Raw genomic sequence first — 72,089 nt, 5'->3', positions numbered from 1 at the left:
TCATGGTTGTAGTGTGGGCAATTCTTTGTATTCGACCTAAAATTTGTTCCTGTTAGTACTTCTAAGTCACTATTGTCTTTTCCATAATAGAAGAACATATTAATCCAAATAATACATGAATTTTAAATTTCATAATCCATAGTTACTGCAATATATTTTGACGATGAGCTCATGCATACATCTACTACAAAAAAGCTCGTGTCCAATGGATCAGTGATTTTCTTATTTATTCTCCTTTTTCATTTTTTTTCTAGGTTTGGAACTTTTGGACTTTGGAGGTGGATGAAGAATGCAATTAAGACCTATATACCTGTATGTGCCATTGAAGATGCCGCATAAGATTCAAATGTCATCATCGCGGTTAACCAAAAGGTATTATCCTAAACTTGAATCTATACATAAACTAAGACCTTATTGAACATTACAAAGTTATTAGTAGCACATGCCATGCCAAATCTATAAAACATGCATGCAACAAAACCACCGATTTGAATACGTTATAAACCTATGACTTTTCAAATCGATTTGGGAGCTTCTATTTCGTGTTAAGTGCGCCATTTGGGTGCTTCTATTATATGTTAATGACCAAACTTCATTCAGTGTTTCTGTGATTGAAAGTTGAAACATGTTTCACCTTATCTCTTTCCTTACAGTGTTCATAAATCTATTGTTTACTTCCATGTGTTACTATAGGAAGCGTGTTCTGAATTGAAATTTGTTCCTATAAGTACCCAGCGGTTTTTATTTTACTCACGGGAAATCAGGAGAAAAAAAAAAAGAAATATTACAAGAAACGCTAAACCCTAAGTCCCCAACAAAAACCCACAGCTAAAAAAAATGAAAAAGTTCTTTCTGCTTTCTCTAAACCCCCAACAAAGAACCCACGGCTGAAAATTGAAAAATTAATCATTCTCACATCTAAAATTTGAACTCTTCTTTAGAATGTTGATCGAAACTCTAACCTAGGAGTGATTTCTATCTCTCGGACTCTCGCTAACACTATGTCCAACACATCTTCTTCTACTCTCTTCTTCTTCAATATCCAATTGGAATCATTAATTCCAGGAAATCTAAGGTGAGTTTGATCGATCTCCATATATTCCTTGCTTTGTTGTTTTTTTGCGCATCCAGGTGAGTTAGTGTGTTTTTTAGTTTTGTAAGTGTTGCATTTGCAAGACATGCTATATTTTCTCATAGAGTTAGTTATTTCGCCTGCTACTGTTGTTAATTGAATGAAATAATATTATTTCGATTATTTTCGATTGGATATCACATTTTTTTTTGTACAATATATAGGTTCATTTGTCATAAATTTCATTATTATTTTACTTAATAAACTGAAATGGGTATCTTAAAGTGTGTATTATAGATTGGCGACTTTTATCAATTTTAATTACAAGGATCATATACACTGACAAGGGTGTATTAGCTCAAAGGTGTGCACAAGAAAATTTTCTACTTTCTTTGGTTACAAATTTTTTTTATTATGATATTTTGTTGTTGTCGACCTAGCTTGTTATTAATGGTTGGGCTGTTAAGACTGAGGAAATGAACCATAACTCTTTGAGAAAATGTCTATTTGTTTTGCATTTTTTATGTTTTGTTCACAAAACAAAAAAACATCCTTCTGATCATTATTTCGGGATGATAAATATCGTTTTGGTTTGTAATAGTTTGGGCAACTTAATTGTGACATAGATCGTCACATGAATGCCTCACTTTCCCCTATCTGTTAAATTGCATATTGATCGGGAGAATGAGAACAACTCAAGTCTTCTCATCACAAATGTTTCACATAAACGTGGTAGCTTAAGGATCCTCTTTGGAGCTATTTCATACACATTATTAGCTTAAGTTTATTATAGTATAATAAGACATGAAGATAAATTGAGTGACCAACTCAGATTTTATTGTAGTTCAAATGATTAACATATACAATTGTAGTTTAGCTTCACATTATTATTCCTTTTGAAAGTAACTTAGGCATTTTTAGAATATTAATTACAGATGGCCAACTCAGATTACCATTGACAGTGTTTTTTGCCACTCTCTCATCTCGAGTTTCTCCACCGTTTGGGATGTTGCTCTTTGGGTCACTTTCATTATTGGCATAATGTTCAACTAACCGCCCTTACTTCTCTATTGTTTTAATCCAAAGGTTGACAGTGCATGACTTTTCTTTATATATATATATATATATATATATATATATATAATTGCAGTCCCTTTTCAAGCTCATTGAGGTTGTCCACGTAGCTGGGGTATTAAGTCCCAAGGTTATTACAAAAAGTTAAGGCAAAAAAAAATGGAAACAATAAATCAGTAGAAAAAAGTGGAAACAAAACCTACAAAGAGTTCACGGCTAAAACCTACCACACTCTGTCCAAAACCCAAACAACACTTAATCTTCATCGCCCTTCCCATCCCATGAAGATTCATTTTGCTAGACAGAAACAGTCCAAAGTATTTCAATTCTCTCGGTTTCGAAAACCCAATACGCGATAAGTTATCAGGTATGTTTTCTCTTATCTATCTTCTACATGACCATGCATGTTTCGGTTCTTCTGATGCATGAATTTGTTGGTTCTCCTTTACATTATCGGTTTCGAAAACCCAATACACGATAAGTTATCAGGTATGTTTTCTCTTATCCATCTTCTACATGACCATGTTTCGGTTTTACATGACCATGTTTCGGTTCATCTTCTACATGAATTTGTTGATTCTCCTTTACATTACATATGCCTATTGCGTGAGCTTACTAATTGGGTCCTTCATAAACTTGGATTCACATACTCTAGGATCATACTAGAAAAACAAGTAGTGGCCATTCAAAATTATATTCCATTAGCTACCCCATGTATAAGTTAGAACATGGTGATATGATTGAATTGCAATAACTTATTCCAGAGGTTGTGCCTAACAAATTTTTTAATGTGGATGGACTGAATTTCGTTAACCAAGAGTAGTTGGGTTAATCTAGAATCAGTGACATGAATTTACATCGCCTATAACCCCTGGCCTTCCAAGCTAACGATGTGGGTTCGATTCCCACTGCCCACTCCATATTATGATAACATCAGTATGTGTCTGTTGGGTTTTCTTTTTGCTTTTTGCTTTTGGTTTTTGGAATTCTAAAGTGTTCTTCCCACTTTTCTGTGATAGGTTATTCACGCAACTTAAGGTCAAGTTGTTCATTATATATATATATATAGATTCCCACTGCCCACTCCATATTATGATAACATCAGTATGTGTCTGTTGGGTTTTGTTTTTGCTTTTTGCTTTTGGTTTTTGGAATTCTAAAGTGTTCTTCCCACTTTTCTGTGATAGGTTATTCACGCAACTTAAGGTCAAGTTGTTCATTATATATATATATATATATATACATATAGGGAGCTACTTCCGTACGGAGTTGGGTGATTAATGATTTAAAGCCACAAGCATTACTATCTATAATAGAAGCACGATTAGCAAGTGAAGTTAATGCAGTGAGTATGGGAAGTGGTCAATGTGTTTATACACTTAGAGCTTGATTAGCTATGGGTTCTGATAGAGCTATTCATGTTGATACTAAAGATTTGATATTTTATCATCTTTATGTTACTAATCCTGGGCTTCTTATTCTTGGCAAACAGGTTAGTTCCTTTTGAGATTTGGGCTTTTGTTAATTTTTTTTTTTTTTTTTTTTTTTTTTTTTTGTGGAGTTTGGGTTTTCTATATGGGAAAAGAAAAATCAAGATAACTAAATAAGAAGTTTTCGTACTTTGGTTTCTTATGTGGTTACATTTCTTCTTTTTGGAAACAAAATATGCACAAATATATTGAAACCTTCTTTTGACAATCACACCAAAGATTTCCTTCTCAACATCCAATCTTCAAACTTTAAACTTCAGGCCAAAGGATACATATTCTTCTATTCTTTTTCTGTCTATCAAAAATTTGTTGAAATGTAATTTTTGTTCTTTAACTATCAAAAATTTAAAAACATATGTGGATTGATTCTCTATCTCTCCTTTCAGATACATCGATCCACCGATTTTTCTTGATTTTTGAATCAATTCTCTATGTTTTTTTCTTAGGTCTTCGATTAGTTTCAATTCAATCAGTTCATCAATTGGTATTACTTTTCATTGTATCATAGTAGAAAAATACAATATGAGATCAATCCTACCAAAAAAAAAAGTGAAAATTGCATAGGTTGGTACCTTTCCAATTTAATTGGTAGAAGTTCAATCTTTGAACTTCAACTAAGTGCTTCCCATCCATGCCTTGCAATTCACTGTTCCCCCGGGAAAACTCTCTCTCAAAACCGAACAACAATCATATTAATCCTAAACCCTAAATCAATCCTCTCGCCTTTTTTCAAGATAAAAAACTATTCTCCACAAAAAGAAAAAAAAAAAGGTTTCACATAAATATGAAATTTTCTTAGGTATTGACGAAGAAAAAGAAAGCAATTGGCACAACTTGGTGAGAGCTAATGAAGGTGTTATTAAGAAGGGGACTAGAGGAGTTAGATATGGAGGCTTCAACATACTAATAATTTTCCAGCAGTTAAACTTTGGTATTCTTACTTGACTACGGGTAAGCATATATACCTAAATATCTAAATCAATTATATTAGAGATTGCAGGTTACAATAAAAATATCTCTTTGTATTAAATCCAAATTGCAATGCAATTCTCTACGGTAATTACCCTTATCTTTATTCTGTTTCTCTTGCTCAATTTGATGATTGGTTGGAATTTTCCTTTGCTAAGTTATGATATGAGTTTCTATTGATTACTAAAGTTTTTATATATATATGCTTTTGCGTACCAGCACTATAAAGAATGATTTTTTTTTTAATCAATTCTTAAGTTGAACACTTGAATATAGGCTAATGGATTATATTGAAGGCATATTAACGTAAATTTTGGTATGCCCGACCTTCACTAAATTATTTTCAGAATATGTTCTTCCAGAAACTAGAATTCTGAGAAAGATTATATAACACAGACAAAATTAATATGGTTGTAATTTTGTTTGAATATTGGATTTAAGATAAACTTATATTGTTCATTTTTATTTTGTTGTAATAGGTGCTTGTTTTCATATTTTTGAAACAATTTAGTCATGTTACAATCTGTTTTGTATTCGTCAGAGTTTAATCATACACAGATTTAGGAAAGCGTCGTACTAAAGCATTGAAATGGTTTAAAGATTAGTGCCTTAGCGGTCAATGTTGACTGAGCTCATCACCCATCAGAAAGTTGATCTTAAATTAACCTATAAATTGATACTTAGAAGGTTACTACATATCATTGTCAAGGTTTTAAAAAGTCAGGTTGTGGAAACCCTTAATATTCAAATACCAAATTCTTACTCAATCGCCTTCAGGAATTTCTTTGTCAATATCTTAAGTATTGTGTGGCGAAACAATATACTCATGTTAGCTATATATGGGAACATATTATCTCTTCATAGTGGTATCTTTGCATTTGAAGTTAAAGAGCATGCACATATTGAGGATGTATCGGTTTTGGCATTATTGTGAGTTTGTACCATTTTTGTTTTGCTGGGTAAGATATCTGTTGACTTTGTTCCAAGACTATCATTCTAGGAGGTGCATTGCAATGGATTCTAGGACTATCGGTTTTGTATCGGTTAGCTATATGCAGTTTTGTATGTCCTTTAACTACATGTGAAACATTTGTAGTTGTGGTAAGAAACCCTCTCTATATAGTTCTTGGTTTGTTAGTTGTTGTAGTTTTGCTATGTTACCATCAATCTCATTGCATTTTCCCTCCCTCTCAATGACTACTTCCCTCTCTGAACTGTCTTTTATGAACTAACCTATTTACATTTATTGTATTTAGAATGAAGAACAAATGATTGTGGCATGTGGAGTCTTATTCATCAATCACTTTTTGTTAAACAGTGAAAGGCAACAGGATAGAGAACTTTAGTCGAAATATAGTTTGAAACATCTATGAAGAAAAAGGCATGATACATCTCACGCTCTCATTATTTGGATAAGTATTCACATTCTAGACACTGTTTGGGATTTCAGATAGGTATATGTCTCCTTACATCTCCCTGAAACTATGAAATTAGTTCTAATTTATACAAACATCTTGGTTTTTTTCCTTTCACAGACATTATACGACAGAGAGTATTCTTTGGTTTTCTATTTTAGAATTTTATGGATTGATGTAGATGGAATTTGACAAAGAAAAGAAAATTATTTCCATTTGTGATCGCGGTATTGGAATGACAAAAGAGGTCAAGAACCAATAACCATTGCAAAGTCTAGAACTTCAGGTAGGTAACTAAACAGTTTATATATCTATTTTTTCCGTTTTGATTTTTCCAAACAAATGAAATACTCTTATAGAATTCTGAGATGAACTACGATGTTGGTTCATTGGTGTCAAAGAATTCTAAGATGTATTCTATTCTAATCTGGAATCCCGTTACATATTGCTTTTTCCATAATAAAAATTAGAAGAATGGGTGCATAACACCGTTAGCAAAATTTTAATTTGAGAATGTAGGTTGTCAAGAAGAGATGAGAAGGAGAAACTATAACTACAGAAGATTTCTTTGAAATTCAATTCTACTGATCCATGGGGTGCAATGGCAAAGGAAGATTATGAAGTTTTGTTCTCATTCAATGCAAATGAATCAGGTCAGCTTTTTGAACCTATGAGTCTATGATAGACATTCAGCCCATGCTATTAAAATGTGTTAAGTTAGGCATATCATTTTTTTTTTATTATTTTATTCTTTTTGTATATATGTAAAATGTTAAACACAATATTGTGGGATGTGCCCACTGCACCACCCATACAGTTTGGAGATGGTGGAAGGTATTAACTGCTCTATGTGGAAGTGGTTGACTCATGTTATTGAGTTTCAACATTATCTGCGGATACATCAGTTAGTGATCAAGAGCAATTCCGTTAAAAGTATTAGGACCAGGAGGTACCCACCACCCAACAAATAAACCGTGCATTATTTATATACATTAAATAACTGTTAAAGAAGGCCCTTTGAACGGGGTTGAAAGCCCACGTAGGGCGTTCTTTGAACAATCTAGTTGGTTCATTTCAACAGTAGAAAACTAAGGTACCATAGCTCTTTAGAATTGATGTACTTGGTTTTCAATTGTTAATCCTTATTGCTAAGAACCATATGGTCGGCTTGCTGCTTTATGTACTAAACAAGGTTTAGATTTATGTAATTGGTTTTCAATTGTTAATTCTCATTGCTAAGAACCATATGGTCGCAACTGAAACTCTTAAAGATCCTTGGGTGATTCTATATTCAACATTGACTCTATATTGTAGTATAGGGAAACTGTGCAATGTCCAGTGACCTATGAAACTTGGTGTCATCTATTTCAGTTAGTGTTCTAAAAAATGCATATGATACACTACAAAAAAATTGACTTTATGCCACAGATTCTCGGTATTTTTAGCCACGTATATGAGCTGTCAGGTGTTTTCCTACGGTATTTGTCTGTAATTTATATTTTTTTTGTCTGTGGCGTGATTCTGAAACCTTTACCTACGACTATCCCATGGTTATGACCATTGAATTATTGCGTCAAAGTCTATCCACGGCTCATAGTACTTTCTCACCCCTCCTAACCATAGGCAAAGATCCATTAAATTATAGTTACAAGATAAAATTTGAAACAAAAAACACAAACACTGAAAAACCTTCTTTCAATGTTTTCGAAACCGTTTTCAACCTTTTTCTGGCAACGTCTCCCACCTTGATTTTCTCTTTCTTCTTTCATCTCTATATCTCTCACTATTTATATATGGTCGCTGTTAATTTCATTCTTATTCAGGTTTTCTTTTTGTTTAGGGTTCTTTTACTTCTTAATCCATAAAGATAACGAAGTCACAAGAGATGCTCGAATTCGAGTCATTGGTTTTGAATGAAATTTTGATGGTAAGAACAGCAAGCAGGTACTTCGTCCCTCTCTTTCTTTATAAAGTTCAAAATTTTCAGAACAATTATGTGTTACTTTCTGAAATTTGGTGGATTAGGGTTTTAAAGTGGTGTATGTGAGCGCCCTAATTCACCCTGTTAATTGATTTCTTAGTTTAACATTTTAAAAGTGGCACTTCGTCAATTTGCCTTTTGGGTTGTTGTTAGTGTTTATTTAGTAAATCTGAGAAGTGGGATCTTGCATTTTGTGGAATTAGAGTCCTTTGTTACAGAATAATTACTATTACCCTTGAAAACCATCAAGCATTTAGTTGACAGTAAGACAGAAGTACTTCATTTATCATTGATAGTGGTCCTGATGATGCTGTAGTTTAATATCTCACTTCTAATTTATAATATAATTGTGTGATGATTTTTCCTAATCTAGAAACACAAATATTTTGTTGATGATCAAAGAACAATGAGAAGTATTGGATCAAGAAGAAGAAGAGACGTAGAAGATGATGAGTTGAACCACGTTCTTTAATGGCTGCCTACGTATCCTGTGAATAAGAATCAAACCCAAAGCTTAGTTCAACTATTCTATTTATAAGAATAGATGAGGTTTCCCAATTAGTGTTTAACTAGGAGACCATCTTTTGTTAAATCTCATCTTGACTCTTCTAGAAGTCCCATGTTTTCCAAGTCAAATAAGTCTCCTTTATTGACTTAAACAACAAAAAAACATGTTTAGGTTCGGAGTAGTAGTTAGAGCTCTGAGCCTAGTAGTTGAGTTCCGAATTTGGAGTTCATAGTTAGGAGTTGGTTATACGAACCTACTACTCCAACTAGTTCCAAAACCCATGAACCTGCTCCTAACCTAGTAATTGAGTTCCGGATTAGGAGTTAGGAGTTGGTTATACTAACCTACTACTCCAACTAGTTCCAAAGCCCACAAACCTCCTCTTCTTGTCTCACTTCCGAACCTAAGAAATGAGAGGATTTGGACTTGAAGTGTGTTCTGGTACTTTCTACCCACACCAAGACCATATCTGAGCCTTAAGAAGATGTTGTCACATGTTACATATCTATTTGCTAAAATATGCACACACAGATGCCCCCCTTTTTTCTTCATGGGTTGTAATTCAAACCCTTAAAGAAAAAGGGTTTAAAAGGTAGGCGTTCATCACGTCGCGTAACCGTATATATAAAAAAAAATAAAAAAGCAGCGGGCAGTATACCTCAATCTACTCCTTGAAATTTATACACAAAATTTTTCGTTATCTCAGATCAAGGAACTAGATGTGGTGAAGGTTGGACATACGCTGGCCATGACCTGGACATGTCATGACTTATAATAATATAACCCGAACTTGTCTAGCTTATAATATATAACCCAGATGTGGACATATCAAGACTTTTCCAAATCATCATGACCCGGGCTTGGATAAATAGATCAAGAGTGTCAAGGTCCTAATATATGACCCGGAACTAAACTTTTTGAGGTCCGGACATGTTTATTATATAACCCGGAACTAAACTTTGTGCGGTCCGAACATTTCTTAATATACAACCTGGACTTGAGAATATCCAGACCAAGCTTTAAAGCCTTATGCCCATAACTGACAATATTAGAGTACAAAAAAAAGGAAAGAAATTGATATACTTGATACTTCCCTGATACCCTTCGACATCTTTCTTAGGTCCGCTAACCATTCATCCGGAATTGAATATATTTCCTCAAGAGATAGTAATTCAAGCCCACACTCAGCCCATCCGGAACTGGTTATGTGAGGAGAGAGGACTCTTGAGATAGAGAGAAAGTAAATAAAACTTTTTCTTGGTTTTAATTGATGTTCTATAGCATACCGCGAAGCTTGTTTCAATTCCATGAAAGTGAAGGCGTGAAGCAGCCATTACCACATACGACCCTCTTGATGCCTTACTATCACCCAAATCTTGAATCAAAACTTGAATTTTAATCTTGTACAAGATGGATTTTTGCACCCCAAAAGTTCATCGTAGAAGAAAAACTTCAAGCTCGCCATTAATAGTCATTTCACCATCTTCCGAATTTGAACACTCATGTCCGACGTTGGCAACCGTGTCATCACTTTATGGCCAGTCACAAGGTCTACCAATTCCGGCTTTACCAATTGACTGCACACTTCCAATTTCGATGTCTCACCAATCAGTTTTGACTTCTTTGATCAATTGTCAAGGCAGTTCTGGATATGTCAAGTTACAATGCAGTTCCGAATTCTTCAGTAATTGACAATGTAGTTCTGGATTTTTCAGTCCACAAAACAGTTTCGGGTTTGTTACGTGACAAGGTAGTACCGAACTTGGACTTCCCCTAGAAGAAGTGGAGTTCATGACTAGCTAAGAAGTGGAATTCCGAACTTGGACAAGTTCTGAAACAGCTAGGAAGTGGAGTTTAGAACTTGGATAAGTTCCAAACATGGAGCTCCAGACTAGCAAGGAAGTGAAGTTCCGAACTTCGACAAGTTCCAAACATGGAGTTCCTGACTAGCTAGGAATTGGAGTTACGAACTTGGACAAGTTCTGAACGTGGAGTTCCGAACTTCGACAAGTTCCGAACGTGGAGTTCCAAACTAGCTAGGAATTGGTGTTCCGAACTTGGATAAATTCTGAACGTGGAGTTCCTGACTAGCTAGGAAGTAGAGTTACGAACTTGGAAAAGTTTCGAACGTGGAGTTTCGTACTTCGACAAGTTTCGAATGTGGAGTTCCTGACTAGCTAGGAAGTGGAGTTACAAACTTGGACAAGTTCCGAACGTGGAGTTCCGAACTTCGACAAGTTTCAAATGTGGAGTTTCAAACTAGCTAGGAATTGGTGTTCCGAACTTGGACAAGTTCCGGACGTGGAGTTCCTGACTAGCTAGGAAGTGGAATTATGAAATTGGAAAAGTTCTGAACGTGTAGTTCCGTACTTCGACAAGTTTTGAACGTGGAGTTCCAGACTAGCTAGGAAGTGGTGTTTCAAACTTGGATAAGTTTTGAACATGGAGTTCCTAGAAGTGAGCTCAAAGTATGTTCTGGTACTTCTTACCCATACTTACACGTTATCCAATTACTACGGAAGTGTTGTCACGTGTCTACTCCATATTTGCATAAATAGTTTTGTCACGTGTCTACTTCATATTTGCATAAATATATATACACATATGCGCTTTGGAACTAGTTGGAGTAATAGGTTCGTATAACCAACTCCTAACTATGAACTCCAAATCCGGAACTCAACTATTAGGCTCGGAGCTCTAATTACTACTTCGAACCTAAACATGTTTTTCTATTGTTTAAGTCAATAAAGGAGACCTATTTGACTTGGAAAACATGGGACTTCTAGAAGAGTCAAGATGAGACTTAACAAGAGACGGTCTCCTAGTTAAACACTAATTGGGAAACCTCATCTATTCTTATAAATAGAATAGTTGAACTACGCTTTGGGTTTGATTCCTATTCACAGGATATGTAGGTAGCCATTAAAGAACGTGGTTCAACTCATCATCTTCTACATCTCTTCTTCTTCTTGATCCAATACTTCTCATTGTTCTTTGATCATCAACAAAATATTTGTGTTTCTAGATTAGGAAAAATCATCACACAATTGGTGCCGTCTATGGGAAAACCATACAAAATTGATTTGATTTCTTGGTCGAAATTTTTTCGGTTCTAGGTTCTCCTACCCACCAATTTTTCTTGGGTTTGTTGTTTTTAAAAAAAAAAATCCTTTTCTTCACTTTAATTCAAAATCATGGTTACTACAAGAGCCAATGTGAATCAAAGTAACGAGGAGAATAACGAGATCAATAACCCATATGTTACTTCTCAAAGACAATCTGAACGTAGAGGAGATCATTGTTTTGGACAAGGTCATGAAGAAGATGAGCTTAACAACAATACTCCTCAATCTGCCATAACCAACCAAGCCATCATGGAAACCGACGAAAGTCCCTTGATATTCCTTGGACTGCTGAAAGCTGGACTCCGACTCCCCTTGCCTTCGTTTATGGCAGATGCCCTCGAGTACTTCCAAGTCTCAATCAACAGAGTAATGCCTTGGTTTGTTCGCAACAGTCACATACATGCACATATTTGGCCTAAAGCACAATATATTGGTGACTTAAGGAAATCGAAGTTTTGGTAGCCAATAACCACATTAAGAACTTAAACAATTAGTTCCAGTTTTGGTCAGTACTCAGTATCGACTTTGCTAGTGAACCAGCACGTCCATATTGATCAAGTTAGTACTGCTACTATCACTGCGTATTCCTAAATCCAATGTCTCACCAATCAATGTCGGGCTCTTCAATCCACAAATTAAAGCAGTTTTGAATCCAGTACTGGGCAATGCTATTATCGAGGCAGTTCCGGATATGTTAAGTTACAATGCAATTCGGATAGGCCGGGTACCATAGTTGACAATATAGTTTCGGATTCTTCCGTCCACAAAACAGTTTCGAGTTTGTTACTCGAGAGAACAGTACCAAACTTGGACTTTATGTGTTCCTTGTTAGCTAGGAAGTGGAGTTCCGAACTTAGACAAGTTCTGAAAGTGGAGTTCTAGGCAAGCTAGGAAGTGGTGTTCTGAACTTGGACAAGTTCTGAACGTGGAGTTCCAAACTAGCTAGGAAATGGAGTTCCGAACGTGGAGTTCCTAACTAGCTAGGAAGTGGAGTTCCGAACTTGGACAAATTTCGAACATGGAGTTCCTGACTAGCTAGGAAGTGAAATTCCAAACTTGGACAAGTTTCGAATGTGGAGTTCCAGATCGACTAGTTAGGAAGTAGAGTTTCGAACGTGGAGTTCCTGACTAGCTAGGAAGTGAAATTCCAAACTTGGACAAGTTTAGAACGTGGAGTTCTAGACTAGTTAGGAAGTAGAGTTTTGAATGTGGAGTTCCTAACTAGCTAAGAAGTGGAGTTTCGAACTTGGACAAGTTCCGAACGTGAAGTTCCAGACTAGCTAGGAAGTCGTGTTCTTTTCTCCTTATTTGCATAAATATGTACACACAGATGCTCTACTTTTCTCTCATACGATGGTTGCACATTCGACCGTTGAGGGAAAATGACAAAAGTGTCGAATTATAATTTATACAAATTCATATTCCGAATCTTAGAAAAACAAGGTTTTGTAGGAAAATAGGGTTTGCCCCTGTGTCAATTCCTGTAAATACCTTTAGTTTTGTTAAGAAATAAGACTTTGTAGGAATGTAGGGTTTTCCCTTGTATTATTTCCTGTAGAGTCCTTAAATGATCTGATATCTAATGCATAAACTGACACTTATAAGCATAAGGCATTAGAACTGCTTTTAAGAGGATAAAATCCAAGCTAAGTTAAACTTTCTCCATCACACGGGGAACAACACATGAGATCTTTCACTCATCATCCCGAGAAAGCTTTCTAAATGTTATGGTACAACTTTGGCCAACATATGGGATCTCTCACCCAACATCCAAAAAGTATCCCAATATAAAATTATAAAAGAAACAATGCTCTGAAAAGAGAAATATAACTTTTATTGAGAATTGATTGGCATAGATCATGGGGGTATAGTGGAAGCAGATCCAAATTTGTGAAAATTTTGTCTCTTAGAAGCTAAGAGTAATGTAACATTACTTGGAAACAGTACATGTTAGCATCGAGATTCACCGCTGGAGGATCTTTCACGAACATCTTGTTCCTGGTTAACTTCAAAGATGTCCTCATAAGGATAAGTTAAAGTGGTAAAGTCCCTATCCTGTGGGGGTAATTTATTACTTCCGAACGTGTGTCTCTTGGACTTATCTTGATAGGAATTCCTGTCAACTAACTTGTGCTCCGACTATGGTTCCTCGGACTTCCTATCATTATAATGACTAGCAGAGCTCCTACCAACAGGAGTGGAGGTAACACTGGTTATCACTCTTTTATGAGAAGATTCCCTATCCAATTGCTCTTCTTCCAGTTCCGCATACTTATTGATCCGAGCCTGCAACTCTGTCATGTTCGTAGGCTCCTCTTTCTTCAAGGACATGTATAAACCAGAAGTAGGATCTAACCCCTTTCTAAAGGCCACAATGGCGAGGGTCTCATCGACGTTATCAACATGCAATTGCACCTCATTAAATCTTTTGGTGAAATCTAGGGATGTCCATTCTGCCTGAAACCCAAAAAAAAAACCCGCACCGAACCCTGCCCGAGCCCGACAAAACTCAAACCCGAACCCAGACCGAAATACATAGGGTCGAGTTTGGTCACACTATCTAAACCCAGACCGACCCAAACTCGACCCGATAATTTGGCCCTAAACCTGTTAAAAGGGTTAAAAAGCCCGAAACCATATCCGGACAGAACCCAAACCCAAAACCCGGTTATAGAGGGTAAAAAGGTCCGACCAAAACCCGAACCCAAACCAGACCATAATTACCAACAGCTTTATTTTCATTTATTATCTATTTATCTTCAACAAACTTTTGGTCTTTTGCTCATTACTATTTACTTTTGGTCTTCAAGACAAATTACCTTTGACCGTACCCTTACTACTCTTCTCCATCTTCCCTCCAACAACTCCCCAAGGACAAGACAACCCAATCACACGTTCCTAATGAAGAGATTGGTGGGTTTGATGGTGCTGCTAAGTTTGCATTCACTAAGAAAATTTGCAGCACCTCCTCAAATATCTCTTTCTAAATGTGGTCACTAAGACTAAGCAAATCAACAGGCCGGATTCACACCACCACAAGAAGCCAAAACTCCCAAAAAGCCATCAATCTTATTGTCAAATAAACAGGTCGGATTCACACCACCACAAGAAGTCGAAACTCCCAAAAAGCCATCAATCTTATTGAGTTATTGTCTTGGAATTGCTTGTCTTGCTTGGTCTACTTTTGTCTTCTTCTGCTTTTCAAAAAATGTAATCATGTGCGCTTTGAATCTTTGATGACTGTTGGGTGACTTTACAATGTTAAAGTTAAACAGATCAAATCCAATAAAAGAAGATGACTTTTGATTAATTAGATGAAAAAAAGGTTTTTCTTGAGATCTTGAGATCTAATAGCTGAAAATGACATTCCTGATGAAGAGATCTAATATACTTTTATTTCATATATTTTGGGTTTTATCATACCCAAAACCCGAACCCGAGCCCGACAGGTACCCGAAATATAGGGTTAGGGTAGGGTTTGGTCACATGTATCCAACAAATACCTGAACCCGAACCCGACCCGCAAAGAATAAGGCCGGTCCTGGGTAACCCGATACCCGTTCAAAACCCAAAAAATCGGGTTCGGGTACCCGTTTGGACATCCCTAGTGAAATCCCTAATACGCTCGTCCTTTTAGATCTTCATGTCAAATAGTGCGTCAGCGGTTTTAATGTAAGGTCGGTTGCAACTGAATTTCACAATGAAATGGATGGATAGCACCTTAAACTCATGAATGTTGCCCCTGGGCAGCTTCATGTACCAGATGAGTGTCGAGTCTGTCAAACTTGAAGCAAAATACCGGCACAAATAATGATCTTTCTTAGAAAGACCCACCATTGCTTGACGATAAATGAGCACATGAGAGACCGGATCTCCTTTGCCATTAAATTTAGAGAACTTTGGTGGTTTATAATAATGGGGGATTTATCCACTCATAACATGTCGTGAAAAAGGAGTTCCAATGTCTCCCTCGATTGATGACTGAACAACTGACTCATCCATCTTAGTTGGTTTTGAACCTCGCAGTTCCTCCAGTATTTGCGCCTTGAGTTATGTAAGAGTAGTCGGTTAATGAATTTGAGTTCTCTCGTTGTTATACCTCGGACCTGGATTCTTGTAGTTCTCATCTCGATGATAACGTGGTTCCGGATCCCAAGATCGAGTGGAGGAGTTTGCAAAACTGGATCAGGGAACTGAGGGATTCCAATGTAATGAAGGTTCCCTTGGAACTGAAAGTCTTCTTCATACCGAGGATGGCCTTGATAGTTGTGGATTATGGGAAAACACATTTGGACGTCCATCCCTCGTACCTCTAGAACTTGAATACCAAGAGAAGTCAGTTCCGTGTGAACTCGAGTGTCGGGTTGGATCCAATTCCAGATTATAATCTAAATCTGGTTGGTCGCTATGATACCCAACAAAGTAAGGGATATAAGGCATAAGGACATAACCCTCACCATGGTCGAGACTTGGTGGCCGGAACTGCCCCCTCGAGTTTCCATCAGTAGGCAACACCTTTGGAGGTGTACGACCCTCCTTCGTGCGGTTGTAATCTTGGAAAAAATGCAAATGAGCCTCCTGCCAACCACGTTCGGCCATCACAGCATCCATAACGGCTTGGTTGGTTATGGTAGATTGGGGAGTATCATTGTTAGGCTCATCTTCTTCACGTCCCTGTCCAAAACGACGATCTCCTCTATGTTAAGATTATCTTTAAGGAGTAACATGTGGGTTATTGATCTCGCTATTCCCCTCATTACCTTTATTCGCATTGGCTCTTGTAGTAACCATGATTTTGAATCAAAGTGAAGAAAAGAATTATTATTATTATTATTTTAAAGAACAACAAACCCAAGAAAAATTGGTGGGTAGGAAAACCTAGAACCGAAAAAATTTTGACCAAGAAATAAAATCAATTATGTATGGTGTCCCCACAAAAGGCGTCAATTGTGTACATGATGATTTTTCCTAATCTAGAAACACAAATATTTTGTTGATGATCAAAGAACAATGAGAAGTATTGGATTAAGAAGATGATGAGTTGAACCACGTTCTTTAATGGCTAGTGGACCTAACAAAGATGCCGAAGGGTATAAGGGAAGTATCAAGTATATCAAATTCTTTCCTTTTTTGTACTCTAATATTGTCAGTTATGGGCTTATGGCTTTAAAACTTGGTCCGGATATTCTCAGGTCCGGGTTGTATATTAAGAAATGTTCGGACCGCACAAAGTTTAGTTCCGGGTTATATAATAAACATGTCCGGACCTCAAAAAGTTTAGTTTCGGGTCATATATTAGGACCTTGACACTCCTGATCTATTTATCCAAGTCCGGGTCATGATGATTTGGAAAAGTCTTGATTTTTTTTTTCGATAAACCCAGATTTCATTAATTAAAATGATAGTAACTTACAGAACAGACAACTAGCAAAAATACATGAAAGAAACAATAAATCAAATACAAGAAAAAACACAAACATCCAAGTATGTTTGAGATAGATTCCCTTGCATCGAACTCCCAACACCAACACGAATCTGAAATCTTCAACCCATGCTTCTTCCCCACCTGAGTTGCTCCAAGGAAAAGTCTTGATATGTCCACATCCGGGTTATATATTATAAGCTAGACAAGTTCGGGTTATGTTATTATAAGTCATGACATGTCTGGGTTATGGCCACAGTATGTCCAGCCTTCACCACATCCAGTTCCTTGATCTGAGATAATAGAAAATTTTGTGTATAAATTTCAAGGAGCAGATTGAGGCATACTGCCCACTGCTTTTTCATTTTTTTTATATATACGGTTACACGACGTGCCGAGCGCCTACCTTTTTAACCCTTTTTCCTTAAGGGTTTGAATTATAACCCATGAAGAAAAAAGAGGGGCATCTGTGTGTACATATTTTAGCAAATAAATATGTGACACGTGACAATATCTTCTTAACGCTCAGGTATGGTCTTAGTGTGGGTAGGAAGTACCAGAACACACTTTAAGTCCAGGTCCTGACTAACTCACCTCCTAGGTTCGGGAGTGAAATAAGAAGAGGAGGTTCAGACTTGGTTGGAATAAGCTTAGAGAACTTAAGGTTCAGAACTAGTTGGCCGAAATAGTTGGCTCGGAGAACCAATTCCTGACTATGAACTCCAAATTCGGAACTCAACTACTAGGTTCGAAGCAGGTTTGTGGGCTTTGGAACTAGTTGGAGTAGTAGGTTCGTATAACCAACTCCTAACTAGAAACATGGGAACTCTAACTACTACTCTGAACCTAAACATGTTTTTCTGTTGTTTAAGTCAATAAAGGAGACATATTTGACTTGGGAAACACGGGGCTTCTAGAAGAGTCAAGATGAGACTTAACAAGAGACGGTCTCCTAGTTAAACACTAATTGGGAAACCTCATCTATTCTTATAAATAGAATAGTTGAACTACGCTTTGAGTTTGATTCCTATTCACAAGATACGTAGGCAGCCATTAATGAACGTGGTTGAACTCGTCATCTTCTACATCTCTTCTTCTTCTTGATCCAATACTTCTTATTGTTCTTTGATCATCAACAAAATATTTGTGTTTCTAGATTAGGAAAAATCATCACGTACACAATTTGTTTTAGCAAATAGATATGTAACACGTGACAGCATCTTCTTAAGGCTCGGATATGGTCTTGGTGTGGGTAGAAAATACCAGAACACACTTCAAGTCCAAATCCTCTCACTTCCTAAGTTCGGAAGTGACACAAGAAGATGATGTCACGTGTTACATATCTATTTGCTAAAATATGCACACACAATGATTATGTAGAAAGTTTTACACCACTCTTCGTGGTGTTGCTCACTGCCATTCTCAAAGTCTTTATGCCCGTTTTTATTCCTAATGATTTGTTCTCATTCGTTTCAGTCATAATATTGTTACTAGGTGTTCCATAATGCAAAGGCCTATGTGACATATGAAGACTAATATTTCTAAGTAGCAGCCTGCCCTTAAGCGAGGATTTTTCAAGTAAGTTTTTTTGCTCTTTTACAGTTTTTGCTAATACCACGAACAATTTTTACTCTAATATATAAGTTTTATGAAAAGTAGGAGACACTATTTAACCCTTCATCTTTTGTATATCATAACCTAATTGCAGTGATATGTTGCTTAAGGTGTGGTATAAGTCAGAGAAGACGCCTTTATCAATCAATGAATGTACATGCAAAGGTTTCATTGTTGCTAATGTTATTATATTATTGCAAAAGGTTTTTCATATTTTTTAAGGCTACACCATTATATGTTGTTGTTAGCTTCGATTGTTGGATGATCTCCGTTACCTGGGTAGTGCTTAGTTGAGACATATTCTCAAATTTAACTTACTTTAATGGGGCAATTAGTTAATAATGATAATTCGATGATTATTCATTCCTTTTGTTTTCTGAGTCGATGGCAAATCTTACATTGAATTTCTTTTATCAATTTTGTTATCTTGAATTCTAGGGAGATGATGCGAAAGAATTTATATACAAGGGGAAAGTTCGATAGGTTAATATTAATACGAAAACTTATAGATTATATTTTAAGGTGGTGTCTGAGAATATATTTTTTCAACTGGGAGATAAACCTTGGATATAGAATACTTAAGTAGAGAACTTTCTTGCTAGTCATCTTTAGAACCAAAGAGTAGGATGCCCACAACATCTGCCTAAACTTTGTTAGTTACTCAGTAACAATCGAATGTTACTTGGAGGTATAACTTTGTCAGTAGTTGGGAATTGAAACACGTTGTGATATATATGTTCTAATTTAACCATTCCTAGGTATAAAGAATGTTAGACTTCTAGGTTGATGGAAGAAGGCGACTTCAACAGTTATTATATTGGAAACGCACACATATGTGCATGTGGTCGGAAGCGAATCTTAAAGCATGTTTTATCATGCACCTCCCAAGTTGTTTGCCTTCGTAATGATGTAACTCAGCTGAGTCAGTGTAGCAACCTTGCCATGGTCCAGCCATTGTTTGATACTTTTTTTCATTGGGTTTTTAGGTTTCGTAGTATAAAGTCGAATGGCGTTTTTTTGTTTTTTGAATCAATTTTGCTGTTTTTATGATTCGTAGATATATCACGACATGAGCTCCTCATGCTAAAAGGCCAGTATCTGGAAGCTACCGGAGTTTGCATTTTCTAAAGATCAATTTACAATCATTGAATTTTGAATCGTATTAATGACTCAAAGGATAGAAGATATACATATGGTGCATGCAATACCCCAGTTGAGGATTACTCAAGCCATGGTTCGTCAATGCCATAAACATTTCATTTTGAATGCCATTTGAGGTATGCCTGATGGTGCATTTATTTAACAATTCATTTACTTGATGATTTACTTTCAAGTTTTTAGGAACTTTGCAATTTGAATACTATCTCTTTCTGAATCCACAAATCAGATATCTTAGCTTCCACGTACTTTTTGTTTTAATCCATTTTAGTTCATTTGGTCTTTATCTTTCACCTACTTCACTGGTTTTCTATTTGATAACTATTGTCAAATTTTTCATCTATTCTTCTGATTCATCTATCAAATTACTTAAAAATGTTGATTTTACATCAGACGATACAAGAATAGTATGTAATGTTTAGATCTGATTTCCCTTGAATTTGGTTAATACTAATATACTAATGTAGATTATTTTCTAATCATTGCTTATGGATAGGTTTGAAGTTCTATGAACATAAACATAAGCGTAGTTAAGAGTTGATATGCATATAATTAATGTAATTACTATAGCTAGGATGAAGGTGATATTATTCTCATTGGTCTTAGCTTTGCAGGAAGAGGATTAGGTGTTCAATAGATTTGGAAGGTTGGATATGCATGGGCATCCTAGAGTAGGCAATACTTATAAGGAAAGCAAGTAGTTGCTCATGATTCCGACTTGCTATAATAAGGTTTGAATAATTTCACTTTGCTTTAATAAGGTCTTACAAATATGCATCATTTATTAGAATTTTGTATTTCACATTAATAACTCACTTATTTTATTAAATGAGCTACTATGGATGTAAGTCTTAAGCCTTACAAGTAGGAAAGGTTAAGTAACTAAGGGTTTCTACTATTTAATAGCAAGTGTTTTTTATTGTAACGCCCCCAAACCCACTATATCCTAGCTGACCAGCCCAAGATATAATGAGTCGGAGGACCCAGCTACTTAACCGTCTCGACAAATGCCAGAGCAGTTAAGCAACTGGTTTACAAAATGAAACCATTACAATAAGTCAAATATGGGTGATAATTAGCAAATATAAAACAAAACAAAGTATCCAAGTTCTAACATGAATAATATCCCAACTTCTCTCTCCACGTCGTCAAGAATCAAACACCTACAAAATCTGTAAAGGCGTAAAAATCACGCGCCCAGCAAGTCAACTCTACAAGCTTGTCTAAAGAACTTTCAAGGGAGTAGGACCCCAAAAACAATAAATGCAACATCAAGTTAAACAACACATCGTTTCCATCATTAAGGATATTTATGACCAATCATAAGAGTAACATGAGTACAGGACTTAACCACTAAAATATACAATATAAGTAAACACTAACCTTAGTACTACACGTCTTATTACCAATTAGTATACAAACAACAACTTATAAGAACTTCATAACATCAGCTCACATGGGTATACAATAGAGTGATAGACTACTCACCCACCATAAAATACAAATGGAATAATAAATAGCAAACACACTTATATGTATCACAATCAACGATATCAATATAGCAAAACAATGAAGGGGACAACCAAATCATAAAAAAAAAATCACATCACAAGTCACACGTTTCAAAGTCATAGCCAATATCCAATATCGACTTATAAAGTTGAATAACCAACAAATCAAAATCTAATCCAACATGTTTACCTAAGACTTCAACCTAAACTAGTCCCAATTCTTCACTTAATTAATATATAGACATAGTGTTTCAAGTAATAAACATTATCCTTAATCATGGGAATACAACAAGTCAATATGAAACATGAAAAACACCCAATTATTTACACAATCACAAGCACTACACCCAAGTAAGAAATAAGGCAAACAAGTAGAGAAGACTTGCATGTAATCAGCAAAACCCATATAAATACTAGTGTCTCCAACGACCTGGTCACAAGTCTCCAATTTCATCTTTGTTCCTCAAAAGAAGGTGGCTGAATTTACCCAAAAGAACTGAAATTCTGACACGTATTGAGCTGAAACCACCAACCAAACCGTACACCAAAACAAAGCCCTTCGAATCTAGATTATGAGAATCCAAACTGCATCCAAAACCGATCCTTGTAGAGAAAGTTATACCTGTTTTGGTGAAAGAGTGTCAAATTTTACCAAAACCGAAAATCCTCCATTAACTTCTTTGTGAGGGTTGATCCAAGGAGGTTATTGAATGGAAAAATCATAAGCACAAGTTCCTAATAATCTTCTTCATGATCTCTTCAAGTTTCCCCCAATAATCGCCTCCCTTTTGGTATGTGAAAACAAGAGAAGGAAATAGAGTCACCGAGAGGTTTCTGTTTGTTTCCAGTTTCAAGTCTACCGGGTTGTACCAGTCGGTTCATCATGGGTCAGAAAAGCCAACTCTAAGCTAATGGCCCCTTACTTAAACCCACTCAAAAGTCCATTAATCTGAAGCCCATATGTTTTCTGCCAAGCCCAAAATATGGGGTTTTGACATTGATCCAATTAAATTGTTGGAAAAAAAATATGATGCTGAAAGAAATGGGTACTACTATACAAAATTGTGAGAAGGTGAGTAAGATTTTAACAAATTGAAACCATAAGTCGCAACTCGGTAAATATGGAAGATAGGATAATGATTACATAATGGTATAACTTATTTAATGTAGCTACGATATTAAATTATACATATAAAAGGCCATTATACTTATATGAACTTTTGTAATAATTAATCGATTTAAAGCCTTGCTTAATTTTATTTTTTTTCAATTAGATTGGTTATGATAAGGTGACAATGATTTTAAAAAGGAGATTGGTGATCGCTGTGATGCATGTTATTTAGCAGGAGAACCGCTACTCATCTGACTACGAGCGTGGCCATGTATATGATCAAATACAATAATTTGACTGCAGAAGAAGAAAATGAAGGTAACAAATATCTTTTTAGTCAGCTTTTTTTTGGTGGATAAGAATATGTTAGGAAAGTGATCATTCTCTGATAAACATAAAATTGAATAGTCTATCTACGAAATGAGCGATGAACTCAAAATATAAGTAAACTAAAACTTGAACCGTGTCTATATTTATCAAAGTTTCTACTCTCAAATCTATCGAAATAAAGTGGAGTAACAAATTCGTTCCACTCTTAGTTCTCTAGCATGGAATGTTTCCTAATCTAATTAATCGGTCTTAAGTCTAATGAGAGTTTTACGAGGGGGAATTATACTACGATGCAATATGAAATTGATTATTTGAATTTAAACTACGAATGCTATGGAAATATGATTGTTTTTGAATCTAGATAAAAGATTAGAGCGGAATTGAATCCACCTCGAATCCAACTTAATAACCTAGCATAGGTTCTTGTATCTCGATTCTTACGTTCTTACGGCAAGAATTTCGAGTTCTAATCCCTAGTGTTCATGGCATTTCTACCAAATACTAACTAGCATGTGAGGTCGTCCACCCATTCTCATGGCGAATCACGACCTTCTAGAGTGGAATAGATTCTACAATGCTTCTACACTATACCACTAAGTTTTCATCAAAGCTTCATCAACCCCTCTAATGGAGGTTTTAGCCTCGAATCATCAACCCATCATTTTCCATTGAATTATAACTACACATCATATCAAAATTCTAACTTTACTAATCTAAATTAAACAATAATTGAAATATAATTAATTAACTAAGAATGAAATAAGAACAATAATTTAAACTAGATCTATAAATGCAAATGACAAAAATCGAAATTGAATAATAATAACTATTTTATTTATCTAATTAAATGACGAACAATCATTCAAGGAATTAAATAAAAACAATATATGAAACTAATTAAATTAAACTAATTAAATCTAAGGAAAACTAGATCTAGAATTAATTAATGGAGGCTACTAATCTAATCTTTAATCTAGGTCTAACTATCTACCATTAATAAAGAGCTAAGCTTTTGTTTTTATACTTTCAGATCCAAAAATCGTACATGGGCTTGGAGCCATGTTTTGGGCCAGAGAATCAGGCCCAAAACCCAATTCTTTCAGTCCAAAAAGGCCTCTTCAGCTGCAGTTGCCTTCAACAGACTTTTCGTCCGCTTCTGCTCCTCTGATTGGGTCAAGGCTTGGACCATTGGAAAGCTCTTTCCGAGCCGGTCGTTTTGACATAAGGTAGGCCCCATTCCGAGGTCTGAGTCCAAAGATACGGCCTTCGAAAGTTCTGCTGACTTGTGTACTGTTTCTACCCGCGTCGACTTTTTAGCTTTTGACCGGGCTTTAGAAAGGCTTTATCTTCTTGAATCTTGGCCTTTAATCACGGAACTCCTTAGTAACCGACCTTTGCTCCTTTATCTCGCTAAAGTGGCATATTTCTGCACATAATGGACTTTGAAGCCTGAAATGCATAAAAACACGTAATCAGTGTTAACTCTTAATTATTACTCACATAATTGGTCTAAAAGTATGATTATTAAGCGGTTAAAACTACAGTTTTGGGCTCTTATCATTCTCTTACAATGGTTATAAACTTAATTAGGGGTTTCATAATATATAAAAAGTCGAGCTTCATTTCTAGAACAATATCCATAGTGGCCCGGTCACTACGTTCCATTCGCTCTCTTTGTTCGCTTTCAGCTTTTCGATTAATTGTTATTAGCTTTGTTAAAACTGTTCTAGAGCCTAGGGGTTCACACACACTTTATATCAACACATCTATATCTATTATTGCACAATACGAATACTTGGAAAAGCTCCAAGATAACAATGTATGAAACTTTAATGGTATTTTTGTTACCTGTCATTGCTTACAGGAATAAGTTATGAAAAGATAGTATGTTGTAAATACCAATTGTAAAGATCTTGGAAGGTTAGTTTTTTTACTTAAACCATGTAACTGAATGCCATGTCAGGCCATAATAAATAACTTATGCAGCTAGCATGCACAATTTAATCCTTCTCTCTATTGGTTTTTTAGTGTAAATTTGTAACTAAAATTATTTATGTTTATAGTTATAACATATATAGATCAGGCACAATGAAATCGCATGCATATCACATATATATCATATGCAAACTTAAGGAATTTTCATTTCGGAGTATGTATTTCATATACTACTTACACATTAAATATCGTTAGCCTTATAATTATGCTTGGTTTTTCAGATTTAGTATAGGAAAAAGATTCTAATGAATTTCCTTGTCTTATCTCTTTTCTGACCTGAATTTCACTTTGTGAAAAACAGAATTATCATGTTTGTGATGTGTTTTTTAAGGAAAAAGAAATGTAATCATCGGTTTAAGGTGTGTATGAAGTTTGATCTTTTAGCTCACGCCCTTCTAGGATCTTGATATGCACGTGTCTTAAAATGTATAGACTTACTTTACCTTCTGTCATTCAGACACAAAAGTTTTCATGGATAGGATCTACTGTTGTGCAATGCTTAATATCAATTTGTTGGAAGCTGTTGTAATTTGGTAAAAGTAGTAGCAGAGTTGTTTAGTTTAGTAGAATACATAGTTTTGCTTGACTATTTCTGAAATATATTGTTGCAATGTTCTGTATTTGAATGTAATTAATCAGTAGCATTTGCCCATGTGATTGTAGGGCTTTCATATGTTGCACTATATGACATATCAAGTAGGGCAATGGATTCCGCATGTATATCCGTCAAGGCTTCTTTGAGGCGTCACTCTTATACTACAGTTTGTGTTTCTTGATTTCTTCCCCATTGAAATACACGCCATACTTAAAAGTCAAGTACATCAAAACTACATTTGAGTGAGATAATAAATTGTTGTGGGTGTTGAGCCTTGAAAATTGTTACGCACTTTGATTATGCTTTTCCATATAGAATGATGTCTCCTAGGCTCCTGGCAGTATATTACAGATTTTTCAAGGTTGTTTGTTTGTCACATATACATTTGTTAGCGAGCTATATAAAGTGTATTGTCAGCACAAACAACGTACCTTATTTTAAATAAATAAATGTATGTATCTAGTGTGCAACATATTCTATTTCAATTTCAGTACGTTTGTTTCATCTTAATTCCTATGTATGTTCTCTCCACCTTCAGTTTGAGGGGTTCTCAAATTTTACCTACCCACATAGTGGGATTCATTTGATGAAGTTTTCGACTTTCTTTGTGCTTTGTATAGTTATGTAGGACATTTACGACTTTTGGAACTAATTTAAACATGTTCTCCGGCACCTCTATACATTAACGAACTTGTGTATATGTCAATAGCGATACAAACTATAAATGTGTGTGGCACAATAATGAGATAGTTAACGTATCCAAAAAGCATGCAAGGTTGAATATGACTATAACAATATCATTGTGGTCGTATAGTCCCCACATTTTATTGCAGGACTGTCAATAATGTTTGGTGAAACAACAAACTTTGTTACAGAATTGAAAACTAAAAAGTAGTTTTCGCTCATTGAATAAAACAATCCCGTCCATGGGATACACATACCTACTAATTTCACCTAATTAACTGACCTACTAGAGATAAGTGTCCGTGTGTATTGCAAATAGTGAGTTGGGCCTAAAAAGTAGGTATGTGTAGCACTACTTCTCTGTTTTTGAGAACTCCCATTACTCTTAATGGAGTTAAATGTGTATGTAATTGTTAATTTGTACTTGGATTCTATAAACGTCTCCACGAAGAATTTTTAGAACCCTAAAAACGCTATTCTCTCTCCCGCTGCAGTGATCACTCCATTTTTCAAATTTCCCATCTAATCAAGGACTATCATTATCTTCAAAGACCTTTTCTAAATTCCTAATCTGCCTTGTTGAAGATTGGTTCTGAAAAGGTCCAGAATGAGCTCCATTAGGTAAGAATCCATCAAAGTTTTTAGTCATGTGATACACTATTTTTCTGATGTCATTTAAAATTGACATCAGAAAGTTGAGATGGATAACTTTTAAATTTGCTAAGCTAATTGTATATTTATGTTTATGTTCTCTATATAGTTTTTTGTGATTCAACTTTGCGTTATGATATTTTAGACAAACTAATGAAGATTCCAAAAGTAAGTTGCGAGGAGTGCATAGAATATATCAAATTGTAATAAACGCATTGTATTAATGCATAACTAAAGGTTTATATTCATAGTTAACATCAATCAAATTCTTCCAATTCTCTCCTTTTTATCAACATCAAACTTTGTGACGCCTTTGCGATCGTTGAAATCAAACAGTTGAATGTTCAACGAGTGATGATTAATTACTATTGTAAGTCGCAGATTCTTTACATTTGCATTATGTTCTCTTACCCATTGTATACATGCCAAACTTTATTTTGTCATTTTTATTTTGTTTGTGTTACTTGCCATTAAGTTGACAATCACCTAAATGGAGTTTTCTATGGGTACTCAGAATCCCGCTAGTTCTTTATCTTTGCAGTATGTTCTTCTAAGCCAGTGTGATCATGTTATTATTTTCACCAATTCATGGTGTCATGGGTCTTATGGGGTTGTAATTTGACAATCACCTTCTTATTGGCTTTTTATTGGCATTTGGAGTCCTAAGAAAATATATAGTTGAATTTTAGAACTTTGGACCAATCACAACATTAAAAATTAAAAACAAATAACCGAAATAACCAAATCTTAAGCATTGCAGCATTAGCATATATATAGTGTGTACAGATTTCACCATGTACCTTAAACTAACTTTCTCATTTTGATTCCTATGCATCTGTTTATATATCTAGCTTAGCTAACTTGTTGTATATCTCTTTGATATCCCAGAGCTTCAGAAGGCGTTAGACTTCTAAGCAACAATGCATTTTCTAGGTGGACCGAGGAGTGAAAGCAAGTCTTCATGGACAAGGTGGAGGCGGTTGGGTCTACTCAAAATGGGCGCATTGGTGAGAGCCTTGGAGCTTGGTTCCCTTTGAGGTTGATGGGCCTTCGGGCATTGTAAGCCTTCGGTGTGGGTCTGCCTTAACCCTCTAAATATTTAAAAATAAATAAAAATAAACAATGCATTTTCATTAATCAGGCATAACTAGAGAGATTAACTTATTCCTATATATATCCAAATATACTACTCTGTCAGAAATGGAATGATAATCCCATGTATGAGTTTCTGTAGTACAATATATGTTGTAAAAGTTTAGACTGATTCTGAATACTGTATTTTAAGCAATTGTAGTTTAATGTATGTATAATCCAGGTTAACCCATGGCAAAAAGGATGTATATGCCGCCAACATGGACATGAAGATGAAGGACCAACGATGCTTACATATTTGCTTTTTTCAGTGCATGAATGCCCTTGGTCTCCATAAACTAAGAATTTCATATACATGCTCAGAACTCAAATATGTGTACAACTAATTCAACTCTAATGCTATGAGAATGAGAAGGCATATTGTAGCACTTCTTGAGTTGTTACATAATGAATATGGTGTAGGTATTATAAAGAGGATAAAGACATAGTCGCTTGATAAAATTATCCAATTGCAACAATAGACCCGTTAAAGCATAAAACCTAACAAGAGCTTTAAGTGAACGGAGAGTTTGGAGTCTTTCAAAAACTAAAAAGGATAATCCTGATTATATATTATAAGTATACAAGAAAGACAACAAGATTTCATCAGAAAGCTAGAAACAAATCTATCTATTCATTACTAAATTCAATATATATGTAATATGTAGGTAATAGAAGTCCTAAGTTTGAGTTAGAGCTCTTTAAATGTCTAAAGTCTAAATGGTACATTATAATTACAATAATGCTACATTAAAATATATATATATATATAGTATATACTCATGTATGTATTGATTTTTTTTTTTTAAATTACATTGCATGATAAATTCAAATAAGATTATGTTAATGATAATTAATTAATAAACCAATAATAATTAAGCTTTTTCTAATCAATATCATTATACGAACTGGTTCGAAAACTAGTTGTATTCACAGTCAAAAGATTTATTTAAAACGTTCATATATGGTGTTGGCCTCTCGATGTCCAAATCTTAAGCTCAAGCAAAAGCGTGTGTTGATTGTACGTTATATGATCAATTTGTATCAAAACAAAATCTCTCTTAATAAGTCCGACTTCAAGCAACACCAACACCCAAGCTAGTATACTCAAAGGAAATCAACCCCACAAAACAACATGAAAGAAGGGCATCTGCAGCAGAGTGACCGAGTGGGAGCTAAGAATAGCGAGGTTGAAATTTTATTTTATCTGTAGGTACTGATAAGATGACCAGGTATTCCGGATTGATGATCAGGCTCATCAGAACTGCTCTATGTGGTGGCAAAATATGTATGACAACGGGGACCTCAGATATGCATCAAAAGTACGTTATAAGAAACCTGGACCCTCAAATCTACGAAGGGATAGATACACAACACCACTGCATTGGTTAGGTATATGTGTCTGTCTCTCTTTACTGCTCAACTCATGAAAAAAGCAGCACCACGAACCCAGATTTTATGTTGACGTCCCTTCCTATCTTCCAAAGCTCATCAGTAAGTAGTACTATAGAAGGTGTGGAGACCATTGAAAACGTCTAATTCCCAACCTTATCCCCCTTCAATCATTCTTTCTAGTATGTCCCCACATTCATTTTGGCCTAGCTTGGAACCTTAAATAAAGGTTTTAAGCACTTTCTTTCTGTGATGTACCTAGTTTCAAGTTTCATCTCCTTTGTCTCACTCCCCGATCGATCAACATGGTAAGCATGATACAGGTCTAGTATGGCCGAGTTCGAATTCGTAGTTCAAATTGATCACTTATCCATTTTCTGTATTGTCATCAGGTTTCAGCTGGTGCCCCTTTAGACAGCGGAGATGATGAGACAGTTGTCGACTTTCGAGGGAAACCATTCGACAAATCAGTAACAGGAGGATGGCTAGCTGCTGGGCTCATCTTAGGTGTTATTTTCTTAAACTTTTATCTGTTATATGGTTTGAATCTTTCAACTCTGCGTGTTTTATAGTACATTAGATAACGAAATTTTGTTACAGGAACTGAACTGGCCGAGAGGATTTGTGTGATCGGCATTTCAATGAATTTAGTTACATAGTTGGTCGGAGATCTGCATATTTCGGCTTCAAGATCTGCCAACACTGTCACCAACTTCATGGGAACCCTCAACATGCTTGCTCTCTTAGGTGGTTTCATAGCTGATGCCAAGCTAGGCCGGTACTTGACTGTTGCAATTTTTTCAATTGGAACTGCCTTGGTAAGTTCTAAGGAAACAGAATTATATGGATCTCACTTTGGAATGTTTGAATATTGTCCGGACAAGATAAGAACTATATATATACATTCCTTTTCGCCAGGGGGTGATTTTGCTTACTATATCCACAACTATTCCTAGCATGAAGCCCCCTCCATGCAGTGAGTACAGAAGACTACACCATGAGTGTGTTGAAGCCAACGGCAGACAGTTAGCAATGTTATATGTTGCTCTCTATACAATTGCATTAGGTGGTGGGGGAATAAAAGCAAACGTGTCGGGATTTGGGTCAGATCAATTTGATGTGAGGGATCCTAAGGAAGAGAAAGCAATGATCTTCTTCTTCAACCGATTTTACTTTTGCATCAGTCTAGGATCTCTATCCGCTGTAACATTTTTGGTGTACGTACAAGACAATGTAGGGAGAGGGTGGGGATATGGAACATCAGCTGTGACTATGGCAATTGCAGTCATCATATTGCTCACTGGAACACCATTCTATAGATACAAGAAGCCTAAGGGGAGTCCACTTACTATAATATGGAGAGTGTTCTATTTAGCTTGGAGGAAGAAAAAGTTGGCATATCCTGATTCTAGTATGTTGAATGAGTTCCAAAACGCCAAATTTCCTCATACCCAAAGGCTAAGGTAAACTGTTAGCAGTCTATTAACTATGTTTTAACGAATAACCTATTTGTGATTTCCTCATACCCAAAGGCTAAGGTAACATGATGCATGCAAATATATGGCTAGCTCTTGGGGAGCATAGTCCAATAACATAAACATGCTCTGGTATTATGATCAAAATTAAGGTTGTGTTTGTAAATTCAAAGAAGTTATCTCACTTTATCAGGAGAAAGGTCGGAATCATATATAGGGAGGGCGGGTATGGGATCAAGAAGCTCCAAGTAGAAACTTCAATTCTCACTGGAGAATTTACCTAGGAGGGGAATGACTATCATAGTAATTAAGCAGTAAGAGATAGCAATCATAGCACATAATCTGCACATTTCATGGCACATAGCCACAGACACACTCGGCCATTTGCTGAGGCATGTATCACTGCCGCAACACAATATATCAGGAAGGACAAATTGTTGTTGTACCAATCTTTGAGAAAATAAGAACTTATTATCGAAAGTGTGGCTGGTGTTTCTTCACATGTGACTCTTGTAACAAAACCGAACTCCAAAGGTCGTGGTCATTGTGGTCCTTAGGCGGGCTAACTCAAGGTGCTTTTCATTGTTAAATGAGAACATATCAAAGCAAATGTGGTTCTTCAGAATTCCCAAATTTCAAATTTCAACGTACTGTTCGTAAAAATTTGATTTTCAACCTGGTAAAAAAAAAAATGTAAGGAAATACATCTTACTTGAATTCAGTCCAACAATCAACCAATTGAATCTCCAGATTTCATTTCCATTAACAATGAATTGAATTGTTTAGATTAATTGTATTCAAGGTTGACTGACTATTGAAATTAAACAACCTTTTTCACGTGAGGGTACACGACTACAAATTTCTATTTGACATGGTCTATCATAATACAAATTTCCTGGTAGTGTGTATAGTAACCTTCTTATTTCTGTCTGTAATCAACTAGGTGCCTCGACAAGGCGGCTATCTTGGATGATACTGAAGGGGAAGGAACAGTAAAACAGAATCCTTGGGTAGTCTCCACAGTCACTGAAGTTGAAGAAGCAAAAATGGTAATCAAGCTCATTCCCATTTGGTCAACATGCATCCTGTTCTGGACAGTCTACTCTCAGATGACTACCTTCTCTGTTCAACAAGCCACAGCCATGAATCGAAACATTGGTTCTTTCATCATTCCTTCAGGTTCTATGTCCTTCTTTCTCTTCATTACCATCCTTATCTTCACTTCTCTAAATGAGAAACTTCTAGTCCCATTTGCACGAAAATTCACTCAAAATGTCAAAGGCATCACAAGCCTCCAGAGGATTGCCACAGGCCTAATTTTCTCAATAGCTGCTATGGTAGCTGCTGCCATTGTGGAGAAGCAAAGAAGGACAGTCGCGGTTCAACAGCACATCAAAATAACTGTTTTCTGGTTAGTCCCTCAGTTTTTCCTAGTAGGAGCAGGCGAAGCTTTCGCTTACGTTGGACAACTTGAATTTTTTATAAGAGAGGCCCCAGATAAGATGAAGTCTATGAGCACAGGGCTCTTCCTATCCACTCTTTCAATGGGATTCTTTGTTAGCAGTTTGTTAGTTTCTGTAGTGGACAAGGTGACAAAGAATAGTTGGATTAGGAATAATCTGAACAAAGGGAAGTTAGAGAACTTCTATTGGCTACTTGCTGTACTAGGAGTGTTAAATTTCCTGGTTTTCCTTTTATTTGCTACGAGACACCAATATAAGGTGGAACAGTACAAAACCTCTAATAAAGGAGAAGAGCTCAAGGAATGGAATGGTGGCAGACTGGCAGATAATGAGGATAAAGAGAATGCTTTAGGAGTGCTTTGAGTATCTCTGCTTTAATTATCGGAAAAAAAAATAGTAGCTCTGCTGTTACTTAATTGTTTTTTTTTGTAAGTGTGCATGATTGTTTTGAAAACTGAACCGGTAATCAAACTGATTTTTTGTTAAAATGGTTCAACCATAGTTTGACTCGGTCAGACCGATTGATGCTTATTTAGCAAAAAATTTAATAAATTATATAATTATAAAAATGAAATGAATAAATACATGTTTGGGTATTAATTGGTATTATAAGCCCAAAATGGATGTATTGTACAAGAAACACATAATAATATGTTGGTTTGGAGTTTGGACTAGGTTGTTTAGGTGTTAGGTAATATTAGCGGTCCGGTTTTTCTTAGTTTAAAACTGAACTGGTTCACCTCGATTTAGGTTAGACCGAGGGTCCAACCAAAAGTTTGGATTTTAACCAACCCGAACAAAAAAATTACCCGTTCCGGTCAGGTTCAATCACCAGTCCGGTCTGGTTTTCTAAACACTGATGTGCAGTTTCTTGTATATAATTTTTACATATGAAGCAAGTGATTTACATATGAAGCAAGTGATCTTGTAAAATATTTCAACAAGGAATTGATATGGAAAACCAACCCAAATATGCTATCATACAAAACTTAACACACTTTGCAAACTTATCTTACTTCATTTGGCTGGATAGAAACCAAATAAACTTTACCCAGAACTACAAACCATTATCCTCGACCACTCTTTTAGTTCAATCAACAGCTTCCTTCTTACCATCAAAACCCACACCCTTGTGCAAATATTATATACCAAAAACCTTTATACCATAGTTATATCTTATAACCATTGATGGAGGATATGAGAGTATATCCAAAACTGGTGGTATTGGTCGTACCATTGGTAAATGGTCATGTGACATTATGTTTGCAGGAAGCAAGCATTGCATAGCATCTGGACCAGAGAAAAGGAAGTTTCAAGCTCTTTAGAAAAAGCTTTGGATCTGGATATTAAGATGGTGGTCATTACATCGGATTGCAAAACCATTGGTTGATGCTGTCAGCGGTCAAGTTGAGTGCACTTCTTGGGAGTTGGAAGATCTAAGGTCAAAGATCCAGATTATGAGGCAGTCGATCTTTTGGTTTTTGTCGAGTTGTTTTTTGCTCTAGGAATGAAACTCAGCATGCTCATATGCTTGTAGATGCTAGTAAAACGAAGTCACATAAACTTGTGTTGTAATGGGATTGTTGTTCCTTTTTCTGTTAGTCGTTTATTTCATCGAGTCAAAGAGAGTTTGTATGAAAACTTTGTGATTGCCTGATTATGAACGACTGGATCATTTTAAAAAGAAAAATAAAGAAATTGGGCTAAAGACCCATTTTATTAACATTGGAATAAAGAAAAACATAATAGCAACATCAAAATGCCCCACTCCTTTCCTTTCATCCAATTCTCCCTCATTTTATTGGCCCGATCATTACTTTGATTCTCGTTATTTTGATATGCATTCATTTGCCTTGCCCAGTGTAAAGCTGTGTATGTGGTGTGTAACTTTAAAAGAGTTTGTAATAAGTGAGGTTCATCCTAAATTGTTTCGAGTTTGAGTGTGGGAGTTAAGAAGAAGAAATGTAAACTCTTGGTATAGACTTGTTTAGTTTAAGCTAATGAAAACTTGAAAACTCAAGTTGTATGGTATGGAAATGACATGAAAACATTGGAATAAATATTAAATTGAATATTGAAACAAGAACAACAAATAAGATTGGTTGATTGAAAAAAACAAAGCAAAATAACAAGATTTAAATAAAAGGAAATGAAAAACAATAAAGTAAAAGACTTGAATTGAAAAACAAGACTAAATCCTACAAACCAAATGGTTTGGACCTTAAAACAATGGATGTTTTCTCTCTCCCTAACTTTTGGATTATATACCCCTACTTTTGCCTTTTACTGATTTGTCTTTCTCCATTACAAATGACACCTCACAGTTCACTTTTCCTTTTCTTTTTGTTTTTTGATTTATTCTTGACCAAGATAGGTTTTGGAGAGTGTCATATTTTGAGACAAGGGCCTCCTTCTCTGGTCTTCTGAGTTGAAAGCTTTGACCTTTAACCTTGACCTTTGACTTTGACCGTTGACTTTGATTTTTTCAGCATTTTTCCATAGCAGCTTCTAGTCTTCATAATAAGTGTGATTAAAACTCCTTTTGGTGCTAAGACGCAGCTTTTATGATAAGTGGTCTGAAATTCTCTGTAATCTGAAAAAGACAATAAAAGCTATGAGTTGTCTTTTCATTAAACTTAAGAAAGACTGTAACGTAGTAATATAAAGGTAATAAAACGCACATTTGGGAGCTGATCACCACCCCCAAATAGCATCCTGCTTATCCTCAAGCAAGGATGAGAGAAAAAAACTAAGATCACAAATGAGTGATTTATTATAAGTTTTACTAATTATCTTGTTTCACAGAGTGTGATTGCATTGACCATATGCAATAAGGTCTTAAACCACTAGGAATTCCCTAGTGGACGAGTTTTAAGCCTCGTGAGAGTTTTCCAGTGAAGGTACTCACAAATTTCTTCTATTTTGTACAATGTGTCTTCTTTTATTATTTATTCTCAGAAGTTTATACATCTCGTTAGCGGTGAATAAGGGCTAGCTCCTTTGAACTAAGAAGTTTATACATTTAGAGATAAATGTGCAAAACATGAGCAATGCAATACAAAAGCAGAGTCATTTCCGAAACTTTTGGAGAGCATCCTTAAGGTGGGTTCTCATAGGAGTGTGTTACAATCACAACTCTCAGATAGATTCACTCAAGGTTCTTTCTCTCAAGTGCAGCGGGCACTTATATTCCTTGCACACTCAAATGACGTCCAAAGAAATCGAGGTTGATTGATCACGCTTGCCACTTACTATCACACCATCCTATTCCTAATTGAGCTAACGGTCTTTTATTAGGAGTTACGGGGCTAGGGTGATGGTTTAGAAAGAAAAAAGGAAAAAACAAAATCTGATAAGTTAAAAAACTAGGTCTTCAAGATACGTGTAACCAGAGAAGAACCTCATTTTGTTCTTTTGCTTCCGAATTGTGATACATTCTTTTAGCCCTTTGGCTTTGTGACTCCATATGATTTTGAATTTTTGGGAGTTCTAACTTTGCTTTTTGTTTCCTTTTGTTTCTGATATCGTCTCCTTTTGATTTTGACTTTTGGGAGATTCGATTTTTGACTCCTTTGATTTTTTTGGTTTTTGATTTGTCTTTCCTTCTTCTCTTTCTTTTCTTTTCTTTTCTTTTCGATGCAACTAACTGTTCTATTTTTGTACAAGGTTTTCTCTTCTATTTTGATATCCATCCAGTTCTCAACTTGTCAGCTGGGTAAGCTTTTTATTGTGTGTTGTAACGGGTTAGGAATTTTTGGTGAAGAATAAAAAGGCTTTTAGAAAAGGGTGAAAGCTCAAGAGGGGTAATTAGAGGAAAACTATATTTTTGGGTTTTTAACGTTTATTTGACTATATGGATCCAAAAATAGCCTAAATTCTCTCCTAGGATATGACGTGGTGATCAAGTAAGTGGACGTGTGGTCTTTCTATCTGGACATCCTTTGAGTCATCACTTAATAATCGTTCAGATGAGGCTTTTGGCTAGATTCTCACAGGATATGGAACTTAATCGTTCTAACCTTGGTTTCGGAAACTCACTGCTATATACAAACAAATGTTGATGCATGCCATTCATGAAAAGATGCAAAAACTATTGTACGTATATTAGTCTAAGTATGAGAAACGGATCCTTACTCTATTGCTATAATGAGACTTCTAAACTTTTTATTCGTCATAGAAAAAGGAAATTAAACAAGACTTTTTAATACTAAACGGAAAAATATTTTTGGTCTTTTTCGAAAAAAAATTTAGAAAGGAAGAACTATACTATTATATATAGAAAATGCCTAGTTTTTGCAAAATGTTATTATATCACCCCCAAATAGAACTATGATTTGTCCTCAAAGTATGAAGAGATAAGGAAAGAGATTATCATAGAAACATGAGCAAAAACAGCGATGCATCTGTATTCTGTTCTTCTTGATGAAAATATGTCACCCCCAAATAAGTTTGGGGTGTGGGTTATTTAATATAGAACGAGAAATACATGGCTTATTATACTAGGGATAATTATTCTACTATGAAATCTTTTTAGGTTTTTGTATTTTTGAAAACATATATGTAATGCATGAAAGAAAAATGGAAAATTTTGGCATGATGTATCTGTTTTACCTTCCAGTCATATACCAAACTCCACAAGAAAACAAAGTAAAACAAGCAGATAATATTAAGCATATAATTAAACTATTCGGACACTAGGGAAATGCCTAGTCAGAATTCGTGCATGACTCGTCTCGACGTCTAGAAGATCCTTCTCCTTGATGACATCGGGTCCTAGCATGTCTATCACTACGCGGGAGCGCGTCTCTGATGCTCTGCAGTGTTCTAGTGACACTGCGGCTGAAAAACGCTATCGCTTCTCTCTCTGGAAGGACCACTGCTCCTCTTTAATGGTCCGTTGTTCCGCTATAATGTTCCCCTAAGTTTCCCTGAGTTGGTGGAGATACGAATGCAGAATCCTCTGGCCGCCATGGAGGAAGTGAATTCCGTCCATGGGCTGAGTGAACTATTGAGTGGCATCTTCAGCGAAGTAATCCACTTTCTCAGTCGGGAGTGCTTGCTCAACGGCTCTAGCTTTAGGTGGAAACCATAACTTCTGGATGCAGTGGGCATAGATAGGACCTGTGGTAGCGTCCTTGACCTCCATTAGGGTGTCTGTGGCCTCGAACCTCCAGTGCTGCATGATCCTGGTGACCAGCACTAGTAGAGGGGCAGTGGACTTCTTCAGTTTACAGAGCTGCTCCCAAACGAAGGTGATGATGCATAAGATGTTCTCCTGCTCTTGAAGAATCCATAGAATATGTAGTATCTCCTTACCAATATCAGAAGGCTTAGATGAGCCTAGCAGGTTGTAAGTCGTCCCAATCGAGATATCGCCAACCGATTCCTTCAAGCAAATAACTCGAAAAGCCTTGATGAGACTTGGGGTTCCCCTCGAGAAGTGTACGTCTCTACCATCATCACATCAATGGTCTTGTTGTTTGGGGACTGTTCCGTCTGAACATAAGCCTTCAGAGGAATCCCCATAACTCCACTCACCACCTTTTTGGTGAACTCCAGCGAGCGACCATCCTTGACAACCGTGATGCGAAGAGGTTTTGAAAATTTTGCTCCGACACAATTTTAAGAACTCGAGCCATTTAGAGTAGGGTTGGGGATTTTGTGAGGAAGAAGAAGTGAAGTTGGGCGGTCGTGTGGGTTAAATAGTTTGATGGCACATGCCTCTTTAATGAAATTGAAATTTTGGCCGAAGCCCAAATAAAATCAGGAAATTCCGATCTTGTCCTCAGTGCCTTGCCAACTTAAAGATCCGATCCACGCTTCGTTACATGTTCAATCTTGACCCGTAAGGTACCAAAACGATCAACATCGAAAATGCAACGTAACGGTATAAGGTACACTCATATCCAACGGTGGATGAAAAATAGATGATGGAAAAAACTGTAAAGGAACTGTAAGGAAATATGTACAAATAACTTAAGGAAAATTTTAATTAATTTTTTTGGGTTTTGAATAAGTTTGACTGATATTTTAAAAAGGTAGGTCGTTTTAAGTCAGATCCCCAAGACTTGGAAGTTTTTGAAAACTTGAGTCAATCCCAACTAGATGGTTGGAATACTCTCCTCAACTGTGCTCAATGAACAAGTGGCTGGCACATAAAAACTTTAAAAATTGAATTTTCACTATGAGGTTGAAGATCGGGGCAAGTTGATGTTTGACAGTTTGAGCACCAGCCTTCTCTCATAGCTCGTCTCTTACGTGCGTATTAACCCTTACCTAAACCTAGAATGATTTTCAGTATATGTGTCTGTATCTTAAGCTGCAGTTCTCTAGGAAGTACTTGCACATGATCATTGAAATTTATCCATCTATTCTTGCTAGGTGGAGGGTTTTTGTTTGTTACAGAAGACATTTTTGAAAAGTTTTTCAGAAAAGAGAGAGATTGAGAAGGGGAAAAGATTTTTAAGACGGAAGGGAAATTTTGAAATTTTTTACAAGTTTGAGTCTTTTAACGTCAGATTCTCAAGACAAAATATAGAGGTGGAGGCAAAAGATAGAATTAAACAGAGAATAGTATCACTTTGGGTTACTCTATTTGTTTAATTCTCGTTTGGAAATGCCTCGTCTTTTTTCTTTCTTTTTTTTAGCTGGTTTTCTCAATCAAAATATATCTCTAACCATATAAAGGTTTGACAAGAAGATAATAGTTATACATGAATCCGGTATCATTTTGGTTACTCTGGGGCGTATAACTTTCATTTTTTAAATCCTCTAGTTTTGAAAACTATGGAGAGATGTTTTAAGAAACTCATACTTAAAAGTTGTGATCCTAGATGCTACTACTTGAAAACAAACCATAATAGAAAATCTTAGCCAACTTTCGTGTCGGCTCTGTGGTGAACCCAATCTAGATAGACAGAGCTTCAACTACGCGAGTTGGGGGATTTACTGCGCAAGACATGGAATGTCCTACCCCGGCCAATAGCTCAGTGATATAGGCAACCTTTAGTAAGCAAAGATGATCTCAAAATGCCCCTAAATTGCGTTGTTCTAGGGGTTGGTCTGTGTAAAATCCATTGCCCGTTTTGTTTTGGAAAAATCACTTACTATTGATGTATCGAGAATCTATCATGAACAGAACAAAGAAAACAAACAATTTTTTGTAAAAGAAATGTAAAATAAAGAAAAGAAAAATGGTATACTCGCTCCACAGGTTCACACTTACTCCAACGACGAGTAAGAAGTGTTTTACAAAGAATATACGAGATATACTGTGGACTAAGGCTCTGACACTTACAACCACACCTTCCAAGTGGAGAAGTCCGGTTACCTTATTGATGTATTCCTTTAAAGCAAAAGATGGAATGGAATGGGAAAGGAATACATCGGAAAAGAGGAAATAATCCTCGTAGATGGGATCTTGGAGAAAGATTTCTTCAACATCCGTAAACCGTAACTCATGAAAATGTTTGAGGCGCTGACAATTGACTTTAAAGGTATTGTTGTCCTTATGGTTCTTTAAAGTAATAGCCCTATGAGGGGTGACTTCCGTTATTTTAAAAGGACCAGTCCATCAAGTATTTAGTTTTCCTGGAAAAAGATGCAATCTAGAGTTATAAAGCAAGACTTTTTGACTAACTTTGAAATATTTTCGTAAAATATGCTTGTCATGAATCCTTCTCATGTTGGTTTTGTAATCTTTTGAAAGGTCATAAGCATCATTTCGAATCTCTTCGAGATCGTTTATTTGTAGTTTACGCTTTTCACCTACCGCATCGAGATTATAATTAAGGGTTTTTATTGCCCATAGGGCACGATGCTCTAGTTTAACTGGCAGATGGCAAGGTTTTCCAAAGACGAGCCTATAGGGGGACATCCCTATAGGTGTTTTAAAAGCGGTTCTGTATGCCCATAGCGCATCGTTCAGACGGAGAGACCAGTCTTTCCTATTTGGATTAACTGCTTTCTCCAAGATGCACTGAATCTCTCGATTAGAGGCTTCTACTTGATCACTTGTTTGAGGATGGTATAGAGTTGCAACCTTGTGGGTTACTCCATATTTTTTCATGATATGTTCAAAAACTCGATTGAAAAAATGTGATCCACCATCACTGATGATGGCTTTTGGAACACCAAATCTTGAAAAAATGTTTTCTTTTATGAAACCAATGACTGTTTTGTTATCATTGTTACGACATGGTATAGCCTCAATCCATTTGGAGACAGTCTACGACTACTAGGATGTTGATGAAACCATTAGAAGTTGGGAAAGGTCCCATGAAATCGATGCCCCAGATGTCGAAAATCTCCACTATAAGAATGGGATTTAAGGACATCATGTTACGTGTAGAAATATGACTGAGACATTGGCAATGAGCACATGCTTTGCAATGAAGAAATGCATCACGGAAAAGTGTTGACCAGCAAAAACCACATTGTAAGACCTTAGCAGCAGTTTTATTTGCACCAAAATGCCATCCACAAGCCTGCTCGTGACAGAAGGAAAGGACTGTAGATTGTTCCCATTCTGGAATGCAACGTCGAATGATCTGATCTGGGTAGTATTTGAAAAGATATGGGTCATCCCAATGATAGTACTTTACTTGAGCCAGGAACTTCTTCCTCTGATCTCTATTCCATAATGGCAAAGTTTCTTCAGTCCCCAGATAGTTCACAATATCAGCATACCAAGGTGCAGAAAGGATCGCGTAAAGGTGCTCATCAGGAAAAGAATCTAAAATGGGCCTGAAATCACTGTCATTATCATCGTTTAACCTAGATAGGTGGTCAGCCACTACATTTTCAACTCCTTTTTTTATCTTTTATCTCCAAAGTGAATTCTTGTAGGAGGAGAATCCATCGGATCAACCTCTTCTTAGCATCCTTCTTCGCGAGAAGGTACCTAAGTGATGCATGATTTGTGTAGATTAAGGTTTTGGAACCTATTAAATAAGGAAGAAATTTGTCTAACGCATAAACAATGGCCAAGAATTCCTTTTCAGTGGTCGTATAATTTCGTTGAGCCTCATTTAGTGTTTTACTTGCATAGTAAACAACAGTAGGTCCCTTATCATGTTTTTGACCTAGAACAGCGCCAACAGCCGTAGTCGCTGGTGTCACACATGAGCCCAAATGGTTTGACCAATCAGGAGGTTGAATTATAGGTGCATTTATTAAAGTGGCTTTCAACTTATCAAAAGCCTGCATGCATTCCGAGTTAAACTCAAAGGGTGCATCTTTTATAAGAAGATTAGTTAAAGGCTTAGCAATTTTTGAGAAATCTTGGATTAATCTTCGATAAAATCTAGCATGGCCTAAGAAGGCTCATATGTCACGGATGTTCCGTGGAATAGGTAGAGTAGAAATTTTATCTATTTTAGCTTTATCTACTTCTATACCATTTTTAGACACGATGTGACCTAACATTATCCCCTTTTTTACCATGAAGTGACTTTTCCTAATTATGGACCAGATTCTTTTCCTAACAACGTGACAATACTTTGGAAATGTTGGATAGGCAATCGTCAAAAGAATCTCCACAGAGGGAAAAATCATCCATAAAAACTTCCATTAATCTCTCCACCATATCGCTGAAAATGTGTAACATGTAGCGTTGAAATGTGGCAGGTGCATTGCAGAGACCGAAAGGTATACGTGTATAAGCATATGTTCCAAAAGGGCATGTGAAGGTAGTCTTTTCCTGATCTGCTTCATTAATTAAAATTTGAAAGTAGGCTGAATACCCATCCAAGAAACAATAATAAGCATGTCTTGCTAAACGTTTAAGCATCTGATCTACAAACGGCAGGGGGAAATGATCTTTCCTTGTGACAACATTCAGCTTCCGTTAATCAATACAAATCCTCTACATGATGGGAACACGTGCTGGAATTAACTCCCCTTCATCATTACGGACCATTGTAATCCCTGATTTCTTTGGCACCACATGAATAGGGCTGACCTATTTGCTATCAAATATGGGGTAAATGATTCCAGCATCGAGTAATCTTAGGATCTCTTCCCTTATTACCTCTTTCATCGCTGGATTTAACCGGTGATGTGGCTCTCTAGAGGTCTTGGCGTTCTCTTCCAAGTGAATCCGGTGGGTGCAAATCTTTGGATTAATTCCTTTTATATCATCAAGAGACCACCCAATAGCAGAACGATGTTGTTGAATCACTCTAATTAAGCGCTATTCTTCCTCCTTTGACAACTGGGATGAAATGATGATGGGATGTGTACCATCGGTATCAAGATAGATATATTTTAGGTCTGGAGGGAAAGGCTTAAGGGCATGAGTAGGTGATGTGGGTAATACGGTCTCTACAGGATTCTGTTATTCCAAAGTAAACACTTGGGTTGGTGACATCTCTTCATATTTAGGTATCCCATCATCGGAACTGTATAAAGGAACTGATTCTAAAGTGGTAGTTGTATCTTCTTTATAATGATCCATATCGAATTCTGACTCTCTGAAGGATAAAAACTGATGCACCTTATTTTCTGGAAAAGTCCAGTCACAGTCTTACACTACACTGGCTATCATACTAACTTCTTCATCCAACTCTTCTTCCATCTATTGTTGCATCATCTTGAAAACATTGACTTCTATTGAGAGATTTCCGAAAGACATGGTCATAGATCCATTATGGCAATTTATGAAGGCGTTGGCAGTTGCCAAGAATGGGCGCCCTAGAATGATAGGTATGACATCATAAGCTACTTCGGTGTCGAGGATGATGAAATCAACATGGTAGTAAAATCCTTAACCTTGGCAAACACATTTTCGACCACTCCTTTTAGGTATTTGATGGATCGGTCGACTAATTGTAATGTCATGGTGGTAGGTGTAAGCTCGTGGAAACCGAGTTGTTTAAATAGGTAGCATGGAAGGAGGTTAACACTTGCTCCAAGATCGAGCAAGGCTATGGCAGTGTACTTGTCTACTATAGTGCAAGGAATGGTAGAACGACTAGGATCTTTATATTTGATGATTCTGTTGGTCTCTGTGAGGGATGGAAATTGTTCGGTAAGGAAGTCATCTTTTAGAATGTTAGTTTTCCTTTTGTTGGTGCACATATCCTTAAGAAACTTGACATGCTTGGGTAAATGTTTGATGGCATCGAGAAATGGCAGGTTTATGGTTAGATTCATGAATGTTTCTCTGATTTCATCAAAAATTTCATCCTCCTTGGGTGTCATTAGGCGAGCTGGAAAAGGTGCCTTTGGTTTGTGTTGTCTAATTGGGTTAGGTGGAGGAATTGATGATTTAGGGAGGGGAATATTGACAAGGATATGTGGAGGTATTTGGTTTTCAATTTCCGGTTTTGGTACTGGAACGGTTACTTCTACAGGTGTAGGGTTTTCTGGTAAAACTACTTTGTTGTCAACAGTTTTGCTAGATCGTGAGGTTGTGACTGCCTTAATCTCTTGGGTTGTAAGGTTTTAAACTTTTTGGCTTGGCAATGAACTTTTCTGGGTTTGATCTTGGGCTAACAAGTTCAGAGATTGTTGCATGGATGCTAGGATTTGGGTTTGTTGTTCCATGACAGATAGCATTATTTCGGTGGGCTTATCTGTTTGGATGCAAGTTAATTGTGTAATGGGAACTAGGTCTCTTTGGTTGTTGACAGGTGGGTTTTGATAGTTCTTGTTAAACTGGGATGGAACCAATGCTCTGTTCTGATTGTTATAGGTACCTTGTCATTGTCTGAATGTATTTGGTGGTTTGTTGAAACTTGGAGGTGTTTGGTTTTGTGGAATGTTGGTCCATGCGAAGTCTGGATGTTGTCTCCATGGTGCATTTGGTACATTGAAAGCACATACTTCTTCTAGCTGAAGTGATGATAGGTTTGTGATCAAGGGACAGGTGGCATCTATATGATTTAAGCTTATATAGAAATTGCATGGTGAGGTATTTATGTTCATGACAGGATGAGGAGTTTGGTCTTTTTGTTTGGTTATGAGGGCATCTATCTTTCTTGTGATGGTTTCGATTAAGGTTTTAATTTCGGGATATGATTTCACCTCAAAAATACCACTAGCCTTAGATGTACTGGGTTGGGCTGCTGTGGAATTGTTTATGTTGCCCTAATGGGTACTATTTTCAGCTTGGTTTTCAAGAAAGGTGAAGGCTTCAGTTGCACCTCTATCCAAAAAATTACCATTACTCATGATGTCGAGGGTTACTTTGTGTTATGGGAGAAGGCCTTTGAAGAAACATTGGACAAAAGTGGATTTTTCTAGTTTATGGTGAGGACATGAATGGAGTAGGTCAAAAAATCTATCCCATGTTTCAAAAAATGTCTCACTTGGACTCTGTTTGAAGAACTGTATCTTGCTTCTTATATCTTCTGTTTTATTCGGCGGAAAGTACTTCTTTATGAAGGAGAACACAACCTTTTCCCATGTATCGAAAGAGTCAGCCTTCTGGGAAAAAAGCCAAGCATGACTTTTACTAGCTAGAGTGAAACACTCGTAGGTTAACCTGATCGTCGATGACGCCTAGATGATGAAAAGTATTACATACATCATATATCCAGCGTAGATGCTCATACAGTAACTCGTGTTCTTACCCGTGGAAGATGGGTAGAAGATTGAACACGTTCGGTGGAATGCAAAAATCGCTCGTGAGCGATGTGAGTCATATATAAGATGGAGGCCCATCTTGCAATGGTGTGTAGAAGTTGGAGAGAGGCTCTTCAGCTTGCACTACTTCGTCAGCCATCTTAGTAGATGGAGGACTAGAAACAGGATATTGTCTAAGATGGTGTGCTCTCCTATGTGAGTAAGTTTTATTCTTGCTATTACTAGAAGTGCTTGAAGGCAGTATCATGCACTTTTAGCAAGACCCCAAAACTATCCAATCATGTGCAAACGGTGCAATGTATGCTTAAGAAATTGAAATTCGTTTTTGCAAGTATGGAGTTTTGAAAACTTTGCTTTGATCTATAATTTACTATGCCCTATTCAAGGGAACAATTGGGCGCGAAACTAGGATGGCTCTACTACACATCTCAGAAGAGTAGGCAGTCACTTCACCAAGTAGTGTGCTACCAAGAATCTCACTCACAATAAATCTGGGGGATGGGAGCGAGGAAGGTAGTTGGTCCACCGGAATCTGGTGACTGATTACTCTAAATCCTTATGGCTATATTTTTGTCCTTTTCTAGAGGAGCGTGAGTACTTTGGGCTCTAGTTTATTGATTTTAATTCATTTTTTTTTTGTCTAGGGCTTCAAGAATGAAGCAACATCCAATTTACCTACATTGGGGAATGACTTCCCAATGGTTGTTTTGTGGCTCAGGTTCAGCCTTATGCACAAATGTAAATTGCAGTGCAGAAACTAAATTTCAAACAATCACGTAAGCATGCTTGAACACACAAGGTATCCTCTTACTTGGGCTTCGAGGAGGTTTAGAATTTACCTTCCAAGCCGTGCTTACACGCTGCTTGAGGAGAAGGCGACGTTGGTTGGCGTGTGATCTGAGAATCAGGCCCAACCTTTCGAGCTTTACCCTGTTTTATGTTACAATAAAGGCCCACTTAAAAGGCCGACAAGTTAGGTTTTTGATAATTAAACAACTTTACCTTCAAGGGCCCAAAAGTTAAAATTAAACTAATACTATACTAATTTAATAGATTAACTAGTTTAAATTGATTATATAGATTAACTAGAGTTAATTAGACGTAGAGTGTTGATTACCAAGTTGATTCAAAGTGTGTGAGCTATGATTCACAACTTGCCTCACACACTTGAACTTCTCAAGGCAATTAAAACTCTAATCCCTTGGTAAGTATACAACTTTAACCAAGTTCAACTCATGTTTATCCACAAAAATCAATCAAAAACCATTTTTCCTAAAAGAATTTCGTTTTTCTTTTTATCTCTAACTATTACAAACAAGTTCCACTAGTTTATCCTACTTTATTACAAAATCCGAGCTCGGAGTTCAACTCAACATCGAAAAACAACTGAGACCTAAAAAAAACATAATGGTGGTGTGCTGAGGTGGGCCTGCGGTCCCCTGTGCTATTCCGGCGAACTCCTGTCGGCCTTTGCACACTGCTTCAACTCTTCTCCAGCTTGTTGATCCCGAACCCTTAGATTCTCAACCAAGCACTCTTACTCTTTCAATCCCCGGCAGCGGTGCCATTTGAAGATGTGTATATGGTGTGTAACTTCAAAAGAGTCTGTAAGAAGTAAGGTTCATCCTAAATTGTTTGGAGTTTGAGTGTGGGAGTTAATAAGAAGAAAGGTAAACTCTTGGTATAGACTTGTTTAGTTTAAACTAATGAAAACAAGAAAACTCAAGTTGTTTGGTATGGAAATGACATGAAAACATTGAAATAAGTATTGAATTGAAGATTGAAACAAGAACAACAAATAAGATTGGTTGATTGAAACAAACAAAGCAAAATAACAAGATTTAAATAAAAGGAAATGAAGAACAATAAAGTGAAAGACTTGAATTGAAAAACAAGACTAAATCCTACAAACCAAATGGTTTGGAACCTAAAACAATGGATGCTTTCTCTCTCCCTAACTTTTGGATTATATACTCCTACTTTTGCCTTTTACTGATTTGCCCTTCTCCATTACAAATGAGATACCTCACACTTAACTTTTGCTTTTGCTTTTCCTTTTTCTTCTTGACCAAGATAGATTTTGGAGAGTGTCATATTTTGAGACTAGGGCCTCCATCTCTGGTATTCTGAGCTTTGAGCTTTGAGCTTTGACCTTGACCTTTGACTTTGACTTTTTCAGCACTTTTCAATAACAGCTTCTGGTCTTCATAATAAGCGTGATTAAGGCTTCTTTTGGTGCTAAGACGCAGCTTTTATGATATGTGGTATGAAATTCTCTGTAACCTGAAAAAGGCAATAAAAGCTATGAGTTGTCTTTTCATTAAACTTAAGAAAGTCTGTAATACAGTAATATAAGGGTAATAAAATGCACATTTGGGAGTTGATCATATTGTAAGTCTTGCAATTGATTATGACCCTTGTTGTGTATTGCACCTGTACTATAAATCCTCTTCGAACTTGTTCTAACTAGGCCCCTTTTAAAATTTTGGTGGCATCACTTGAAGAACGTCGAGGATCTCCTTTTGGCAGGGCCGGCTCACCCTATAGGTCAATTAGGCAACTAGTGAGTGCCTCAACATAAGAGGGGCCTCAAATTTGTACATCCCAATGTTATTCAAGGTACTTCTTTGTTTTCCTCTTATTAAGCCTAGAAGAGGCTTGTTTATGTAGAGGCCTGATCCATCGTTTAACTTTTTTCAAGTTTCAACACTAATTTATACATTAATTGGTCAGTTAATGATGAGCCATTAACACTCATTGATTATAACCCTTCAATCTTGATGCAAGTCAAGATAAATGAGATCTTAGAAATTACTTATTTTATGTATTTTCATTATTTAGGATTCTAGGGTATTTTTAGAAGTTTCCAAAGTTTTTTTTTTAAGTATTTTAAGTAGGTTTAAGTCTTTTTAGGTAGTAGTATTGATAAGCACATAAATGCTACACAATTATGTCCATATTTACATTATATTGGCTAGTTAATTAATATAAGTTCCTTTGATTAGTCTGTTTTATTTATTTTACAGGAATAAACACGAATACAATGAAACATGCTGAGACTGGGGACTTTACGGGGTTGTAAGATCCTCACTACTTGACTCTAGAGAGAATACACAAAACAAGGTTGGAAATAGCATGTATTAGAGATTCTGAAGAACTGCTCAAAGTTTGAAGTGTTGTTGTCAAGAGGTCCAAGGGCGCGCGCCCTTCATTTGGCTTTCACAAAAGAGCGACCCGCCTCTTCTAAATTCACGTAATTACAAGATTTTTTTCCAAACCGCTTTTCAGACTGGCGCCACCACCGCTGGGAATCAAAATAGACAATTCTAACTCGAGTAAAAGACAAAAAGGAAGTTTCCAAAGTGGATTCCTACTCTTGGGCATGCCCTAAAGAAACCTTATATAAACAAAGGAAGTTTAGAGAGCTCCCTCTCTCGCCCCCATCACATAAAGTCACAAAAGAAGAGGAAGTCACGAGGAAGAAGAAGGATCTAAGGCTGGCTTTGAAGAAAAACCACCACACACATTTAACGGTTTTTGTCAATGACTTCTATTCCTTACTGATTCTATCACCATGTTCATGAGTAGCTAAATAATAAGCTAGGGCTTAGAGGAAGCCCTAGACTTGCGTAGGATTTCTTTTTATAACTGTTTACTGTTCTCGAATAACAGAATGATTAATTGATTGATTTCGTACTGATTTTTAGTGGAACTTCTTTCATTGGTTATATCTTTCATATGATAGTATGTTTTGACTAATCAATAGTTAGGCTAGGTGCCATTATTATCTAAGCATCGACTTTTAATGTCTACATCGACTTTTAATTATGTCGGGGATTGCAGTGGCATAATTGAGCTTTAAAATGCTATTTTTCGTATTTCGTGATTTTTCGTAATTAAATTAGTTGTAGAAATAATTTAAGTGTCTGTTTCGAATTTTCCACATACGACCACAGAAACAAGTTCATGACATCTGTGAGAAGTTGCCTAAAAAATTTTAAACCTACCTGTGAGAAACTTAGAGGGCGCCCGCCCCCTATTTTGTCTCTCATAGAGCGTGCACGCCCCTCCTCTTGTTTTCTTGCAAATTAAGTAGAGAGCACGCACGCCCCTTATAGCTGTGTTTTTTGATGGCGCACGCCCTTTGACTTCTGTACTGAGGTATCTAATCTTTTGCAGGCCACTTTTAGTTGTTGTGTAGGATCCAGAACTTTGCTCGAACAGTGTTTCAATGCTGCAGGACACAGTGAAACTAAGGGAGGTACACTGCTAACTCGTAAGATTAAATTTGTTTGTCTTGTGTGTTATGTTAGTTTAAATTGAGTCCTAGGTTTTAGAAGTAGTTTATGGTAGAAACTCTGTCTGATAACACACCAGTTGCACCGTTTGATCCTGAGATTGAACGAACACTCCATAGGAGAAGTAGAAACCCCAAGTTAGAGGTACCCATAACTTTTGTTGGCAATACACCAATTGTTGCCGACATGGAGGGTAATAACAATGACGTGGTTGTAGGAACCATTATGGTCGCATCGAATGACTACGAACTGTGAAATACCATGCGTAGCGAAATAAAGGTGTTCACGGTTTGGTTTAGGAATTCATACCTTTAGATCAGCTGTGATATCTCAGAGAATCCAAGATCTATGAAATCAACAACCTCTTGATCTTCTATTGTATTCTTGTCCTTAGAATGGACGTTGTGTGGGCAACGATCTTCCAACCTCTTCTTTCTCTCTTAGCCTCTCTCACTCACAAAAATTAGAACTGATTTTGGAACTCTCTTTTTCTTGAGCAAACCTGAGTTTTTCTTAGTGTAAAAAAATGGCCAGAGAAAGAGGTTTCTATTTATAGGCTACAACAGGGACCATGAGGAGAAATTAGGGTTGGGCCTCCTGACTAGCTTGGGGTTCCCATGTTCACCCAGAACACACGGCCCAAGTCCGTCAACAAATGGCTTATTCCACTAAAGGTCATTGTTGCACTACTGCCCTAATCCCAAATTACGTGTTACATTTATGGGCTCCATATTATATGCTTGTTGATCTCCCCGTGTTTAAGATATCGAATGCCCGTTGATTAAGTCAAGTTACTAACAACTACATTAATTAACTTTTTATGTCCTTGAGTAGTACCACTCAACCTCATTGTCATGTCAGAATAAATCCACCTACAGGGTTTACATGACAATCCTTATGAGCTCCTCAAGGGGACATCATCAACCCGACTTCCTGTGGGTCACGGATTCATTCTATAATTAATAGCACACCTTACATACAATGTCATTACCCAATCCATCGAGTTTGTTGATTCACAAATGAATCTCACTCATTGATGATTTAAAGCAATGTACAATGCACATGAGTGCATGTTATTATATCCGGATTAAGAGGACAAGCATCCATAATAACAGAGGTGTTTGTTCTCTTATATAGTCAGTATAAAGAGAAACAACCTCACTTGGTCCTGTTCAATACACACAAAGTGTACTAGTGTAATCATGTAGTCAAGATAGACTAATACCAAATTATACTACAACTGTACCAATGGTTTGTCCAAATCCATCTAGGTTGTGAACGTTTACTTATACTTCATAAGGTACTAATGATATGATCTTCTATGTGTCACCACACACTATATCATCTACAACATAAAGTATTATACGCATGCATATAACTAATAACATATATAATATGCATAATATTCGCCCATATGATTCTCATTCAAAATATAAAGAATTAGAGTTAATACAAAAGTAATGCTTTTAGTATATAACCCTATCAGTGGTTGCCCAAGTACCTAGGTCCATTAAGGAATTCATATATCCTACTAGGATGACTTGGTCGTCTTGCATCGTTCCCCCGCCAACCAATGCTAATCACTTTGAGTTAAAGTCCAATCTGCTTGGGCTACTTCAATTCCTAAGTTCAGGGGGACGAATGAGGAAGATCCATATATTCATGTAAGGGAATTTGAAGATATATGTGGGACTGTTAAACTTCAACAATTTAGTTATGAGGCTATAAAGTTGAAATTATTCCCATTTTCTCTTAAGGAGAAAGCGAAGAGTTGGTTTCACACTCTTCCATCGACTTCCATAACGCGTTGGGAAAAGTTATGCGTTATGTTGTTAAAAAACTTTTTCCCTAATTATAAGGCAACTCCTTTTAGATACATATGATCATCTTTTTGCCAAAATGATGGAGAGTCATTATGGAAGTGTATGGAGAGGTTTAAGGACATGCTCTTGTTGTGTCCTAACCATGGCCTAGAGAAGGGTAGGCTAGTACAACTTCTCTATGAGGGTCTTGATTTTAGCTCTAAGGTCATGATGGAGATTTCTGTGATAAGACTGTAGATGAAGCAGTACTAAACGAATAGCTTTTTGTGTCACTTTTTTTTTAAGCCTTGTGTCACTTATTGAAAAAATGTGACACACCAAAATCTTATGTGTCACTTGTTTAGAACATTTAGCTAGTTGTGACACTTGTTAAGAAAGTGACACATTTGAAATTAGGTTTATGTGTCACTTTGGTAAGAAGCAGCATGTTTAGAGATATTTAATGTGTCACTTTGGTCAAATGTGCCACCAGTAGAGAAATTTAATGTGTCACTTGCAGGTAAGGCTACACGTCAACTTTTTACCGTATTTTGAATTTGAACAAAAAGTGACACATGCAAATGTTTCCTAGAGCGCACATGCCTTAAAAGTACCTCATCGTCCAAATAAGGATATAAATCCATGATCCTTCAAATAAGGGCACGACTAGGTAGAGTTCTCTCTATGTTACCCCGTCTTCTTCCCACACACTGACTCCCCAAACTCCAATCTGCACCAAAAGTTTTTTTTTGCCCAACTAGTACGAAGTGGAATCTTCTCCTTCTTCTCAACACACTTTAACTCAATGTTCTTTGTAATCCTTTCTTTGTTGTTGTTAATCGTTGGCTATTTCCCAAGATCAAGGTACAGTTCGATACAATAGCCTACTTTTGCAATATACCATACCCTTCTTGATTTACTTGCTCTTTAATTCTATATAGTCATATTGGAATGAAGACTTCGTGATGCGGATGCATGGATCGATTAACAGATGAATAGATGGCAGCTAGGTTTTTTGGTGTTGGAAGTGTCATAACAAGCTAAGATATAACTATGATAGCGTTAGCGTCATGCAATTTTTTTTTATGTGTGCTTTATTGTGATTCTTTTGGTATTGGAATGACTTATTTTGTTGTGAGTCAAACTAGATGATAAATACTTGGTTTGATCGATGAAATCAATAAAAGTTAATTGTTTTGAACGTTGTCTCTTTTTTACCGAGTGGATGTTTTCATCTTAAAGCAGGTTAATGTGATTTTGGTTGTGATGTTTTGATAATGTGGATGTTGTTTATGTCATCAAGCAAGTTAATGAGATTTTGGTTATGACGTATAGGATGCAGGTTGAGAAATGAATGTATATGATCGAATACAAAAATGAGAAAAAAATTTAAAACAAAAATGTGTACATTAATGTCGCTTTTGGGAAAAGTGACATAATATCTATTGAAAGTAACACAACTGACCACTCTTATATGTCGCTTTCTTTTTCATACGAGGTACATGGAGTTGATTCCCAAAAGCGATACAAGAAGTGGGGGGCTATTGTGTCACTTTTGACGTACTTATGTCACGCTTTGGTCCAAAAGTGACACAACTAGTATACTTAATGTGTCACTTTTGATGTACTTATGTCACGCTCTGCTCCAAAAGTGACACAACTAGTATACTTAATGTGTCGCTTTTGACGTACTTATGTCACGCTCTGGTCCAAAAGTGACACAACTAGTATACTTAATGTGTCATTTTTGACAAACCATGTGACACTCTTTCTTAAAGGTGACATAAGAGGCTATTCTTAAGTGCCATTTTATTAACAAAAAGTGACACATTTAGTAAGGCTTTTGTGTCACTTTTGGTTGAACTTTATGTGACGGGAGCTGTTAGATCACTTCAGAATTAATTTCAAAAGTGACACAAGTGACTTCTTGTGTCATTTAAAAAGGGACATAAAAAGCCCTTCCTTTAGTAGTGAAGCGTGGCCTTTTTTAGAAGAAGTCTCTGAAAAGGTCCAGCAATGGGAAACTAGCAGTGAGCCTAAGAAGGTGGCTAGTAGTACTACAAAGAATGGTTTGATCCACGTTTACAAGGAATTCAACACGAATGCTAAGATGGTCGTGTTAATTAGAAGAGTTGAAGCTCTCAAGCTAGAAAAAGAGACAAGCTCTTCAACTTCAGTTAACAATATTGAGGACCCTGGTTGTCTTTTGTATGATAGTCTTGATCATGTTATTGATAATTGCCCTGGAATAACTGCACAACTCAATGCTTTTAATTCATACCAAAAGCCAGGCAATAATCCGTTTTCTAACACGTATTTTTTTTGCACGCAAGTAAGGAAATTTATTAATGAAAGGAATTGTCAGAGACAATACAAGTTACATTCTTTTTCATCTAAATCGATAGTAGGTCCTAAAGGGATTTTCTATCTTAGTTACAAAGTCTGATTTACTAGTGCTCCATACTGAAGTGTCAGGCAATAAAGTGTATCCCTTCCTAGCTGTTGCATCCGCACTAAAGTTGCCTTCTCTCCAAACATGGGATAGCTTCCAATGTTGTAAAAAAGTAATTGCTCGCTTCCATCTCGCTCTAAACGCCCATAGAATATCATCGCCATTGAAGGTCTTTACAGCAACTTCTGAGTCGGCTTCAATCTAGATGCAACCCTAATTCATCTCCACAGCTTTCTATGGTTGTGCATTCGGCATGATAACTATCTACCCGACCGAGACCCACAGCAAGAAACCTAACCACCGCTTCTGAGTCGGCTTCAATCCAGATGCAATCCTAATTCATCTCCACAGCTTTCTCGGCTGCCATGACTATGGCTGTGCATTCGGCATGATAACTACCTACCCGACCGAGACCCACAGCAAGAACCCCAACCACCGCTAAATCCTTGTTTCGGCATACTATACCAACCCCGCCATTATTGGGTACTCCTTGGACTGATCCATCGGTGTTACATTTGATAACATTGCCCACTGGAGCTACCCAGTGCACTTCTTGGATCAACTACGTTGGGGCACTTTTCACCTATACATCAAGCCTATCAAGAATGTGAAATTCTTTCATGTCATTGTGTTTTCTTCCTTGTGACAGCCAGCTGTAGACCTTGATCCCTTTAAGAACTTCTCTCTTAATGTTACTCAAGTGAATAGGGATGTCTTCAAATTGTTCTCTGTTCCAAGTTTTCCATACCTGCACCATAATGTGGACTATGGCAGCGTTCCACAAGTTGTGAATAATAGTGCTTCTGTCTTTTGCAACTCTCTGTAAAGCTTTGAAATTATGCTCCAAGAGAGTTAATTCGAACAGGGATGCTGCCCATGCCCAAATTTCTCGGACCTTGGTGCAATCCCATAACATGTGTTGTGCATTTTCCTCTTTTTGATGACAGAAGTTAACACGTATAACCCAGGGTGGCGTAATCACCCCAATTTGTCTTGGTCTAAGGGTATACATCAGGGATTTCCTGTGGGTAACTCAAACCCAGTTCCATAATATGAACCTCAAGCACCTAAACTTTCACCTTTAGAGGAAGCCATTGCTCAATTAGCACAAAACACCATGAAATTCCAAGAAACAACCCAACAGTTTATGCAAGCCAATCAAACGGCTACTCAGGATAATGCTCAATCTATTAGGAAGATTGGTGTCACCATAGACCAGTCAAATGGCAAACACCTTGAATGAGAGGGAAAATGGTAGGTTTCCTAGTTAATAACCAGTGGCTAATCCAAGAGGCCAGTTCGAAATAAGGTCTAACTTGAACCAAGACCACCACCAAGAGCAAGCCAAGTATATTACTATTCTTAGGAGTGGTAAACATATTGATAATAGGGTTGAGATGCCTAGGGATGTTGAGGTTAGATCTGATCTTATAGAGTGTGAGGGCGAGGAGAATGATGTAAGTGGGACCAATAGTCGTGATACTTCTAAAGAGAGCTTAGAGCCTCATATTCCTATGGAGAGTAGCCTTGTACCATCTTACGTACCAAAAACTCATTTTCCCTAATGGTTAGTTCAGGCTAAGAAAGGTTCTAATCTTAATAAGATAATGGAGATGTTTAAACAGGTTCAAATTAATATCCCATTACTTGATGCTATAAAACAAGTTCCTTCCTATGCCAAGTTTCTTAAGGATTTGTGTACACAGAAATGTAAGTTGAATACGCACAAGAAAGCTTTCCTTACCGAGCAAGTAAGTTCCATTATCCAAAACTGAATGCCGCCTAAGTATAGGGATCTAAGATGCCCTACTATTTCTTGTGTTATTGGTGATATGATTGAGAAGGCATTACTTGATTTAGGGGCTAGCGTTAATTTGTTGTCTTATTCGGTTTATTTATAGCTTGGTCTTGGTAAGTTGAAACCTATACCAATTACTCTTTAATTGGCAGATAGGTCTATTAGGATTCCACGTGGTGTTGTTGAGGATTTTTTGATTCAATCAGGTTGATAAATTTTGTTTTCCTATTGATTTTATTATTCTAGATACACAACTTATTCAAGATCCTAAGCACAATATTCCTGTCATCTTAGGTCATCCCTTTTTAGCCACCACTAATGTTATCATTAACTGTATAATGGAGTGTTAAAGCTTTCTTTTGGTAATATGACTACAGAACTTAATGTGTTTAATGTGGGTCAACAACCTCCTGAATCTTATGATTTTTGGGATATTAATCTTATTGACAGTGTGGTTCATGAGACTTTCTTGGTAAATTATTTTGATGACCCTCTGGAGTCTTGTTTAACTAATGTTGGTAGTGAATGTGATGTGGATGGTTCCATTTGTGAAGTTAATGCGTTGCTTGATGCAACCCCAATTTTAGAAACTGATACGTGGAAAGCCATAATAGAACCTCTTTCTTCCCTTGAGTCTACACCAGTTCCTTCCATAGAGAGTCCTCCTAAGCTAGAGTTGAAACCATTACCTGATACTCTTAAGAATGTCCTTCTGGGACCTGATGATTCTTTACCTGTTATTATTGCTTCTAATCTTGATAGTGAACAAGAGGGTAAATTGATTAGAGTCCTTTGAGAACATAAAACTGCCTTAGGGTGGACTATTGTTGATATTAATGGGATAAGTCCTACTAATTGTATGCATCATATTCATCTTGAGAAGGATGTTACACCAACTCGTGAGTTTTAAAGACGGCTTAATCCTAACAGGAAAGAGGTAGTGCGAGCCGAGGTGATTAAATTTTTGGATGCGGATATCATTTATCCCATCTCCGATAGTAAATGGGTGAGTCTTGTTCAGGTTGTCCCTAGAAAGTCTGGTATTATGGTAATTAAGAATGTGAATGGTGAGTTAGTTCCTACCCGTATGACTACCGGGTGGCATTTTTGTATTGACTATCGTAAGTTGAATCTAACCACTAGGAAAGATCACTTTCCCCTGCATTTTATTGACCAGATGCTTAAACAGTTAGCCGGTCATAAGTACTATTATTTTCTCAATGGTTATTCCGGTAATTACCAAATATGCATTACACCGGAGGATCAAGAAAAGATAACCTTTACTTGCCCTTTTGGAACTTTTGCCTACCGTTGTATGCCATTTGGGTTATGTAATGCACTTGGTACCTTATAGCGATGCATGCTTAGCATTTTTTTTTTCTGATATGGTAGAGAGGTTTCTTGAGGTGTTTATGGATGACTTCTCCGTATTTGGTGATTCTTTTGATGAGGGTTTGCACCATTTGGAATTAGTGTTAATTAGGTGCAAAGAGAATAATCTTGTGTTGAATTGGGAAAAGTGTCATTTTATGGTTCAACAGGGTATTGTTCTTGGTCATATCGTTTCTAGTAAAGGCATTGAGATAATTGATAAGGTCAAGATTGATGTCATTTCTATTCTTCCACCACCTAAGACTATGAAAGATATTAGATCCATTTTAGGTCATGCTGGATTTTATAGGCAATTCCTTAAGGACTTTAGTAAGATTTCTCGTCCCCTATGCAATTTACTTGGTAAGGACATTGATTTTGTCTTTGATGATGATTGTTTGAAAGCTTTTGAAAAGCTTAAGCATTTATTGACTACCGCTCCTATCATACAACCACCTGATTGGAGTGTGCCTTTTGAGTTAATGTGTGATGCATCTGAAGATGCAGTTGGGGTTATTTTAGGTCAACGGTTTGATAAGTTGCCCCATGTGATTTATTATGCTAGTCAAACTCTTAATGATGCATAGATGAATAACACTACAACTGAGAAGGACTTGTTAGCTGTTATGTTTGTTTTAGATTGATTTAGGTCTTATCTCATAGGATCTAAGGCTGTTGTGTTTACTGATCATTCGGCTTTGAAGCTAGTATCTTCTTTCTAATAAGGATGCTAAAGCATGTTTGATTCGTTGGGTACTCTTGTTGCAAGAGTTTGATATAGAGATTAGGGATAAAAAGGGTACAAAGAACGTGGTAGCTGATCACTTGTCTAGGCTTAGAGTAGAATCTTCTACTTATATTTTGCCTATGAATGAGTATTTTCGTGATGAGCAACTTTTTGCTTTATCCCAGTCGCCTTAGTATGCGGATATTGTTAATTATCTTGTAACAAAACAGTTTCCATCTCATTGGAGACAACAAGATAAATCTAAGTTTCTTGCTAAGGTTAAGTATTTTTTCTGGGATGACCCATACTTGTTTAAGTCATGCCCTGATCAGATTGTTAGGAGATGTGTTAATGAGAGTGAGGTTCGCAGTAATCTCTCCTTTTGCCATGATCATGCATGTGGCGGTCACTTTGGTCCTAAGAAGACAGCTGTGTGACTTTTATTGGCCAACTCTTTTTAGAGATGCATATAAGTTTTGTTTAGGATGTGATAGATGTCAGCGTACATGTAATATTTCCCATAAGAACATGATGCATTTTTCCCCTATTTTAGTGGTTGAGCTTTTTGGTATGTGGGGTATTGACTTCATGGGTTCTTTTCCTCCTTCCTTTGGTTATCTTTATATCCTCATCGCGGTAGACTATGTTTCTAAGTGGGTTGAAGCGATGCCGTGTAAAACGAATGATCACAAAGTTGTAGTTAACTTTTTGAAATATAATATATTTTCTTGTTTTAGTACTCCTCGTGCAATTATAAGTGATAATGGTACTCATTTTACACACCAAGCATTCAAATCTCTAATGAAGAAGTACTCTATTACTCATAAGCTTGCTACCCCTTACCATCCCCAAACTAGTGGCCAAGTTGAAGTATCTAATAGGGAAATTAAGCAGATTTTAGAAAAGATTGTACAACCAGACCGTAAGGATTGGTCTCAAGGTCTTAATGATTCTCTTTGGGCTTATAGAACTGCTTATAAAACTCATATTGGTATGTTTCCTTATAGGCTTGTGTTTTGGAAGACATGTCATTTGCTTGTGGAATTGTTTTGATAGGTTACACACTCAAATTGGAGTTTGGAATCAAAAGATATGATTTTATGAAGTTTCATTGATTTTTCTACAAAATTTTACCAGGGCTGACCCGGAATTGACTATTTTGACCAGGTTTCATGGGCTTGATTATGATCTTTTTAAGCTTCCAATGGGCTTCTTTTGGACTTGATAAAAATGCTTTTTTCCAATTAGCATATTCACCTTGTTTCCATGCTAAAATGTCGATTTTTTCTAAAATTTCATCATTACGTGTCGTATTCTGCAAAAACATGAAAATACAATTAATTTTCATTTATTAATTAACCAATATGTAATGTCTCTACGGGGTTTATATTACAGTTTTGGGTGCTTATCACACCACCCCCAAACAACACTGTGTTTGTCCTCAAGCGTAGAAGAGACACTAAACAGATAAGTGGCCAAAAATGTGTAGTCTACACTGATTCTCGTTCCGCAGAGTGCGATTGCATTGACTGTATGCAACAAGGCCTTAAACCACTAAGAATTCCCTAGTAGACGAGTTATAGCCTCGTGAGAGTTTTCCAGAGAAGATGCTCACAAACTTCATCACATATACTACAACGACTCAGTAACAAGGGCTTGTTCCCTTAGTTAGTCTCAGATATATATACATCTCTTTAGCGGATAACAAGAACTAATTCCTTTGAGACGTAAGTTAATAAATACACAATAATTAAAACATCTACATATGATCATGCATGCAATAAAATTTTACAATGAAATTTACCAGCAGGGCTGTTTCTAGATCCTTTGGAGAGCGTCCTTAAATAAGTTCTAAAGTAGTCTTATAGTGGTGAGTATTCAAAGTTTAGTTTGATAAGGTTCACCATAGAATTTTAGAGATGGATTGATGGGAGTTTATGAAGGAGAGAAGGTAGTATTCTTAACTTTCATTACTTGTTTTTGAATGACTCAACCTTGTATTGAAACTTTACTAAACTTAAATGAAACAACTTTGATTGATAAATGAAAACTTGTATTGAAAATTGAAACACAAACTTGAATATAAACTTGTATTGAAAAACAACTTGATTGAAGATTGAAACATAAACTTGAAATGGAAAGTTGAATTGAAGAACAAAAAGTAAAATAACAAAACTTGAATGTAAATTACTTGAAAAATAAATTCTACTCTACTCCTACATGACACTAGAATAAGTCTAGGTGCCTTCTCTCCTCCTACCTTTTGGCTTTTATACTACACCTTTTGCCAAAGACTAATTTGCCCTCTCCCTCTACAATCAAGACACCTCACTATGTTGCTTTATACTTTTCCTTTTGCTTTTTCATATCTTCTTGAGCAAGCTAGGTTTTTGAACAAGTCTTCTTTTGTAGCAAGGCCATCCATCTCTAATCTTCTAAGTTAAGGACGTGACTTTCAATTCTCTGGTTTTTAGTCATTTGACATTTGACCTTTGACTTTGACTTTTTTAGCACTTTTTCATAGCATCTTGAGTCTTCATAATACGCATTAAATAAGACTCCTTTTTGTGCTAAAATACACCTTTTATGATAAGTGCTCTGAAATGGCATGTAACCTGAAAAATGCAGTAAAAGCTATAATCGAGTTGTCTTTTCATTATACGTAAGAAAGGTTGTAATGCAGTAATGTAAATGTAATAAAACACACATTTGGGAGTTGATCAGGTTCTCACAGGTATGTGTCGAAACACAATTTCTCTCATAATTTTTCCACTAAAGTTTTGCTAACTCCAATGTGCAGTTGATACACTTTTCCTTACATCTCAATAACAGTCAGAAGAGCCGAGGTCGATAGATCACAACTACTACTTATTATCACCGCACCCTACTCCTACTTGAGCTAGAGGTCTTTAATAGGTCTTATAGGGCTTAGGTGGTAGTGTAGAAGAAAATGGAATGGAAACTCAAAAATATGATAAGTATGAGAGAATAGGGTCTTCAAAAGTTAACACTAGAGAAATCCTTTGGTTTTTCTGCTTCTAACTTATGTTTCCATACTCAGCCCTTTTTGGCTTTGTGACTCATTTTGATTTGACTTTGAGAGTTCTAACTTTATTTTTCTTTTCTTTTGGGAAACTTATTTCTATTTTTCTTTTCTGAAGCAAATAACAAATTTTTGTTTTGGACAAATCTTTCCCTTCACTTTTCTTCTTTCATCATATTTCTCATATGCATCAAATAGGTGGGTTTATTTTATTTTGGGGTTAGTAGATGGGTAAGGAAATGTTGGTGAAAAATGAAAATGGCTAAATGAAAGGTTCAATGGGGCGACTAGCGGTAAAATTTATATAGGTATGAACTTATAGCTATATCGATCCAAAGAATGCCTAAATTCTCTTCTAGGATTCGAATGGTGATCAAGTAAGTAGACGTGTGATTTCTCTACTCGAAATAACTACTTTTCTGTGTCATTACTCATAAATCACTCATGGCGAGGCTTTTAGGCTAGATTCTCACTGGTTTTGGAAATTAAGTAATCTAACCGTGGGTCCCAGAAACTTACTACTAAGTACAATCAATGATACTCATTGCATGAATGTTCATGAAAAGATGTGAAAACTATTGCCTACGTATTAACCTAAGTTTCTAAAAATAAATTCTCATCCTAGTCCTAAGTTGAGATTTCTAGACAATTTTCATCACAGAAAAGAAAATAAGACTTTTTGTCAATAAATATGCCTACTTAGAAAGAAAATAAAGATATTGTTTTTTAGGAATAAGCTAGGGTTAGGCAGACCCCCACCTGTATTAATCAAGAAAACCTAGCATACCTTGTTCCATTAGCATCCTCTTCTACTAACATACATAGCTACATATCTATGGGAGGACCTACAAAGGATAAAAGTCAATAGGGCCCAATCCCAAACCAGGCAAATAATCAACTGGTTTATTGGATTCCCTGTATACATGATTGAAGGAACAAAAGGCAAAAAGTGTGCTTAGTTGCTGGATATGAGTCACTAGGTTCATACAATACTAAGGGGGGGCATCAATTTTTGTTATAACCTGTACCGCAAACATAGATCGAACATGTGTCCACTTCCACCATCCGGATGTCCATATTTGCTCATGCACTCAAGCCAATCTCTATTGCCTTCAACTCTTGGAAAAGCACCGGCTGTTTACCACCTAACCCAGTGAACGCTAGCAGAACCTTCCCATTGTCATCTCTTATCACCCCCCCCCCCCCCCCATAACCTGTATCTGAACCTTTCAAGCTTCCATCAGTGTTCAATTTTGCTCTTGGTGCACGTGGGGGATTCCAGTTGCACCATTTTGTTACTCTAAGTTTGGAAGGAACTTGAATACCCAATTGATCAATGCTCAAAAGTAATGATTTATAACCCCAATTATATGTATGTTAGTCTCCATTTTATATTTAAATATTCTAATATGATGCAATTTGAGTTTTTGCAGGTCAAAGAATCTAAATGTGAAATATGGAGGGAAAAGAAGTAAAACAAGTCAAACAGGAGTCACTGGGAATTACAGCTAAAGGCCTAGGACAAAAACGTCGTATTTGTCTCCATAAGTTCCAAGCCTAATGGGACTCTAAAAGAGGATAATAATTGAGTTAGAAGAGTCTTAAATCTGATCTCAAAGCCTTAATTTTGACTTCATAGGAAGAGGAGATCAACATGGAAAAGAAATCAGAGTTTCACAAGAATTTGGAAACCGAAAGTTGTCAAACGCTGCAGCTTGCAAAATAGCATGCATGGCAAAGTGGGCCACGTCTCACTCTTGTGCAAACGAATCTAATTTTTCCAGGATTGCTTCTAGAAAGATTACAGAGAGTTTGACACTAAATAAACATAGGATTCGGATCGCTATCCAAATGAGCATGTAAACCAATATATAAGGCACAAAAACCTCAGTTTACATTATCTAGGAAATTTAGTGTTTGCATCTTAGATCTAGAATTAAGAGAAAAGAAAGTTCAGACCTTTTCACCATTAATATCTATAAAGATTATTCCTTTTCATATTATGTTCATATCATAGTATGAGGAGCTAATCTCCCTTCTCTTGGAAGGGGAGATGAAGCATTTTTCTTATGTTTTAGTTTAGTTCTTCTTCTATCATGTTTTAGTTTAAATCCCTCATTGAGTTTCTTCTTATTCATCCATTGATCTAATACTCCTGTGGAGGTTAAGAGGTCTTAAGGTAATTCATAATTGTGTAAAGCCAAATACCACAAACTCTAGATTCTTTTCTTCTAGTTTTTAATGTTATAGTGTGATGATTGGATTCTTTATGGCACCTCAATTAGTTGTATGGTTAATGCCACATGTGGATTTTCCATGCACCTAGAGTTGTATATTGAATGCCACTTAAAGCACAATTTAGTTAAACAGAAGATATCATTGGAGATTGAAGAAGTATTTGATGGAAAGATAGAAAGCACGTTGAAAGCCACATATTATCATCATGGTTATGAGCATAAGGTTTGTAGATATGGTGAGTTTCTATTGGTGAATTATATTAAGCATGATAGGTAGATCTATTCGACTAATTCTATGATTTTGGTGGATTCATCTCTCCCAAGATATTCTCTCTCTTGATTCATATTCATATGTTTAATTTAGTTTAGTTTATGCATAGTTTACATCTCAAATCAAATCAACTATATATTCATCATTACTTAGCCACATCTTTTACTTGCATCCATTAGAATAACTTAGATTAGGAATTTCTATTATCATCACTTAGTTATTTAGAGTAGGATTGATACCTTGCTAGCCATTATACTAATCAATATTTAATAGGCTAAGTAAGATTTGCAAAAGATACATAACACGAACAACGACACAAATAATTACGTGTTTCGTGCTTTTTCAATGGCGTCGCTGCCCGCTCTAAATTGATTAGGTGATAGAATATTTAATTTAGATTACTTTAATTTAGGAATTCATATAGTATAAATTACATATTTAGCATAATTAGATTAATTTAGCATAATTCAATTAGATTTGCATAGTAGAAAGTATTTTCATAAAGTTTAGTGTTTGTTTAACAGAAAAAAATAGTACTGAAAACATATTTATAAATTTCAAAAAATTCTGAAATTTTACAGAGTTGATCTGTATAGTATCAGTAATTTATTGCAATTTTTTCAAATTTTTAGTACTTGTCTTACCTGGGTAACAATCATCGTCTTTGCAGTACCCTGTTTTCAGTTTTCAGGACACAAGCATCTGTAAAACTAGTCGAGCAGAGTTATTTTTACATTATCAAAAATTATAAATTTTTTACAGGAGGAACCTACATTCGTCAGGAGCTTCTAGTAAAAATTTGAGTATTGTTTGACCTGTTTGACCACTTAACTAGTTGCTTGTTTTCAATGTGTTTCTGCAGCTTTTTAGGACCAAGGTCTCTGGAAGAACAGTCTAGACGAAGGAATTGTAAAACTCCAAATAATCTAAACTTTTTACAGGATCATCCCTGACACGTCCAGAGACTCCAGTAAAAATTTCGTGATTTGTAGTACTCTTTTACTTATTTATTCAATCGATTGTTTACAGTGTGTGCAGAAATCTTCTTCACTGGACTCTGCAGGATTAAACAGTATAGAAGAGAGACTTAGCAAGCTCCGATTGCTCTAAAATTTTACAGGCTACTTTCTGGATGTATCCGGTAGCTTCTATAAAAAGTTCAAAATTTTTGGACTTGTTTTTCTTACTGTAACAATAAGTGCTTCTCTTCCACCGTGAATCCCCTTTTAGCGGTTTCATAATTAGCATTAATAGTTAGCATCATATAGTTTGATAATATAATTTAGTTAATTAAGTCCATATTAAATTATTTTATATAGCTTTATTATCTAGTGCATGAAAACTTGGTTTCGTGATTCATCTTGTAAACGTTTAATCAGAAGAGCTAATTCTTATAACAATCTTCCAATTCTGGTTTTGGAGGAGACCACACCATCGAACTCATGATCTAATTCTGAATCTGAAACACACACACCACTAGTAGACTTAGAGGATACACCAGAGAGAGTACCATTAGCCGCCATGGCTGATCAAAGAACTCCTAGCACCTTGTTTCAACCTATCGCGATTCAACCACCGAACTGCATAGTGATGCCCGACAATAACAATAACTATGAGATTAAGCCCACCATTTTTAATATGTTGCCAAGATATTATGGAAAAAAAAATGAAGAACTGTATAATCATCTGAGTAAGTTCTTAAGCATATTACGTACTTTTAAAGCACCTCATCTTTCCCCTGAAGAAACTAGATTAAGGTTGTTCCCTTTCACTTTTGAGGATGCCGCACTACGTTAGTATAGATCCCTACCCTCTAATTCTATAACTACTTGGGAGCAACTATCACAAAAGTTTATGAAACAATATTACCCTTTACGTAAAACTGAGGCCATGCAATTGGCTATTTCAACCTTCAAAGGTAGACCTAATGAAGAGTTTCATACAACATGGGATAGATTTAATGATTTACTTGTCCATTGTCCACATCATGGTTTTGACATACTTAATATAGTACATTACTTTATAAAAGGTCTTTCACCTATGAAGCATCAGTTAATTGAATCAATGAATGGAGGAAGATTTACTAGTTTTACTCCTAATGAAGCCTACACTTTTTTGCAAAACTTTTCTGAGAGTTCTAAGGATTGGGCCAATGGTAGTGACCATGAGGGCATGGCACGGGTAGATGGGGGGATGAGTTTTAGTCAACTAGGTATGTATGAGGTTGAAAATGAACTCAATGAGAAACTTGAAGGTATCATTGCTAGTTTAACCACAGGAATCGAAAACTTAAACAAGAAATTTGATTCATTTACTTCAAACCCTCCAATGAATAATCAACCTCAACAAGCAAAGAGTGCCAATCAATTTTGTGAAAGCTGTTTTGCCACAGACCATGATACACTAGTTTGTCCAGTATTTGTTGCCCATAACTTTAGTAATAACTATAACCAATATCCAAGAAATTATTATCAATGGAGACAGAACATGTCTCCACAGCAAAACCAATATGGTTTTCAAGGTAATCAAGGAAACGATAGGCAACAATACATGAATAATAGAGGCGTAGTAGCACCTTCTCCACAATATTACCCACAGCAACAACAACAACAACCAAACGTAAATAGAGAATTAGCTATTGATCCTATGGCTAATTACCAAACCCAACCCAACACCATAGATGAAACCATGAAAGTTTTAGCCACCAAAACCGAGAATGAATTCAAAAGAATTGACCAAAAATTTGATATTATGGCTCAACAAGTAACACAACAAATTTCTTAAGTAACTCAACAAATAACTCAACAGATGAGCCAACAATTCAATCAGATACTAGCTAGTCTAGCAGACATACCCAAGGGAACTCTACCAAGTCAACCTGAACAAAACCCTAAAGGTAGAAATGTTTATCAAGTTGAAACCACCCCTTCATCTGCACCCACAGAGGCAGTTAACTCAATATCGATCCTTAGGTCAGGAAAGAAAGTAGATAACAAAGTTGACATACCTGATTCTGATGAAGTTGTTATAACAAAAGATAAGGAAAAGCCAGTTGAAACTAAAAAAACCAAAGAGTAGGTAACCAAAAAAAATTCCACCCGCACCATTCCCCTCTAGGTTAAAAGATAACAAAAAGGAAGCACAATATAATGACATCATGAATATTTTTTAAAATTTACATATCAATATTCCTTTTCTAAGTGCAATTAAACAAATACCTTCATATGCTAAATTTATAAAAGACCTAGTAAAGAAGAAAACAAATATTCCTAAGGATGCTTTTATTACACAAAGTTGTTAATCCTTTTTACAGAACAAAGCCATAGTAAAACATAAGGACCCCAGTAGTCCTACAGTTACGTGTAGAATAGGAGAGGACTACACTGATCAAGCATTATTGGATTTAGGTGCTAGTGTGAATTTGTTACCTCACTCAATTTATAAACAACTAGGGTTAAAAGACTTGAAACCAACAAATGTTAGACTACAGTTAGCAGATAGATCTATTAAGATTCCACGATGGGTAATAGAGGATGTGATTATCAAGGTCTCTGATTTTTATTACCCCATTGATTTTATAGTTCTTGACACTTTACCTACAAATGGAAACCAAATTCCTATCATCTTGGGTAGACCATTCTTAGCTACAACAGAAGCTTTAATTAATTGTAGGAATGGGAACATGTCCATCACTTTCGGGAATATGAGAGTAAATGTAAACATCTTTATATTATTTAGAAACCCTGACGATGATACAAAAAAGATAGATGATCTATGTGCAATACACACAATAGCTAATAAAAGTTTTAGGAACACTCACTACAAAGATCCATTTTTATCATGTGTATCACAATTAGGCATGAATTATAACAAGGATAGTGTTACACACCATATTAATACATTGCTAGACACTGGTCAACCTCATACAAAAATAGAAGACATTCGAGCATCTTTATGTCAAGTTATTTTTAATCGTAGATTTATCAAAGATTTAGTTAAGATGACTCGCCCTCTACTAAAATGTATAGGCCACGCATGGAAAAGAAGGAAGATAAAAAGAGCAAAAATTAGATTACAAACAAGTTTTAAGTCTAGGGAATCTGACTATAAAAGACCCACAAATTTATAAAATTAATTACCTAAGCTAATTAGGGGGGTAACCTTAAGTTTCACCCCTCTGTGTCGGCTGGCAACATTAAACGTAACACTTATGGGAGGCAACCCAAGTAGTTAAATAGATAGTTTAATCAGTAGCTCATGACAAGGAAATTGAACTGAGAAAATAAATGTGTACCTGAGCCTGTGCTGAAGATATAAAGTAAAAAACTCATAGAATTCTTGAGCTTTTTATATTTCCATTCCAACTGTGAGTAGCTTTCTCCAAATCCAATTCAAGCAATGATAGAGGACTAGGGAAGTTCCAATATAACCAGGAAAACTAACCCAGTTCATGCAAAGCAAAAGAGGGAGAGTGCGATAGATTTTGGAATTCAAGTTAAGATAGGAGTTGAAATCTGCCCAGCTTCAAGAAGTTGTAGCTTCACTATTATGAGTAGTAGAGACGTGGAGTACTTATGAAAATTTTCCTATAAAGCTATATTTTGTAGCGTCTCCTGCGTTCACTACATCAACACTTTCTACATCTCTGTATTCTCTATCCCATCACCACAAAAGGTTCGGGAAAGAGCTTGAAGTATCAAGAGTATGAAGAATTAATCTAATTTTAGTCGTTATGGTATAGTATTAGAAAGATGGTAGAAGCTAAGTATAGTTAAGTTTATTTCTTACTGTCATGAGATTAGTTGCTTTTAATTATTTAAAATATCAATAGTTTATAAATTGAGTGATTTTTTTATTAAGAAAAAAAATTGAATTGATAAAAGCTTTGAAGTGTATGCGTGATGCATATATGTGTTAAGTTATGCTTTAGTAAGGTGGAATTCTTCTTCATTACGGACTAGCTCTCTATTCCGAACTAGTAAGTTAGAATCCTACTTTGTTTCGGACCCCAATCCAAGTCAAAGTTTACATACAACCACTTGGGCCTAAAAACTAAAAAAAAAAAAAGCCCAATCAAACAAAACAAAAAAAATAGACCGATCTTCTTCTTCTTCCAGCCGCATCCACCACTCCCTCATCGTTATCACAATGAGTTATCCTCGACTCATAGCATACACCTCTCCCTCATCATTATCACCACTTCACCCCACCTATTAATAGGCGCTGCAACCTCCAGTTACAACTACTTGAGACATGGAGCACTTGCTAACCGGCAAGATTGACCACCGGTCAGTTCCCAATTGTTTCTAATAGTATTTTGGACATCCTACTTTCCTGATTAACCGCTCAAATTTTTGCTAGTTTCACCGCTCAGCTTCGGTTATGGGTTGTTGAAATTCTCGATTTGAATTTGGGTTTCTATCTGTTTAATGTTGTATGGGGGGAGACAGTAGGAAATAAAGGGCAGTCATGTAGAATTGGTGATGAAGAATTGGTATTTGGTTAGGCTGAGCAAAATAGGAGAGAGACAGTAAGAAATAAAGGGTGATCATGTGATGAAGAATTGGTATTTGGTTAGACTGAGCGAAACAGGAAAGAAACAGTCCTAAATTATGAACTTAATAACTTTCCGATTACCACTAACTCTTGATTGATCAGGCGCTTAAGTATTCAGTCCTAAATTTCACCCCTGTGGTTCTGTTGTACAAACAGTTGCAAATGGCAGCTAAATCAAAAAATTCACGCAGAGCTCTATTATGGAGAGTTATTTGATAACAAGAACTCTGTTATGGAGAGTTGTTTGATAACAATGCCATGAATGAATTTTTTTTTGAAAATCGTGGTTGGGACTGTCTCTTTTATTCTAAGAGGGGAAAATATCACGAAGATATTATTTGATATTTTTATGATTATCAAATCGATTACGAGTGGCCTGGGAAAATGGAATTGAATGGGATAATGAATCTGAGCTTATTATCATAACTGATTTTCTCGTAGAGAAATTTGGACTCTCACAATTCCGCATTTTCTTAATAACTATTTTTTATCAATCATGTACTTGATTGTTTATTATGGTTTTATCACTTTTATTTGTAGGCAAAGACAAATCTTGTATTCCGTGCAACAATGAAACTATTGATTTAAGTTATTATTATTATTATTATTCGGTGTTTAATTTTAATTTTTAATTTTTCAGTCGTGTCATTTGTACATGTGACTCTTACATTCTACTCTAGCACCTTTTCTCCACCTTTTTGGAGACGTATAACTCTACGGATTGAGCACATGACAAATATTTAGTCGTTGTAGTAATTATTGATCCATATGAATCATCACTCTTATTTGTTTTGTTAAGGATATAAATTCTACAGATTTTAGCTGATGTAATTTTGCACGCATTTAAGATAATATCCCTCTTTCTTTAATCATTTACATTATGGTAAGCTTTCAGTTATTTTATTTAGTCATTGAGGACAATGCCTAATTTAGTTAGGGGGGTGAGAATCAAAATTTTGCAATATTTTAATTACAATATTTGGAAATTTTATATGTGAATTATGGTGATTATAGGTGAAAAGTATATTTTTATCGTTTAAACTGGCTAATGAAAATTGGAAATTATAAGTCATAGTTAGGATTAGTAAGACTTTTAGACTAAGTTTCTATTACTAGAAATAGATCTCACTGATAAAAGTCTTAGTCTAGAATAAGTTCATATAATACACCACTAGAGGAATTTGAAATGAAAGAGCAACTTAAACTTCTACCAAACTAGTGGATTAGTACAGGGACTTGACCTGTGAGACTTGAGCCTTTCAATTTTAAATTTCTTGGAGAGTCTTTACGTAAATCTGAATCCAAGTTGATTCAACCATTTTTCTGTGCTTAAATTCGTTGTGTAGTCTCATTTATTCTTGATTTGGTTAATCACGAGGTGGATTCAACTAGGGAGATAGCCATTAGGTCTTGTAGTATATTCAAAGTAGAATATCATACTGATAAGTCAAGTAGTGAACCAATCAGCCTTTATCCTACCTAGTAGGATTGTCATGTTAACCACTTTTGAACCTTATATATTAAACCTTTTATTGCTAAACCAATCATCTTAAACCCAACTCTAAATAAGGAGTATATCCCATATTATTAGCCTTACCCATATTTCTGAGGATTTCTAAAGAACTAAAGATAAAGCTATAACAAAGAAAATTTTGAAGAAAATTTTACCAAAGTCAAATGAAGAAAATCATTCATTTTGCTCAAAGAAAATAAATAAATAAATAAATAATTGAGCAGAAGCAGTGATAGAGTTCAAGTGTTGCAATCTACAAGTGAAGAAAATTTCCAAGAAGGTCAAAAGCACAAAGTCTTTAGTATATTCTCAGAAATTTTTGAATCCTTTTTACCATTTTCTTGTTAACCTGTCCTAAGCCCCGTCTTACTACCTAGACTTATCGCTAAAGTATGATATGAAGTATAAAATAGGTGAGAGGATGCGAAAGTGAAGGACCCGACACTTCAAATGTGATTGACATTCTTTCCATGAGACTTTATTTATATATTTGAAAATTTCCTTCTTTCTGACTAAATATGTGGGATGTTCTATTCTTTACTCATTTCCCTGCATATGGAGGTAAAATAGAAAACTTATCTGAGAGAGATTTTCTTGTGATTGTATGAAATGGTGAGATTTGAAGTCAAAATACTAATCCAAAAGTGAGGTAGAAATTCCGTTGCTTGGAAAAGAGAAAGAAATCAAAATGATTAAAAATGAATAAGCTCTAGTTAGGATAATTAGTCAGTCTTTTCTATCTTTATGAATAGAACTTTAGCCTAATGTTTTATGATCATGGGTGTGATAAGTAATAACCTTTTGATTTAGACATTTTAACTGAAAAAGTTGTTTTCTCTAGATTTCACCATAGTTCATATGTAAAATTGATTTTGTGGGTATATCAACTAAAAACCCTCACGAGGCTATAACTCGTCCTTTAAGGGTAACTTAAAGGTTTAAAGCCTTGTTCCATATGGTAAATGCAACCGCGATGCCTGCTAAAGTGAGTTAGTTTATTATTTAATTAGCATTGTTAGCTTTGAACACTTCTCGAGTATAACACATATTTGCTAAGAGACTAGTAAAATACTAGTTGGGGGTTATAATCAGTGCTCAAAATTAATGATTTATAACCCCAATTATGTGTATGTTAGTCTCCATTTTATATTTAAATATTCTAATATGATGCAATTTGAGTTTTTGCAGGTTAAAGAAGCTAAATGTGAAATATGGAAGGAAAAGAAGTCAAACAAGTCAAAAAGGAGTCACTGGGAATTACAAATAAAAAGCCTGTAGGGCAAAACGTCAGTGTTTGTCTCCATAAGTGCCAAGCCTAATGGGACTCTAAAAGAGGATAATAATTGAGTTAGAAGAGTCTTAAATCTAATCTCAAAGCCTTAATTTCGACTTCATAGGAAGAGGAGATCAACATGGAAAAGAAGTCAGAGTTTCACAAGAATTTGGAAACTGAAAGCTGTCAAAAGCTGCAGCTTGCAAAATAGCCAGCAGGGAAAAGTGGGCCACGTCTCACTTTTGTGCAAATGAATTTAACTTTTTCAAGATTGCTTCTAGAAATATTACAGAGAGTTTGACACCAAATAAACATAGGATTCGGATCTCTATCCAGACGAGCATGTAAGCCAATATATAAGGCACAAAAACATCAGTTTACATTATCTAGGAAATTTAATGTTTGCATCTTAGATCTAGAATTAAGAGAGAAGAAAGTTCATAACTTTTCACCATTAATATCTATAAAGATTATTCATTTTCATATTATGTTCATAGCATAGTATGAGGAGATAATCTCCTTTCTCTTGGAAGGGGAGATGAAGTATTTTTCTTATGTTTTAGTTTAGTTCTTCTTCTATCATGTTTTAGTTTAAATCCCTCATTGAGTTTCTTCTTATTCATCCATTGATCTAATACTCCTGTGGAGGTTAGGAGGTCTTAGGGTAATTCATAATTGTGTAGAGCCAAATACCACAAACTCTAGATTCTTTTCTTCTAGTTTTTAATGTTATAGTGTGATGATTGGATTCTTTATGGCACCTCAATTAGTTGTATGGTTAATGCCACATGTGAATTTTCCATGGCACCTAGAGTTGTATATTGAATGTCACTTAAAACACAATTTGGTTAGATAGAAGATATCATTGGAGATTGAAGAAGTATTTGATGGAAAGATAGAAAGTACGTTGAAAGCCACATATTATCGTCATGGTTATGAGCATAAGGTTTGTAGGTATGGTGAGTTTCTATTGGTGATTTATATTAAGCATGAT

The 72,089-nt window shown here is 36.0% G+C and overlaps 1 protein-coding gene and 1 non-coding gene across 3 annotated transcripts; both read left to right on the top strand.

The window, feature by feature from the left end:
• Nucleotides 1-29,136: 29,136 nt before the first annotated feature.
• Nucleotides 29,137-33,879, top strand: LOC147475430 (Major facilitator superfamily protein). 2 transcript variants are annotated; one of them, XM_086584456.1, is made up of 6 exons: nt 29,137-29,536; nt 29,621-29,735; nt 29,829-30,046; nt 30,147-30,691; nt 31,647-32,114; nt 33,436-33,879. In XM_086584456.1, the coding sequence occupies exons 3-6, from the start codon at nt 29,945-29,947 to the stop codon at nt 33,554-33,556; spliced, it is 1,236 nt and encodes a 411-aa protein (XP_086440582.1). In that variant the 5' UTR covers nt 29,137-29,536; nt 29,621-29,735; nt 29,829-29,944; the 3' UTR covers nt 33,557-33,879. The 2 variants fall into 2 exon arrangements, with proteins under 2 accessions (XP_086440582.1, XP_086440581.1); XM_086584455.1 differs by lacking the exon at nt 33,436-33,879 and having other exon boundaries at nt 29,151-29,536; nt 31,647-32,662.
• Nucleotides 33,880-44,410: 10,531 nt separating this feature from the next.
• Nucleotides 44,411-44,517, top strand: LOC147475429 (small nucleolar RNA R71). Its single transcript, XR_015209974.1, has one exon. It is a non-coding gene; the product is annotated as a small nucleolar RNA R71 (small nucleolar RNA).
• Nucleotides 44,518-72,089: the final 27,572 nt, after the last annotated feature.

This window comes from Coptis chinensis, chromosome 9 (assembly GCF_015680905.1).
Source record: "Coptis chinensis isolate HL-2020 chromosome 9, ASM1568090v1, whole genome shotgun sequence".
Classification (NCBI taxonomy): Eukaryota; Viridiplantae; Streptophyta; class Magnoliopsida; order Ranunculales; family Ranunculaceae; genus Coptis; species Coptis chinensis.
This window is presented reverse-complemented; position numbering and strand designations above follow the sequence as displayed.

What these genes read in the sequence shown, in the direction of transcription:
- LOC147475430 (XM_086584455.1), top strand. Translation starts at nt 29,945, where the DNA reads ATGGGAACCCTCAACATGCTTGCTCTCTTAGGTGGTTTCATAGCTGAT. An exon ending in TTTCAATTGGAACTGCCTTG is followed by an intron (nt 30,047 to 30,146) that starts GTAAGTTCTAAG and finishes CCTTTTCGCCAG; the next exon opens with GGGGTGATTTTGCTTACTAT. An exon ending in CCTCATACCCAAAGGCTAAG is followed by an intron (nt 30,692 to 31,646) that starts GTAAACTGTTAG and finishes GTAATCAACTAG; the next exon opens with GTGCCTCGACAAGGCGGCTA.